The sequence below is a fragment of the Triticum dicoccoides genome, chromosome 2B, assembly GCF_002162155.2.
Source record: "Triticum dicoccoides isolate Atlit2015 ecotype Zavitan chromosome 2B, WEW_v2.0, whole genome shotgun sequence".
In the NCBI taxonomy this organism is placed as follows: Eukaryota; Viridiplantae; Streptophyta; class Magnoliopsida; order Poales; family Poaceae; genus Triticum; species Triticum dicoccoides.
Genome location: NC_041383.1, coordinates 498,734,825 through 498,801,334, shown reverse-complemented (window position 1 = coordinate 498,801,334; position 66,510 = coordinate 498,734,825). Strand labels below are relative to the sequence as shown.

At 45.1% G+C, this 66,510-nt stretch overlaps 2 protein-coding genes across 2 annotated transcripts; both read right to left on the bottom strand.

The window, feature by feature from the left end:
- Positions 1 to 18,155: 18,155 nt before the first annotated feature.
- On the bottom strand, positions 18,156 to 24,456 carry LOC119364463 (sugar transport protein MST1-like). Its single transcript, XM_037629940.1, has 4 exons — positions 24,162 to 24,456; positions 23,761 to 24,080; positions 18,850 to 19,482; positions 18,156 to 18,766 (listed from the first exon to the last, which is right to left on the bottom strand). The coding sequence occupies exons 1-4, from the start codon at positions 24,295 to 24,297 to the stop codon at positions 18,323 to 18,325; spliced, it is 1,533 nt and encodes a 510-aa protein (XP_037485837.1). The 5' UTR covers positions 24,298 to 24,456; the 3' UTR covers positions 18,156 to 18,322.
- A 4,595-nt stretch (positions 24,457 to 29,051) lies between these two features.
- Positions 29,052 to 38,302, bottom strand: LOC119364462 (synaptonemal complex protein ZEP1-like). Its single transcript, XM_037629939.1, has 20 exons — positions 38,052 to 38,302; positions 37,761 to 37,956; positions 37,594 to 37,643; positions 36,315 to 36,522; positions 36,116 to 36,241; positions 35,662 to 35,760; positions 34,885 to 35,561; positions 34,466 to 34,714; positions 34,243 to 34,371; positions 34,101 to 34,169; positions 33,892 to 34,002; positions 32,838 to 32,945; positions 32,651 to 32,761; positions 32,488 to 32,574; positions 32,101 to 32,172; positions 31,925 to 32,017; positions 31,707 to 31,790; positions 31,565 to 31,627; positions 30,344 to 30,445; positions 29,052 to 29,437 (listed from the first exon to the last, which is right to left on the bottom strand). The coding sequence occupies exons 2-19, from the start codon at positions 37,915 to 37,917 to the stop codon at positions 30,347 to 30,349; spliced, it is 2,592 nt and encodes an 863-aa protein (XP_037485836.1). The 5' UTR covers positions 37,918 to 37,956; positions 38,052 to 38,302; the 3' UTR covers positions 29,052 to 29,437; positions 30,344 to 30,346.
- Positions 38,303 to 66,510: the final 28,208 nt, after the last annotated feature.

Below are 66,510 nucleotides of genomic sequence, written 5' to 3'. Positions count from 1 at the left end.
GCTCCCCCCCCCCTGCAGCCATCCCCGTCACTCCCTCCTCATTCCTGCCGTCTTCGGTGCCGCTGCCTCGCCCGAGCTCCCCGCTCGACCAGGAGCTCGTCAACTCCGGCGCGTGCCCCAGCCTCCTCTGCGCCCCATCAACCCGCGCCTGTCCGCCTCGGAGCCGGCCTCCACCGCCTCCTCCCGAATCTGCTCCGCCTCGCCTCCCCAACCCGAGCTGGCCCAGTTCCGGCCATCTTCGACGCCTTGGGTCGCTGGCCATGGACGCCTCTGCTCCATCGCCGGATGGCTGCTTCTCTGCGCGCCTCTGTTCATCGTCGTTGTCACCACGAGCCTGGTGACCGCTTCCTGCCGCTGACCACCACCATCGCCTCCTTGCTGGCATCCCGAGGCACTTGTGTTGTTTTGTGTTGGACCGTCAAGGCCGGCAAGACCGACTACTTGGACGCCAAGACCACACCAGGACCGCCAAGCATCGTCTCCGGAGTTTTTCCCCAAGTACCACTACGGTCGTTATCCGCCGAGTACCCCTTCGGATCACCAAGTTCGACTACCATCATCGTGAACCGCTTCCGAAACGTGTACCACTACCATCGACCCTCGAAGACCCCGTGGACCCCGAACATCCACGAGACATGAACAACTACTTCCACTACGAGATGTACCACTACCATCGCCAAGATCGTGAGTACCTCTACCGTCGCCGCGAATGACTACTTCCACTACGACCCGTGTACCACGACGTCCCGTGAACGCCTACTTCCTCTACACCGCTCCGAACTCGAACCGCTCCAAAAACGCACGCTTCGAAGGTATAACCCGAGACGACCGCGATGAGATGCCCTTGCATGTATGAGATGTACCATATGTTTGCACCGTGTCCGAGTTGTTTTTGCACATTCCTCATTTGCCATGCCGCCGTCCCGTGGGAACCCGGAATCCGGGAGCACCCCACCATCCTTGCATGACACGCTCACGCCCACTTCTTTTGCACCGGTATCTCCGTGAGCTACCGGAAATGATATGTTGCCGTGGCACCATTTTTGTTTCGCCGCCGTGGCACCCTTTTTGTTCCGCCATGGTGACCAAATGTTCCATATCTTGCTCATGTCAACATCTTCATAAAAATTGCCTAAAACTTGCATATGTCATCCGCATCATGATAACAACATTAAAATGTTTAAAATTGTTGTTTGCATTAAAATTGCTAAATGACATGAGGATTTTCCGGAATTGTTGTTTGTTGTTCTAGCCTCATTTAAACTTGCCTAAATAGTTAGTTTATTTATGCTTCACCTTTGCCATGCCATGCCTCTATAAACCGGACATGTATCATACTTGTTTGTGCATCTTGCCATGTTTATGATTGTGTGTTTACCATGTTGCTTGCTTCTTTCCGGTTTGCTTCTCTCGTTAGCTTCGGTTTCGTTCCGGAGTTGTGAGGATTCGTTCGACTACGTTCGTTTGTCTTCCTCATGGACTCGTTCTTCTTCCTTGCGGGATTTCAGGCAAGATGACCATTACCCTCGATATCACTTCTATCTTTGCTTGCTAGTTGCTTCGTTCTATCACTATCCTGTGCTACCTATCACTTGTTTACCATGCCTCCCATATTGCCATGTCAGCCTCTAATCTTTTCACCCTTCCTAGCAAACCGTTGCTTGGCTATGTCACCGCTTTTGCTCAGCCCCTCTTATAGCGTTGTTAGTCACAGGTGAAGTTGAAGATTGCTCCATGATGGACATGATTATGATTGAAAGAACATGCGGTGCCCCCATGTTTGGTTTTGGTAATTGATGACAATCTCTATGGACTAATGGTTGTCTTGAGTTATATTTTAAGGATTTGTCCATAGGCTTTTCTTGAAGTCCATGTGTTGGTTTCAAGGAGTTTATGAGTTGACCAAGGTGCTATTAAGGAATTATTCAAAGATTGCTCATGTGAGTGTTGAGCTTATTGCAAGCATGTCTTGAAGAAGAAGATTGTGTGATCATTCATGTTTACCTTCAAGACATCATCCAAATGAAGAGAGTTGGAAAGATTCAAGGTTGATCAAGACTAAGTCAAGAATGAATCAAGTTGATCAACTCACAAAGCGTAGAAGATGTACCGAGAGGGATCAAGTGATCCCATGGTATGGTAAGCATTGTCCATTGCACTTTGTGTACTAACCCATGGTCTATGTGAGAGTTCTTTGTGGGGTTAGATACGTGTCCATGGGCTTGCGTCAAGAGGAAGATATCATACAACCCATGGAAAGGATGGCATCAAGTGGTGATCGTCATCAAGATTGCCATGTGCAAGTTCAAGTGGAGCATCATTAAGAGATCAAGTGCTTGAATCTTGCCATCCATTGTGGTGTCAATGGACTTGTGAAGATGTGCCGAAGAGTGGCTCACCCATAGTGGACAATGGGGGAGCAATCATCTAGTCTTCATCGAGCCAACGCAATCAAGAAAGGTGGTCCAACTTGAGGGAGTCAAGATCGTCATCATCTAGCTCAAGTGGACCATGTGCAAGGCAAAGGTTTTCCCTTGATAGGTTTTCTATTTTACCGGTCTCATGGTGGTAGTTGGGAGACCGGGTTATAGGATCGTTTGTCGTACTATCAAGGGGGGATCTCAAGTTGGTAGCTTGATCGTATCGTTAGTAGAGAGCTCAAACCATTGCATCTTTGCATCATGTTTCTTGGTTCTTGTTTGGTTCTCTTTGTGAGTCTTCGAGCTTATGGTCATCTTGATGACAAGCTTGAGTTTATCGAAAACGGAGTTTGCATGCGTCTTCTATGATGTTTTCGGTGTTGGAGGTTTTACCGGTCTTCTCCGAGGAAGGGTTCTCACCATTTTATTTTGGGCCTTTTCTCATTTGCTTATTATTGGTATTTCTTTCAATATTGTGTTAGCCCTTGTCGCTATCTTTCCAACAAACTTGGTTTCATCGAATTCGGAGTCCGTTTGTAAAAGTTGTGGCAGTTTTGGTGTTCTGAAAAGGCTGCAGCGGTACTACCGCGAATTGGAGCGGATGTAATTTTTTACTACCGCTCCAGAGCGGTACTACCGCGGCTCCTAGAGCGGTAGTACCGCTCCGGACCAAAAAACTCGTCCCAAGTCCTGCGGAGGTAGGTACGGAAGTATATTTTTTGTATCGCAAGCAGTAGTACCGCGATCCCTAGCGGTAGTACCGTGAGAACGACCGGTAGTACCGCTCTGTGCGGGTTGTGAGCATAACGGTTGGATTTTCCCCCACCTATAAAAGGGGGTCTTCTTCCCCATTGAACCTTATCCTTTAAGCTCGTGTTCTTCCCCCATTGTTAACCTTCTTCGAGCTTGCTAACTCTCAATCCCTCCATGGATTCTTGCTAGTTTTTGGGGGAAAAGAGAGAGGAGATCAAGATCCATATTTCCACCAATCACTTTCTCCTCTATGTGAGGGGAACCCTTTGGATCTAGATCTTGGAGTTCTTTGTGTTCTCTTCTTTGTTCTTCCTCTCATTTTCCTCCCTAGCATTAGTTGCTTCGGTGGGATTTGGGAGAGAAGGACTTGGGCACTCCGTGTGCCCTTGCCATTGCATTTGGTGCATCGGTTTGAGTTCTCCACGGTGATACGTGGAAGTGAAGTTTGAGAAGCTCATTACTCTTGGGTGCTTGGTGCCCTTGAGCTTGTTCCTCTTGGGTGCTTGGGCGCCCTAGACGGTTGGTGGTGTTTGGAGCTCAATCATTATGGTGTAAAGCTCCGGGCAAGCGTCGGGGTCTCCAATTAGGTTGTGGAGATCGCCCCGAGCATTTTGACGGGTTCCGGTGACCGCCCCCAAGGGTTGCCAAAGTGTACGGGTTCGGTGACCGCCCCCAAGGGTTGCCATTTGTACGGGTTCGGTGACCGCCCTCAAGGGTCCCTTAGTGGAATGTAACTCCCCGAGAATCATGCTACAGTAATCCCCTTCTAATGATGCCTTGTCATCATTGTTACTGTTGCTAATCTTCACTTGATCCAAATCACCGATTCAAATTCAAATTCAATCTAAAGTCAAAAACTCTTATTTGTCAGACAGGAGATCTAAAATGTTCATCTTGTGGCAAATAGTCATTTGTTAATATTGGTGGTGAACCAACATTTTTGCAAGGTGTTTAAATGGCCTAAAGCAATTAAAGCCGTGGCTAAAACAATAGTTTAAATGCCTTTTTACTTTATAAAAATTTCAAACTATTTCAAAAGCCTCACAACCTTTTTGTGGTAGTGCTAACTATTGCAATGTAATTATGTGGCCAAGTCCCACATTTTACAAAATCCTTTTGGCAGCCCAAATATTACCATGCTTTTTCTATAAAAATAAAAGAGCAAAGGTAAAAGAAAAAAAGAAAAAAAATCCTGACCCCCCTGGGCCTTAGTCATCTAGGCGGCCCAACCCAGCAGCCCACCTCCCTCGGTCGCCTCCCTCCTCTCTGTTCACCCGACCCAGCGACCGCGCTCGCCGGTCGCCACTGAACCCTGTCGCCGTCCCCGTCGGGGAAGGGATAAGGGCGACGTCCCCTCGACCCCTCGGGCTCCCTGCACCCACTCACTCCCCCTGGACGCCCCCTCTCCCTCTCTCCCTCTAGCCTCGACCCCTTCTCCAGATCCACCTCGCCCCGACGCACTATCGCTGCCGCGTTGCTGCGCCACCGCGGCCACCGGGCCCTCCTCACCGCCCCGATGTGTCCACGAGCCCCGCAGCCATCTGCTGCTTCATCTGCGCCAACAACCTCAAGGCGGGAGCCACCCCAACGCCGGATCCCCTTCGTCTTCCTCCTGGACCGCCGTCGCCGCCGCTTTCGACTCCGGCCACCGCCACTGCGCTCCTGTTACTCGTCGGGCCTTCGTGCGCCCACCCGGTGAGCTCCTCCCCCTCTCCCTTCTCCCACGTAGGCCGCCTCCCTCTCTAGATCGCTCGCCGCAACTGCCGTAGCTCACCGTCGCCCTGTTGCATCACCGTCGTGGCCACCGCTGCCGTGGCCCCCGTCCGAGCCCTCCATCGTGCTCCTGGTGTTCCCAGGAGCCCGGCCAGCCCTTCCTCTCGCCCTCCCGTGCCCCCTAGCCCATTCTCGACGTGACTCTGAACGCCGTCGCCGCTCGTGCTCGCCGCCGATGGTTGTTCCGGCCATCCCGGGCGAGCCACCACCACCACCCGACACGGCGTCGTGCGCGCGTTCAAACGGTGCCAACCGCACGCGAAATGGCCGCCCCTAGCGCGTTTCCGACGAGGCCCGAGCGGCTCCGCCGCGTTCTAGCGTCCCGGCGGCGAGACGCCGGCCGCCACCGACATGGCTGGGCGGGCCCCACCCCTGGCTCACTGCCAGTGGGCCTTAGGGGCCCCGTTGACTGGGTTGACCCAGTCAACACGCTGACATGGCGGTACAGTGCCACTGACGAGCTGGCCCCACCGCTTAAATAATAACTAAAATTGTTTTTATAATTAAAAGTAACTAGTTTAGCTAATTAGCCACTAACATGTGGAGCCCATCACCTAATTAACCTCAGTTTAGTTTAAAATAAGCTCTATTAAGTAACAGAGGCTGACAGGTGGGTCCCCCGTGTCAGTTTTGACCAGTTAACCAGACTGTTGGCTGCTGACGTCACTCCTATGTCATGCTGACGTCATATTCCTTTTCTGTTAGTATAAATAATTCTAGGATATTGTTTAAACTTTGAAAATTCATAGAAATTAAACCGTAGCTCAGATGAAAATGTTTTCTATATGAAAGTTGCTCAGAAAAATCCAACGAATCCGAATACGCGGCCCGTTCATCTGTCACATGCCCCTAGCAGGCTGAACATGGAACATTCCCCCTCCGGTCATCTGTCTGACACAGGTCCGGAACCGGGAAAACATTCCCGGTTGATTCCCCCCTTCACCTTTATCGTGTAGCCATACGTTAGGTCACTCCCGACACAGCATATTGCCACGTTCTGATTTGTGATGCTATGTTTGCTTTATATTTACTGTTTCTTCCCCCTCTTCTCTCCGGTAGACCCCAAGACCGATGCTACCCCTGTGATCGACTACGTCGACGACGACCCCTCCTTGCCAAAGCAACCAGGCAAGCCCCCCCTTTGATCATCCCGATATCGCCCATTCCATTCTCTCATGCTTGCATTAGATTTTGCTACTGTTATTGTTTGCTCCTATTTTGATGCATAGCCTGCTTTTGTATCTGCTGTTGTACCTTACCTGCTTATCCTAAACTGCTTAGTATAGGTTGGTTAGTGATCCATCAGTGACCCCCACCTTGTCCTTGTCGCCCCTGCTTCATCATTGAAGACCTGATCAACAGGATCGAAGACCAGGCCCCGGCGCCGCACATCACTTTCCCCTTAGTTGCTCGACACTACTAGGTTACTATCGAGTGCCGAGGGTGAGACCTCTACAGCACTTCTGATGTTAACCCGGTAGTGTAGCTATTCGGTCGTGGTCATCGAGGGTGATTCCGCCTTAACCTCTTCCGATACGACTCTGTCGTGCAACCCCTCAAGTGTGAACCTCGGGGGTGATTCCTCTTACGTTCACCTTGATGATTACATTGAGTGGAATTCACCGGGGGTGATTCCTCGGGTTTTCCCCTTGATGTTTAGACACACAGTTACTATGATTACCATGACTTTACACTGAACCATGTTACGAAAGACGGGTCGACCCTGAGGGGTACCCGCGCGAGCATAATTGCGAGTGATGTGGAGGCGGGTTGACCTGGAGGGTACCCGAGAGTTGAATACGAGGCGTGGCCGGGCATTCTTAGCCCTTGCCGCAAGTCCTCGAGATGGGGCAACGGGGTCACATCTTTCGTGAGTCTCTGCTTGTTACCGCGCGTTCCTAATCCACTACGATTTGGATATTTGATCCGAGGGGCCTCTGGCCTGATAGCACTAACCATCACGTGGGCATAGTATGGGCGTTCTGCGTCGTATACATCAGCCGAAGCTTAATAGACGTCAGCGACTGAGCGGCGCGCGCCGGGTTGGACTGGTAAGCTCCTTCCTTTTTTAAGGAGGTAGCTAGGTCTGCTCATCGGCCGCGTACGCAACGTGCAGGAGTTCCCGGGGAGATGGCCCATGACCCCTGGGGGCATAGGTTTAGTCCGGCGTGCTAGCCTCTCTATTAAGCCTAGGTCGGGTTGCGGCGTATTGTTTGGCCGAGGCTGGGCATGACCCAGGAAAGTGTGTCCGGCCGGAGTTAATCAAGCGTGGTGGGTAAGTTGGTGCACCCCTGCAGGGAAGAACTAATCTATGCATAGCCTGTCCTACGGTAACGGACACTTGGAGTTGTATCCCGATCGATACAACTAGAACTGGATACTTGTGATGAGAATTGGATGGTGATGAGAATTGGATTGTGATGAGGTGATAACCGGATAGTATGGCTCTAGGATTGCTTTCTCACAGGGAGTCGAGAAAGGATCTCTGGCCGAGGTTGATAACACTACTACTACTTTACCTTATGCTACTCTACTCCCTCCTGTTTGCTGCAAGATGGTGGTTTCCAGAAGATGCTAGTCTTCAATAGGACTAGGCCTTCTCTCTATTCTGGCATTTCTGCAGCCCAGTCCACATATACAGCCTTCCTTTGATAATGTTGCATATGTAGTGTAGATCCTTGCTTGCGAGTACTTTGGATGAGTACTCACGGTTGCTTTGCTCCCCCTTTTCCCCCTTTCTTCTTCTTTCCGTTTGATGCAACCAGAAGTCGGAGCCCAGGATCCAGACGCCACCTTTGACGACGACTGCTACTACCATGAGGGTGCCTACTACTATGTGAAGACCGTCGACGACCAGGAGTAGTTAGGAGGCTCCCAGGCAGGAGGCCTTGTCTTTTCGATCGTTGCTGCTTTTGTGCTAGCCTTCTTAAGGAAAACTTGTCTAACTCGTGTTTGTACTCAGATATTGTTGCTTTCGCTGACTCTTGTGTATTCGAGCTTATGTATTCGAGCCCTCGAGGCCCCTGGCTTGTAATATAAAGCTTGTATTATTTTAATTTGTGTCTAGAGTTGTGTTGTGATATCTTCCCGTGAGTCCTTGATCTAGATCATACACATTTGCGTGCATGATTAGTGTACGATTAAATCGAGGGCGTCACAAGTTGGTATCAGAGCCGACTGCCTGTAGGTAGCCCCCTTTCCAACTCCTTGGCCGAAGTTGAGTCTAGTCACTGAAAAACTTTTACTAACATTGGATGTGTGTCTTACGGGCCCACGTCGCCATTGGGTGGTATTAGGATCTTTTACTCCTTGTCTATGCTCTCGGATTCTGATCTCTCTTCTATTCGGGTTAAAGATTTTACTAACTCTGACTCTAGGATCTCGTAACCACTTCCTCCCGGAGAGACCCTTCACTACAGATGATCGCTTGCTTCGCTAGAAGATTCTGCAGATACTCCTCAATGTTTTCCCGAGACCCTTGTGCCCTTCGCCATTGCATTTCCCTACCACCGATAAATCCCCATGGATAGCTACATAGACTTGCCGTACATACAATCATTCCGCGATGCTCGTGTTATTACAAGATGCCCCGAAATTCTCTATTGTTTCGAGAATCCTTTGAGCTTACTGCCTTGCAGTTCTTTGCCCCATGAATACACCCCCCCTTCGAATAATTCCTTGCACTCACCGAGGATCCGTTCATCCTCAGTTGTTCGTGTGATTCACAAAATTCTTAGAAATACTATGTGATCTTCCGAAAATCCTCTGCAGCCTATTGCTCTTGATTCTCCTTGGTTGCTTGCACTACGATTAGTTCCATATGTCTAGAAATATTCTTTAAAATTCTTTGTGGTTGTCCTTCTGTTCCTATGGATTCAACGTGTGAGCGAATACTCGCAATCACCAATTAATCCTTGGAAATTTTCTTTCCGTCTCCGACATCGCTCCGGTTATGAGCTGGTTCTTACCCAATCAAGATTTGATCGGGTGCACCTCTAAGTCTATTCAACTTAATCATCTTTTGATCAGAGCCTCTGCTTCTGATCTTCGACTTAAAATCGTTATTCCTTTGTATTCAAGCTTTGAAGTTATCCAGTTACATCTATAACCCGATGCCTTGGCATTCTTTCTTCTTCTGAGTGAGTATTGATACTCACATCAGATCTTTTATGGACCGCCATATCCTTGGTTGGATTATTATCCGACAATGTCCTTCATATTCATTAAACTTGTGAGTTTTGCCCTGACACATAATGCCTTTGGTAAAGTCTATCATCTGCTTTTGTCAACCATGCTCTGCTTTCGAGCTGGTATATTTTAATCCTGAAGTTAGTGGTATATGTTCCTAAGATACCCCTACGGGTTGAACCTATGCCTTCCCTAATCCGTGTGAACTCAAAAGAGATGCGAGTCTTACTCTTCTGGTACTTCACCAGATAAATCCTCTGCACTACAATTTCTTTGAAAAACAAGGAGTGAATGAAAGGTTATGCATTGAAGAAGTGGGAGTCGACCTTGAACCCTTGTGTTCATGCCCATGGACCCGATGTAGAACTCATCATGGAAGCTGCTCATAAAAATAATTATTTCTTTGGTACAAGCTCATCTTATATCTATGAATTGATTCTTTGCAATCGTGGTTCCGAACATATTTCCTCCTTGATTCCATTTACCGGATAAGTTAAAATACTTATCCTCTGCAAATCATTCCCCCCCGTCTAACCTCTACTCTGATTTACCTTCCGGTATTACACTTAGTACCTGATATCGTGAAGTTTTATACCCCATCACATCGTTCCTAGCCTGATCGGCTATATTTTTATCGTGTCAACTTTTAACTGTGCTACCTGGTCCTTATGCCCGGAGCAACTTTCGACGATGAGCTAAGCTTACGCCGATCTTCCTCATCTTATCATTTCACTTCGAACAAAAAGCTTGACTTCGAGCTTGTGTCGAATTCGTGGATATCCTAGCCTTTCACTTCATCCTTCATTTTCTACTCGATGGCATCTTCATAGAGCCTCTCGACAAATGCGTCGTGATTAGCATCAACATTTTGACTTCCGTTGAGATGACAATTGAATTCATGGTGAGAAATACCATCCTTGACCTTCAACGATTTGAGTTATCATTGACAACCCCCCTTGTCTTCTTTCCAACACATTTTGATCATGTCTTGGCTATGCCTTCGACTCCTTGCTATTCCTGCAATTGTTCATTGCGTATTTCTTGTGATCTTCAACTCCAACCCCTACTTGGAACACCATGTTAATGCTACCTCGAAGCATGACTGAGGTACTCCGAATATCAACAAGAACATTGGAAGCACATTGTCGAATGTTTCTTGATCTATTATCCAAACACCGTTGTATGGGTAATATCATGTTTCTTCCTTCCCCCCTTTATCTAAATGCTTTTGGACTTGCTGTCATATCATGTATATCCTGCTCCGCTTCCCCTTGGGAAGGATAGACTCCCAATTCTGGTGTGTAAACACATTTTCTTTTCCATTGGTCTGATTAATCCGGTAATTTCATTTTCCTTTCATTGGTTTGTTTAACCTTCTTGTGATCTATATATTATAAGCAGAAATAATTCCCTGCTTATAAAACGCCTCGATGTACAACCTTGTCAGTCAGACCCTGTTACTATTGTTGATGACATACCAGTAACCACCGATGGACGCGAACCTTGCCGATTGGTCCGCCTCATTCAACCAGCAGGAAAATGGTTCTCTTCGTCCCTCGCCCTTGGTACCGATGTTGTTGCCGACATAACTGACAGACTATTCCCTGACATATCTTGCTATCATGACCGTGCAAGATGTCAACACCTTCCCTATTTTTTTTACCCACATGGTGGGCCCATAACCCACAGTTCCACAGGATCAAAACCTGACTCTCCTGTACACCCCTGTTGCCAAAGTTATTCCTTGCGCTTGACTTTGTATGTAATTCACGAGCCACATTCCTATTGATCTATTCTGGTATCAGACGCCATACTTATCCTCGATGCTCTGAACCCCTTTCACCCCTTGTTCTAGGCAATGAATGATTGCCTACCATGTTGAAGCTTCTTAGTGCACCTTCTTACCTTGCTCTCGATGACTTTCTTGGATTTCAACTCGAGAGATGCCTCTATGTCACGTTCACCGAGATAGCCCCCAGGTACCTATCTTGTGTTGAGCTCCGTCCTTCCCGAGTCTTTCTCCCTTACTCCAGCTCTTAAATCTCGGGACGAGATTTTTTTGTAGTGGAGGAGATTTGTAACACCCCGAGAATCATGCTACAGTAATCCCTTCTAATGATGCCTTGTCATCATTGTTACTGTTGCTAATCTTCACTTGATCCAAATCACCGATTCAAATTCAAATCCAATCTAAAGTCAAAAACTCTTATTTGTCAGACAGGAGATCTAAAATGTTCATCTTGTGGCAAATAGTCATTTGTTAATATTGGTGGTGAACCAATATTTTTGCAAGGTGTTTAAATGGCCTAAAGCAATTAAAGCCGTGGCTAAAACAATAGTTTAAATGCCTTTTTACTTTATAAAAATTTCAAACTATTTCAAAAGCCTCACAACCTTTTTGTGGCAATGCTAACTATTGCAATGTAATTATGTGGCCAAGTCCCACATTTTACAAAATCCTTTTGGCAGCCCAAATATTACCATGCTTTTTCTATAAAAAGAAAAGAGCAAAGGTAAAAGAAAAAAAAGAAGAAAAAACCTGACCCCCTGGGCCTTAGTCATCTGGGTGGCCCAACCCAGCAGCCCACCTCCCTCGGTCGCCTCCCTCCTCTCTGTTCACCCGACCCAGCGACCGCGCTCGCCGGTTGCTACCGAACCCTGTCGCCATCCCTATCGGGGAAGGGATAAGGGCGACGTCCCCTCGACCCCTCGGGCTCCCCGCACCCACTCACTCCCCCTGGACGCCCCCTCTCCCTCTCTCCCTCTTGCCTCGCCCCCTTCTCCAGATCCACCTCGCCCCCGACGCACTGTCGCTGCCGCGTTGCTGCGCCACCGCGGCCACCGGGCCCTCCTCACCGCCCCGATGTGTCCACGAGCCCCGCAGCCGTCTGCTGCTTCGTCTGCGCCAACAACCTCGAGGCGGGAGCCACCCCAGCGCCGGATCCCCTTCGTCTTCCTCCTGGACCGCCGTCGCCGCCGCTTTCGACTCCGGCCACCGCCACTGCGCTCCTGTTACTTGCCGGGCCTTCGTGCGCCCACCCGGTGAGCTCCTCCCCCTCTCCCTTCTTCCACGTAGGTCGCCTCCCTCTCTAGCTCGCTCGCCGCAACCGCCGTAGCTCATCGTCGCCCTGCTGCATCACCGTTGTGGCCACCGCTGCCGTGGCCCCCGTCCGAGCCCTCCATCATGCTCCTGGTGTTCCCAGGAGCCCGGCCAGCCCTTCCTCTCGCCCTCCCGTGCCCCCTAGCCCATTCCCGACGTGACTCCGAATGCCGTCGCCGCTCGTGCTCGCCGCCGATGGTTGTTCCGGCCATCCCCGGGCGAGCCACCACCACCACCCGACAAGGCGTCGTGCGCGCGTTCGAACGGTGCCAACCGCACGCAAAATGGCTGCCCCTAGCGCGTTTCCTACGAGGCCCGAGCGGCTCCGCCGCGTTCTAGCGTCCCGGCGGCGAGACGTCGGCCGCCGCTGACGTGGCTGGGCGGGCCCCACCCATGGCTCACTGCCAGTGGGCCTTAGGGGCCCCGTTGACTGGGTTAACCCAGTCAACACGCTGACATGGCGGTACAGTGCCACTGACGAGCCGGCCCCACCGCTTAAATAATAACTAAAATGGTTTTTATAATTAAAAGTAATTAGTTTAGCTAATTAGCCACTAACATGTGGGGCCCATCAGCTAATTAACCTCAGTTTAGTTTAAAATAAGCTCTGTTAAGTAACAGAGGCTGACAGGTGGGTCCCCCGTGTCAGTTTTGACCAGTCAACCGGATTGTTGGCTGCTGACGTCACTCCTATGTGATGTTGACGTCATATTCCTTTTATGTTAGTATAAATAATTCCAGGATATTGTTTAAACTTTGAAAATTCATAGAAATTAAACCTTAGCTCAGATGAAAATGTTTTCTATATGAAAGTTGCTCAGAAAAATCCAACGAATCCGAATACGCGGTCCGTTCATCTGTCACATGCCCCTGGCAGGCTGAACATGGAACATTCCCCCTCCGGTCATTTGTCTGACACAGGTCCGGAACCGGGAAAACATTCCCGGTTGATTCCCCCCTTCACCTTTATCGTGTAGCCATACGTTAGGTCACTCCCGGCACAGCATATTGCCACGTTCTGCTTTGTGATGCTATGTTTGCTTTATATTTACTGTTTCTTCCCCCTCTTCTCTCCGATAGACCCCAAGACCGATGATGCCCCTGTGATCGACTACGTCGACGACGACCCCTCCTTGCCAGAGCAACCAGGCAAGCCCCCCCTTTGATCATCTCGATATCGCCCATTCCATTCTCTCATGCTTGCATTAGATTTTGCTACTGTTATTGTTTGCTCCTATTTTGATGCATAGCCTGCTTTTGTATCTGCTGTTGTACCTTACCTGCTTATCCTAAATGCTTAGTATAGGTTGGTTAGTGATCCATCAGTGACCCCCACCTTGTCCTTGTCGCCCCTGCTTCATCATTGAAGACCTGATCAACAGGATCGAAGACCAGGCCCCGGCGCCGCACATCACTTTCCCCTTAGTTGCTCGACACTACTAGGTTACTATCGAGTGCCGAGGGTGAGACCTCTACAGCACTTCTGATGTTAACCCGGTAGTGTAGCTATTCGGTCGTGGTCATCGAGGGTGATTCTGCCTTAACCTTTTCCGATACGACTCTGTCGTGCAACCCCTCAAGTGTGAACCTCGGGGGTGATTCCTCTTACGTTCACCTTGATGATTACATCGAGTGGAATTCATCGGGGGTGATTCCTCGGGTTTTCCCCTTGATGTTTAGACACACAGTTACTATGATTACCATGACTTTACACTGAACCATGTTACGAAAGACGGGTCGACCCTGAGGGGTACCCGCGCGAGCATAATTGCGAGTGATGTGGAGGCGGGTTGACCTGGAGGGTACCCAAGAGTTGAATACGAGGCGTGGTCGGGCATTCTTAGCCCTTGCCGCAAGTCCTCGAGACGGGGCAACGGGGTCACATCTTTCGTGAGTCTCTGCTTGTTACCGCGCGTTCCTAATCCACTACGATTTGGATATTTGATCCGAGGGGCCTCTGGCCTGATAGCACTAACCATCACGTGGGCATAGTATGGGCGTTCTGCGTCGTATACATCAGCCGAAGCTTAATAGACGTCAGCGACTGAGCGGCGCGCGCCGGGTTGGACTGGTAAGCTCCTTCCTTTTTTAAGGAGGTAGCTAGGTCTGCTCACCGGCCGCGTACGCAACGTGCAGGAGTTCCCGGGGAGATGGCCCATGACCCTGGGGGCATAGGTTTAGTCCTGCGTGCTGGCCTCTCTATTAAGCCTAGGTCGGGTTGCGGCGTATTGTTTGGCCGAGGCCGGGCATGACCCAGGAAAGTGTGTTCGGCCGGAGTTAATCAAGCGTGGTGGGTAAGTTGGTGCACCCCTGCAGGGAAGAACTAATCTATGCATAGCCTGTCCTACGGTAACGGACACTTGGAGTTGTATCCCGATCGATACAACTAGAACTGGATACTTGTGATGAGAATTGCATGGTGATGAGAATTGGATTGTGATGAGGTGATAACCGGATAGTATGGCTCTGGGATTGCTTTCTCACAGGGAGTCGAGAAAGGATCTCTGGCCGAGGTTGATAACACTACTACTACTTTACCTTATGCTACTCTACTCCCTCCTGTTTGCTGCAAGATGGTGGTTTCCAGAAGATGCTAGTCTTCAATAGGACTAGGCCTTCTCTCTATTCTGGCATTTCTGCAGCCCAGTCCACATATACAGCCTTCCTTTGATAATGTTGCATATGTAGTGTAGATCCTTGCTTGCGAGTACTTTGGATGAGTACTCACGGTTGCTTTGCTCCCCCTTTTCCCCCTTTGTTCATCTTTCCGTTTGATGCAACCAGATGTCGGAGCCCAGGATCCAGATGCCACCTTTGACGACGACTGCTACTACCATGAGGGTGCCTACTACTACGTGAAGACCGCCGACGACCAGGAGTAGTTAGGAGGCTCCCAGGCAGGAGGCCTTGCCTTTTTGATCGTTGCTGCTTTTGTGCTAGCCTTCTTAAGGCAAACTTGTCTAACTCGTGTCTGTACTCAGATATTGTTGCTTTCGCTGACTCTTGTGTATTCGAGCTTATGTATTCGAGCCCTCGAGGCCCCTGGCTTGTAATATAAAGCTTGTATTATTTTAATTTGTGTCTAGAGTTGTGTTGTGATATCTTCCCGTGAGTCCTTGATCTTGATCGTACACATTTGCGTGCATGATTAGTGTACGATTGAATCAAGGGCGTCACATGGAATCACGGCATCTTGCATTGTGCGAGGGCGTGAGGAGATTACGGTGGCCCTAGTGGCTTCTTGGGGAGCATTGTGCCTCCACACCACTCCAAACGGAGATTAGCATCCGCAAGGGTGTGAACTTCGGGACACATCGTCGTCTCCGCGTGCCTCGGTTATCTCTTACCCGAGCCCTTTACTTATGCACTTTACTTTGTGATAGCCATATTGTTCTTTGTCATATATCTTGCTATCACATAGTTGCTTATCTTGCTTAGCATAAGTTGTTGGTGCACATAGGCGAGCCTAGTTGTTTTAGGTTTTGTGCTTGACAAATTAACCCTTAGGTTTATTCCGCATTTGTTCAAGCCTAAACCGTAATTATTTTAAAGCGCCTATTCACCCCCCCCCCTCCCTCTAGGCGACATCCTCGATCTTTCAATATCTTCCTCTTGACGCAAGCCCATGGATACGTACCTAACCCCACATACAACTCTCACATAGACCATGGGTTAGTACATAAAGTGCAATGGACAATGCTTACCATACCATGGGATCACTTGATCCCTCTCGGTACATCTTCTACGCTTTGTGAGTTGATCAACTTGATTTACTCTTGACTTAGTCTTGATCAACCTTGAATCTTTGCAACTCTCTTCATTTGGATGATGTCTTGAAGGTAAATATGAATGATCACACAACCTTCTTCTTCAAGACATGCTTGCAATAAGCTCAACACTCGCATGACCAATCTTTGGATAATTCCTTAATAGCACCTTGGTCAACTCAAAAACTCCTTGAAACCAACACATGGATTTCAAGAAAAGCCTATGGACAAATCCTTCAAATATAACTCAAGACAACCATTAGTCCATAGAGATTGTCATCAATTACCAAAACCAAACATGGGGGCACCGCATGTTCTTTCAAACGTGATAACTATGGTCTGAGTAACATGATATCTATACCATGATAAGGCTGGTAACTACAGTATGAGAAGCTTAAAAGCATGGGAAAGTATGGTAATTTAACATAGAAATTACCGGCGAAATGTTTCAAAAACTTTTTTCCCTTGGATGAAAGACACCATGGTGTTTAAACGTAAAATATTAGTTATCAAGTCTGCGATGATACATCATCATGTTATTTACACAGAAATTATCGGGTGTATGTTTTTCAACAAAAAAGTTTCAGGTCAAAAGTTACAGTGGCGTTTGTATGGGAGTTATCAATTTTGTATGTTTCTATTACCATGTTATTTACATAGAAATTAGCGGGGCATCACCCCCCCCTCGCCACAGTCGCCATATTACCAGGATCGGGTACATAAGTTATCAAGTCTGCGATGTGTGAGTTATCATGTTACTTGCATAAGAGTTATCGTGGTATGGTTCAACAACTCCTCCCACCCCTACCCCCACCGACAAAGTTACCAGGACTGGGTACATAATTTATCATGTCTACGATGTGTGATTTATCATGTTATTTGCATGGAAGTTACCGTGGTATGTTTCAACGACTCCCCCCACCCCTACCCCCACCGACAAAGTTACCAGGACTAGGTACATAATTTATCATGTTTACGATGTATGAGTTATCATGTTATTTGCATAAAAGTTATCAGGACAGTGATGCGTAAACTATCATCATATTTACACAGAAGTTATCGAGAGTATATTTCATCAAAACCCCTCCCTCCGGCGGAGGGAAAAGCTATCATGTTTGCGGTGCGTAAATTATTGTGGGTATATTTCAGCACCCCTTCTCGCCAAAGTTACCAGGACCGGGGTGCATAAGTTATCGGGTCTCTGATGTCTGAGTTACCATGTTGTTCACATCAGAGTAACTGGGGATATTTCATCAACACCACTTCCCTCAAAGTTACCAGGATCGAGGTACATAAGTTTATCAGGTATGTGATGTGTGAGTTATCATGATATTCACACAAAAATGGCCGCGATATTTCATCAACGCCTCCCTCCCGATCGCCAAAGTAATCAGTACCGAGTACATAAGTTATCAGGTATGTGATGTGTGAGTTACCATGCTATACACACACAAAAATTACCAACGGTATATTTCATCAACCTCCCCCACCCAAATTACCATGGTATCATCAACTCAAGACGAGTTGGTAAAATAATCTACTTAAGTGCGGAAAAGATCGGATATTGCATTCACTTTTGTGTAAACATAGAAAAGGAGACAGGTTAAAAAGCCTATTTGCTTTCATTTTTACAAAAGAGGAATGTAGGTGAGGTGGTTGGCTAGTGGGTTACCTTGTAAAAGTTACAAGGATCAAATCCTGTTGGCACACTATTTTTTGACGAGAAAAATTCATGTTCCTCGTCACAATTCTTTGATTTTGGAGTTTGACTCTAGCTCCCAGCAAAAAAATTCTGGAATTAGCACAACTTTTATTTTGATGCTATGAGGTATAAAAGGTGTAGCTTGTTGCTCGAAGGGAGCGTGCGGAGTCTGTGCGTCCTGGGTTTGATTCCCGTCGGGTGCTTTATTTTTTTCCTCGAAAAATAAAGTAGCTAGCGATCTATCGGGAGGTCGAGCGAGTCGTGCGTGCCTATCGCTAATGACCAGTCGGCAGGTATTTAGCTTTGTCGTTATTTGTTTCTCTCCGTCGGATTCGATTTCCTAGTTCTCCTGGTCCTCCCATAATCTCCATTCCCCACATGGCTCAAGAGGAAAATAAATGGCTCAAGAAAATGCTCCGCTAAACAGTGCAGTGCCAGACCCAAAAAATCTGTGAGGTCAATTGACACAAACTCTTCAAATTTCATCAAAATTTGCTCAAATATATATAAAACTAAAGGCAGATTATTAAAAGTTGTGGAGTCAAGTGATGCGTATAGGAGTCAACGAGGAGTTCGTTTGGTTTACATAGAGAAGAGACTCGACGGGGGGCTCAGTTAACTAGGTGAGTGCGTCGGCGCTTTTTGCTTGCGGCTGCACGAACCGTTTCCAGTACCAGTGCTTGACCCAGACGGTGCCCATGGACTCGAGCGGCACGCCCTTGGTCTCCGGCAGGAACAGCGCGATGAAGACGGTCATGACGGCGACCCAGCCGGCGTAGTAGGCGAACGTGGCGTACTTGAAGCTGCAGAGCATCGGGAGGAACGACTGCGTCTGCACGAACGTCAGGCCGAGGCCGATAGACACGTTCATGGCCTGCCCCGCCGACCGGATGTCCACCGGGAATATCTCGCCCGGCACCACCCACCCCAGCGGCCCCCACGACCACCCGAACCCGGCGGCGTGCATGCACGTGAACACCAGGATCGCGACCCCGTACGGCCTCGCCATCGGCGCGTCGCCGCTCTTCCCCACCTGCGCGCCCATGATCCATGCCATCGCAACCTTCAATGCTCAAACGTGTGACGGTGTGAGAAAACCCGACCATTCAAGTATACATGCTGATGGAACTGGACGTGGATGTGTACCTGGGCAATGATCATCTGGATGCCGCCGACCATGAACATCACCTTGCGGCCGTACCGGTCGATGACGAGGGTGGAGAGCATGAGGGCCCCCAGGTTCACGCCGCCGAGAATGACGGCGCCCATCAGCGCGGCGTTGCTGCCGAACCCGGCGGTGCGGAACACCAGCGGCGCGAAGAAGGAGAGCACGATGACGCCGGTGAGCTGGAAGAACATGGGCACGGCCACGGCCAGCACCAGGTGAGGGCGGTACTCGCGCCTCGTCGCCATCCGGTGGAACGCGCCTTCCTCGCTCTCGCGCGCGACCTCCACGGCGCGCAGGATGTCCTGGAACTCCGCGTCCACGTCCGCGCCGGCCCCGCGCACCCGGACGAGCGCGGCGCGGGCCTCGTCGGCCTTGCCGCGCATGACGAGGCTGCTGGGGGTGTCCGTGAGGAAGAGGGCGCCCAGGAAGATGATCACAGCCGGCGCGCCGGCGAGGCCCAGGGAGAGGCGCCAGCCCCAGGAGATGCGCGCGGTGGCGTAGTTTGTGAGGTTGGCGATGAGGACGCCGAGGGCGAGGAAGATCTGGAAGCCGGCGGTAAGGGAGCCGCGCCACTGCGTCGGGGCCATCTCGGACAGGAATACAGGAGTCGCCTGTCATTAGATGAAATCATCGTCATTCGGCAATCGTATTTACACCAACGTTAATGCATACGAGCAAACATGGATTCGTTTTGCGATGCCATCCTTGATGATGTAGTAGACATCATTTACTTGTTCCAATTTGATTGCATATATGTGAGAACAACTCTTTTTGAAGATGTTCCAATTTGAGCACAACTCTAACAGAGTCCGTCATACGCACATGGAGCACTTTATATGCATTTGAAAGTTGCACACACAAGCGTAAACTTTATGATGATGGGAATATTTTTTGAGTACGTGCACAAAATTTGAAATTGGGAACATCTTTTTATTTGCTGCGTCCAAATTTTGTTTGGAAATTTTAGAAATTACCAAAAAAAATAGAATTTCACAAAATGTTCGCTTCTTTTTCACATAATGTTAAAAAAATCAAAAAATATTCATTAATTCAAAAACATGTTCTAAAATTCAAAAAAATGTTCAGGAATTCATTATTTCAGAAAATATTCAGGAGTTTGAAAAATGCTCACGGTTTCAAAATTGTGTTCACTATTTCAAACAATGTTCTCTTTTCAAAAAAAAATCATTCAGAAATTATTCCAAATTTTCAAAAAATGTTCCCATTTTCAAATTTTGTTCATGTAGTAAAAAAATGTTGACGTTTTCTAAAAAAAATAGAGGTTTCGAATTTGTTCTTGTTTTCGAAATTTTGTTCTTAAAATTCAAAAAATGTTCATGCTTTTCCAGAAATTTTGAAATTTATTCGAGTTGTTAAAAAAATAAGATTTTTTAGCATTAATCCCCTTTTAGAAATTTTGTTCAGAATTTTCAAGGCATGTCTGGAAATTTTCAGAAAGCGTTCGGATCTGTCATTTCTAGCAGTTCATAAACTTTGGCACTGCTCATTGTTCACAAAAAATCAGTACCTCGACTGGCTGGCAACACACCTTCGAACAGAAGATGTCTCGAGTTTGATTCATGTGAGGACGTTCGTTTTTGTGAATTTTTAAATCACACCTTTGCCAAATGCGTCAAGCAGGAGCTTTCGTTTTTCTCTCAGGGGTGCTGGGTTGGGTCAATTTTCCTCTTTGATTTTGTCTGAGTGGACAGTTTTTTTCCTGTTTTCCAAAGTATTATTTTTTCAATTCCCTTTTTATCCCTTCCTTTATGTTTCTATTTACTTTTTCCTTTCTCTATTTTATTTGTATCTTCTGTTTTTATTTATTTATCAATTTTTATATTTATTTTCTTACTTTTTTCGATGTATGATCTTTCTAGGAATTTGAAAAATGGTTTTATAACAAATACATGATATCTTTTATAAATATACTTTTATAAGTAAATATTTTTCGAACACATGTTTAATATTTTTAAAATATACCTTGTATATTTTAAAATTTACAACAAACAGTATTTCTAATAATATTGAACATTTGTCAGAAACACATTTAATATTTTCAAAATACAGGCCATATATTTTTAAATGCATTATAAATAGTTTTAATGAAAGCATTTTATAAATCTCTGAACATTTCTAAAAAAAACTAGATTATTGTTAGTGCACGTTAAACATTTTTCAAATACATGAACATATCTTATAAATATGTGAACATCTTTAAATATGTGTTGATAATTTTAAAAAATACAATACATATTTTTTAAATAAACATTAAATTTTAAATATTAAAAATCCAAATATAACTTTAATAATATTTCAAAAAATAGTGAGAAAAATAATTTGAAAAAAAAAAGAAAAAAGAAGGAAAGAAACTTGCATGGTGTGTAGCAATGGCATGTATGTGAGCGCATGAGCGACACGAGGCCTAGAATTATCCACACTACCTAGCGTAAACCTCTTCAAAGTAAAATATAGTATGTTTGGCTGGTTAGGAGGGCCGTGGTACCCTCACCCCATCAGAGGGCTGAGGGTGAATTTTTTTAGTGGGAGGCGACGTTTCCGTTGATACTGATGTGCCCATGATGACTTTGCCAACCTTAAAGCTCTGCCACTCCGACCCGATCTTCAATAGGCGATGTGTGAGTGTTTGTGTTCTAGTTTGAGTGTGCATGTGTGCTAAGTTGTAATCAATGTTTCTTAAAAAAATCTTCACCAAAGGAAAAATATCCACATAAAGTCGTATTTGTTTCATGGGTCTTACACGGCAACTTTAGGGATTGGTATAAATAAAAACTGATTTCAATTTAAAACACTCATGGCAACGACGAGCAATTTTCACAGTAGAATATCATATATCAGACAAAACACAGCTGTGACCTGTTATCCATGCTACCGAGTCAGCCAGATAGTAGTGTGGACTGGCTGTCTATTGCTACTGGGTAGTCCAGCCATGGTTCCACTTGCACTCAAAATCTTAAGCAGTGAGGTTGGTGGCTCCGGACTCCTGAGGATATCATCGCAATGTCACATGACATGTTAGCATTGACATGAGAACTGAACGCTAGCTGTCTAAGAACAAATATATCTGTCAAGTCCACAACCAGATACAGTTAGTCCAGTGAACAATGGCTGGCTTTATACGCTTCGTATGTCAGCGGAAGACTGAATCAATCAGTTGATAGCTGTAGCAGATTAGCAAATGATAAGGAGCTATGGTTCGTTTCATTCTACACGAACGACTCTCCCGAGTATTACTGGACAATGGTTTTAAACTCTGTTTTTGTCATTTCATTAACAAACCCTTCACTGGTAGAGCTCGATTAATTTCACATAAAAAATGTCATTTTTTTTCTAAAGCACCGAAGTATTTTTGTTCAGATATTTTTTTCTGCTGTCGAAACAGCAGGAAAACTTTGGGTAAAAATCCATTTTGGGGTGGCATGGTGGGAAAACATATTTTTGTGCACGCGCTTGCGAAGCTGTATTAGCAGAATATTATGGATGAAACTTGAAACTGCAATCACAATGACACTCCTATATTCGCAAAAAAAAAAACAATGATACTCGTATGACATAGGGCGTTGATTGTTGGTATAGAGAACTGAGCTCTAGTATTACTCACATTCGTAGATCCCAAAATAAAGTTAGTGATTGGTTGGCTTCCTTCGCTAGAGAGGAAGGTAGAACTATGACCTGGGTAGGATTTGGTCCTCCCAGAGCTGTGGAGCTTGCTGTATCAGAGTGTAACATTGCTGGGGTTTGAGTATTACAAGTTTCGGTTCACAAAAAAAAAAGAAAAAAAAAAGAGCTCAACCATCACCAAAAATAAAAACTGAGCTAATTTTCAGCTGCAGCAGGGCACTCTCGACGGTGCTTACATAACCTTATCTACCCCTAGAAAAAAACCTTATCTATTTTTGGCTTTTTGCCACAAAGGATAGGGATGGATAAGATGGTTCTATCTAATTTTGGAAGGGCCCTTCCTCACAAACAGTCTTTTCCTTTTTGAACTTCTCTTGCTCACAAATTCCACCGCTAAAACTCTAACGTACACCTACCGGCGAGTCGCACCGTTCGCGAGGCCCCGAGCCCATTCGTCCCGTGTGAGCGTGCGTTAACTAAGCCACATCAGGATACGATGCATGTTTGCATTGCCGGAAATAACATTTTCGTATTTGCTATTTCCAAGTATATACAGTGTATTTCCTCAAAAAAAGTATATACAGTGTATGCGGACATGGAGTTCCTAAGCTAAGCTCGAATGAACAGTAAATCGGAAAAAAATCTGAATTTTCAATGACAAGCATTGACAAAAGTTTTCAACGCTTGTAAAATTTCATCGTGAAATGACATTTGTAGAAGCCGTGGCCAAAAAGACAAAATCAATGCTCCAAAAATATCATTTCCAAAAGCATTTTGGAGTGATGATTTTTTTTTTTGCCACGGCTTCTACAAGTGTCGTTTCACGTTGAAATGCAAGCGTCAAAGACTTTTGTCACTTAAAAAATTCAGAATTTTTCTAATTTGTTTTTAATATATCTTTTGAGTTTACTGTTCATTCGGCCTCATTTGAGCTCGGGACAAGAAGAGTACTTTCGGTATTACTATTACCTCTGTTCCGCATTGAGGAAAATAACATTTCCATGAACAGAGGGTGTTGTACCTAAGAGTTACTCCATAATAATTCTTGACTGGTGATTATCATGAAGTACAAAAGTACGAGCAGCCGACTATTGACTGAGAAGTAACTAATGAGAATGTGCGTCTAGGATGGTGGTAAGGACCTCCTGGAGCGGGGCTATCATTCAAGGTTCGAATATTGGTTTTCATAAAAATAAAAATAAAAGAATGCAGTGTTCAATCCATGTAGTGTACTGTGCTGTGCTGACCTGGTTGGTGAAGCCGACGCCGAAGCCGAGCAGCATGCGCCCGATGATCAGCATGGCGATGTTCATAGCCGCGCCAGTGATGGCGCCGCCGGCGAAGAAGAGCGCCCCGCCCACGAGCATGACGCGCTGCCGCCCTATGGCCTTGGTGACGCGGCTAGCCACGAGCGACGCCAGCAGGCCGGCGATGTACAGCGACGACGTGAAGGCCGTGAGCGCCTGGCTGTCGTAGAGGCAGTAGTCGTTGTGCTTCGCCACCGCCATCTTCTCCAGGACGTGCGGGAAGAACCGCCGCAGGAACGGCTCCATTTGCGACACGCCGCCTGAAGTCAACGATCAAACCCCATCCGGCTGCCGTAGCTCAAGAAACATCGATCGAGGTCGAGGCCGGGGCCGAGGCTCACCTGATATGCCGATGTCATAGCCGAAGATGAGGCCACCGGAGGCGGCCACGAAGCAGGTCATGAGCACCGATAGCGTCAGGCGTCCGCCGTAGTCCGGGACGGGGCCATCGTTCACCACGAAGGCGCCACCGGCCATCTCTCTCTCAGCGCGCGCTTTCCTTTTAGGTCCTACCGATCCAACGACGACACAGCTCTCGTGAGATCGCCTGGATGTGTCAAGGGCGCAGAGCAGAGCAATATATGTAGACTTTGCGGATGCTGGTAGACAAACTCGAACGGCATCGTGCAGACAGGTAGCCAGCCAACAATGCCCGAAAGAAGAGGTTGGTCAGACAAAGTAAGCATGGCTGATTAGTAGGTGAACATGCTGAAGATGGCCCACTAATCAGCACGTTTCATTAGGCAAGACACATGTGTACATATGTGGAATGACGCAGTGCCAATTAATACCATCCATTATTCAAGCTGTCAAGAGGGGAAAAAAAGGTCCATCATCCAAGATAGAAGATCGCGATTTCATTAGCAAGTCAATGCAGAGAATATTAATCATTTGTGTTCAGCAAGTTGGAGCGAGAGCAAGAATAATGGCGCCTCTAACTCCTAATTAAATTCTAACTGAAGATACGAGCACATCATGTTTATATTCTATTTATCGCCACAGATACATCAAAGTTGTCTCTCAGCCAGACACCAGAACAGCTCATGTTCATGTTACGAACCAGATATGATCCTCTATTCGTTTTCCTATATTAAAATTTGGCGTAACTTCACACCATTTGACTTTTCCTTTTCGAGCACGGATGGGGGCGCAAAGTTTCTACGCTTTGGGTTGAGCTCTCCGAGATTAGAGCAACTCCAATAGCTCCCATAAACCTCAAATTACTGTCGGTTATGAAAACTTAAGCAAAAAATACTCTCCAACAGATTCTTTAAAGCCAACTTTTTTACGAGACCCCGTAAAAGCACCGACTCCTTCCCGCAAGTATACTATTCCCTCTGTTCCTAAATATAAGTCTTTTTAGAGATTTTAATATGGACTAGATACGAAGCAAAATAAGTGAATTTTTTTATTTTGCAAGAAAACTTCCGATCTATTCATCAACTGCCAAGGCAATATAAAGCATGCTAGAAGTAAAATTTACATTCAGGTTCGTAGACCACTTAGCGACGGCTACAAGCATAGGAGCGAATCAAAGGAGCGCCGCTGTCATCGCCCCTCCCTCGTCGGAATCGAGCAAACATTTTTATATTAGACAGTCGGGAAGTCGTCGTGTTAAGACCCCATAGGATCAGCGCACCAGAACAGCAACCGTCGCCGATAAAAAGAAGCATAGATCAGAAGGATCCAACTTGCAGACGCACCGACATAGACGAATGAAGATCGAATCCAATCGGATCCACCGAAGACAAAGACGACCAGATCCTACAAGATCCGTCGGAGACAAACCTCCACACGCCTTCCGGCGATGCTTGAAACATCACCGGGACGGGGGCTAGGGCGGGAGGACCTTATTCCATCTACAAGAAGTCGATGCCGCCTTGTCTTCTTGAGCATGGCACAAACCCTAACAAAACTAAAAAAACACCTAAAAACAAAGCCCTCCAGCTGGCAAGGGCCAGGATCCACTGCGCCTCCATGGTCCAAGGACCATAGAATACGAGGCGGACCGGCGGCGGCGCCGACGAGAGGCAAAGAAACCCTAGATAAGAGTTCATAGGAAGGCAGGACTGAAGGGGTGTCTTCGCTGCTCCGATCTTGACAAAAAATGAGTGAATCTACACTCTAAAATATATTTATATACATCCTTATATAGTTCTTGTTGAAATCTTTAAAAAGACTTATATTTAGGAACGAAGGGAGTAAAAGATTGTCCTTTCCGTAGATTTTTGACGGTTATAAAACCGCTTGGAACTTCACCGCTCTGTCCGCGCCATAGCCGCTGCCACCTTCACGCCGTTGGGCCACCTCCGCCACGATGGGCCACCACGTCGGGCTGTCATTGCATCGCTGCCCCGTGCCGCCGCTGCACCATCTGGCCTCAGGCCGTCGTCGCCACACCGGACCACCACTTCGCCGTTGTTGCACCACCGCCCTGCACCGCACCATCTAGTTGTCGGGCCGTCGTCGCCACACCAGACCACCACCTCATGGCCGTTGCACCGCCACCCCCACCACAACACTGCCGTCATCGTCATGTGTCAATGACATGCGGGCCTTGGGCCATTAGCTAGGTTTATTTAACTGAAAAAACATATTTCACGGAAAGAGGTTTACAGGAACTGAGAAAAGTTATTGTCTACAACTTCCTGTAAATTATACGATCATCATGTGTTATCACTATTGCGGGAAGGTTTTTACGTAAGCTATTTTTTCCATACGATCCAGATTGAATTGGATACCAACAGACGGACAAAAGAGCAAAAAAGAAAAGCGTCCTTGGCGCAAACATAAAGGGGGAAAACAAACACAACACAAAAACTAAGAGCATCTCCAGCTGCGCCCCCAACAGGCCCCCCAGGCCACTTTTTTGGCGCCGGCGCCAAAAAACGGACAAGTCGCGCCCCCAGGACGACGAAAAGCGCCGGTTCGGCCCTTTTTTTCGCTCGGCGGCCGCAGGCTGAACCCGGCGCGCTGGGGGTCGCTTGGTGGCTCCGGCGCAAAGGAAAAGCGTGGCTGGCCCACGCCGTCAGGTGAAAAGTCAAGATTTTCTTCCCTGACTCACCTCCCACCCCCCGCGCTCTCGGCCGCCACTTGTGAAGACCATCCGAGATGCCTCCCACCCCCCGACTCGCCTTCACAAATATCCGCTCTCGACTTTTTGATGGCATCTATCCGAGATGGTCGACATTTGTGAAGACCATCAAAAACCCTGTGCCTGGAGGCAAGAACGCCTGGTTTGTGAAGATTCAGGAGGCTTACAGGAAGGATGTCGAGCGAGCATTTGGTGTGCTCCAATCTCGATTTGCTGTTGTCCGGTATCCCGCTCAGACCTGGTCGAAATATCAAATGTGGGAGATCATGATCTGTTGTGTCATCTTGCACAACATGATCATTGAGAGCGAGCAGGAAGAGCCAGTGTTTGACACTGAACCATACCACAGGCAGGGTCCTCTTGCCCAAGTTGATCACCAGCTACCGGCAACCTGGACTGCCTACCTCAATATGCGTCAGAAGATCCGAGACCCACAGGTGCATCATCAACTACAGCAAGATCTGATAGAGCACCTATGAAGGCTCAAGGGCGACACCGGGCGCGACGTGTGATGAAATATGAGTTTTTATTTGTTGAACTATATAATTTGTATTGAACTATTTGTTGTTATACTATTATTTTGTTGAAATATTTGAATTTTATGTGATGAAATATGTGATAAAAAAATATTTACGTTGATAATTGAACGCCGAGCCACGGCGAACCACGCTGAATATGGGCCTATTTTCGTCCACATGGGCCTTTTTCGCCGAAATGAGGCTTAAAAAATGGACCAAAATCGGCGACTGGGGACGAGTTGGGGGCGACGACTGGGCGCTTAACTGCCCCAGCGCCGAACGAATCGCCGGCTCGCCCCCAGAGAGCGATTTTTATGCGTCCTGGGGGGCCAGCGAGTGGAGATGCTCTAAGCACCCCTCAGGTTCCAAAAGGACCTAACCGCCGCATGCACGGTTAGCAAGAGGATGCAGCTGAAAACGCCCACAACCCAACAGGGACAGCCATGGGGAGGAACCCCACGCATTACTGTTCAACGCCTTCATACATGGCGGCAAAAAGGCACACGTAGCCGTAGGTGCTCAAATTTACGCCATGCATTACTGTTCAAGCATTGTTCTCCTCTTCAGCATCCTCCGCCATTGCATCATCCACATTCCTAGCAGCATCCTGTTATCCTCCACCATCTTCCAGCCGGAGGGCATCCATACCTCGTGCCATGACAGACTCGGCAGGCGTCTCCAGAGCCATTCTTTGTAGCAGATTCGCCCCTTGTTTCAGCATCTCTCGGTGAGCATCATTTTGAAGACTTGCCCCATAACACAAAAAAGAGCAGGCGTAACAAACAAAGTCAGCAGGTGATTACTAGTTTGTTCTCCAAACATGCTCTGTTCCTGAGCTTCCAGATGGCCAACACAAAGCAGCAACACCCACAATTTGCACATTTCTACTGTGTGGGATAAAGCTAGGGACCCACCAGAAATACTGAGTAAAGCATGTGAGCCTAGAAACAACACCCAGACATTTGCACACAACACACCAAAAATATTTAGCTGCAGAGCAGCTAAAGAACAGGTGGTCGATGCTTCCGTTTTCATGACAGAATTCAGTTCCTTATCATATTGTCTTTTATGCCAAATTAACCACAGCCAGATTTTGATTTTCAAAGGGATCTTAGCTTTCCATACATGTTTCAAAGGTCTGTCAAGATGCATTTTATACAGGTGGCTGTAAACAGATCTGAGAGGGAGCTTATTTTTATTATTCCATGTCCAAACTATTACGGGAAGGTTTTTACACGAGCTATTGGAGTCGCTCCTATATCATCGACAGTTTCGCTTGACAAAAAATGGCAGTTCACCTGTCGTTTACTGAAAAAATAGACAAGCATACAGATGCAGTCGGGGCTCGAATACCTCCACACTCTAAGCTAGCCGTCCTGAACAAACCGCTTCCTCGCCATTGGAGGCTGGACCTCCACCAAAACAGCCCCAAGGCTCGAGCGGGGGGCAGTGCGACAAGGACGGTCACAAACACAATAGTGAGGAACGACAGGAAGGCTGAGATTCCATGCAGCAAGACAATCATGGGCTCACAGCTCATGACCAAATGGAAACACACAGGATTTAACATACTTCCCTATCGAGGCATCTACTGCATTTATACACACAAACAGGGTTCATGCGCATAATGATCGGTCAATTCCAAAGCGTCGCCTAATACGGCAGCAGCAGCACGGTATCTTTCAGCCTTTTACAAAGAGAAATCCAAAAACGTATCAGGACGTTGGCGGTAATTTTCTCTGTTGAAATTCTCTATTCCATAGTTGAAGAGGTCGGTTTTATTTACACAAGCACACCTGCGTGCAAGATAATCACTCGCAGTGTTCATCGTAGAAATGTTCCAGACACACCAACACAGCGTTGTTAACAGTCATACGAACACTGGAATGATTGGATATCATGACCAGGGCAGGCAAAACCATCGATTAGACCTGGCGGCAGCAGGGAATTATGCAATCAAGATTACGTTTCCATGCTTCTTAAGATCAGCATCAATAGACGTGAGCTGCAAAATTAGGTGTAATTCCAATTCAGGAGCAGTTAATTTATCTGGGACAGAATATAACATCAAACTTGAGATGCATATGAAACACCCAGCTCTTAGAAATGAAAATGGATCAAATAGTCAGCAAATTGATCATTCTTGTGCTGAAAAAGGTAACTATGGAAGGCAATTACCCCATCTAAAAATGTATCAAAATTTGAAGACACATGTGTTCTAAAGAAAACCCATAGGATACCCTCTATAGAGTACGCAGATTGGTTAACTACTGAACTACTCCCTCCGTCCCATAATATAAGAGCGTTTTTGACACTAGTGTAGTGTCAAAACGCTCTAATATTATGGGACAGAGGGAGTAAAATACTACTCCCATGTGACAAGTAATTCGGGACGGAGGGAGTATCACCTATCATTAGAAACAGAGTACCTCTACATAGATGGTCAAGTCCAGGTTGTCAAGGAAATGTTTGCAAACCAAGAAACTCTAATGCCATTCTGATCAGTCGTTGGCAGTTAGCAGTATGGAAAAGCTTGTAACCCCAAACTGCAAACTAACCATGCTGCCTTGGTGAAAATAAGTCGAGAGCGGTCGCTGTTAAGACAATATTTCTGGACTCGGCAAACTTGTCGAATCATATAACCATTTCCAGAGCATGATTACAGTTTATAGTTCAATATCTCTATTAGATTTAAACACTACTTGGCACATCCATCTGTCGTACAAGGATGGTGATTGTATTCTTATTAAACACAAGTTACAAAATTCTAAGCTTGATTGGACTTACACTATTGATCCAAGTGACAACTTGAATTTTTTAAAGATGCAAATGTTGGGTGTGAGATTGCTATAACACTGTTCTCCAAAAATGACGAACTGCAACAGTATTGCAGGATATTATTATGGTTTACCTTCTAACCAAATGCATAAGGGTCATCAGCATATGGATTCAAGGAGCCCTCAGAAAATAATTCACCGATATTGGCAGGATGGGGACGGGATCCTGCAACAACCTGCAGAATGCCAATTCATAGATGTCAAAAGTAATGCAGAACATATATCACGCAGAGAATCAGCATGCTCAGAATGCTTGTCCATAGACAGTTTCTGAACGATTTTTTTATTGCAATATCAATCACTGTAGAAAAGCAGAGCATGGCTAATGCTTCAAATTGTTTTCTTTCGTGCTTACTCAGAACATTGCTAGATATAGTGGGTACACCAATAGAAAAAAACGGTGATGTCATGAGAGAATAACAAGCAAACAAAGAGTGAACTGTGGAGCGTTGGAGACTAACTGGTAAAACAATCGAACAACATTTTCCTCTCATTTTGAATGATAGCACTGACTACAGTCTAAGGAAAAGTTGTAGCAAAACCTGGCTGCATTGCACCCCAGGCTTACAGTCTAAACTCTACATGGAGTGGTGTTCAATGTGCCATAGTAAATAAGATGCATGACTTTTTATGAGAAACACAATTAGTTACCATTCTTGAATAATCAAACAGAGCATGTCATTTAGCTAGGATCAGGGTTTCAAGAAAACTAACTAAGATTATGTTTGTAAGAGTGTCCATCTGAGCAAACATTAAACTGGAAAGTCTTTTAGTGCAAAAATATTGGTTAAACCTTTGAAAATCAATACTGGGAAGTTAAAGTACACAGTTATCCTATATAACTAAGTAGTTGATCTCCACTAACATATTTATCTCAACATGCAACTATGCCACCTCATCATGCAATCATGCATGGAAAAAGGCCCACCTCAATATGCATGCAAAAAAGCTCAAATGTTTTAATTACATTATTCTTATTGTACTCAGTAAGTATTATATAATTACATTTAATTTACTTTTTATATTGTTAATGCAAATATCCATGTTCATATAGTCAAATCTTACTGAAATACTCCCTCCGTTCCTAAATATAAGTCTTTGTAGAGATTTCACTACGAACCACATACGGATGTATATAGATGTATTTTAAGTATAGATTCATTCATTTTGCTCCGTATGTAGTCCATCTAGTGGAATCACTAGAAAGACTTATATTTAGGAACGGAGGGAGTATATTACAAGCAATTCCTGCAACAATGTGTGGGGTATCATCTAGTTTGTACTAATCATCATACCTTCCTTGTTTTTGTGACATCCTTGTCAGCAGTATTTTGCAATGACTTCTGAGTATTCGGTTCCTGGATGGTAAAAGACAGTATTAAAACGAATGAACAGGCAGGCAATCAAACCCAAAGAAAAAACAGGAAAAACTTGTACCCCAAACATGACAGTGCTCTTAGTTTTCCTGCGCTTTGTGATTTTTCCATTTGCTGTCTCCACTTCATATTCATGGTGTGTTACCTAATTAAAGGAATGCCAAAAATGTCAATAAAATACACAGCATGTAAAGATGCATTTTCAGACTAACTGAAAATGAAACCTGGTTCATACCCAAAAATGGATGAAAGAAAGAATCTATATGTAACAAGAATCACCTTTCTGTGATTAGTAACATCCTGACTTGCTTTCTCTACCTTCCTCATTACGTTAGAAATTGGCGAGTGTATAACTCCAGATATGTTTACATCCTGAAACACAACATAGAACATCAAGTTTGAAGTTTCTAAAATGCAGGGCAATCAAGTTTATCGTTAAAGAGAAGACATCTTACCTTCCGTTTGGTCTCAGGACCTGGACCTGGCAACTGAAGCTGACTTTCTTTTCTGACATATGGATCTCTCCTCTTTATCAATGGAAGAGAGAATTTGTAACTTAATTATTTCATAATGAAAGTTAATTATGACATGAACTAGAAAGGAAAACCAGCAAATGGCTAACATTATAAAAGGGCAGGATATGGACTGAGAAACCAAGTGATCCTGCCCCAAAATAACCAAATTATAATAAGCAATTTTTCAAGTGAGAACATACGCGGCTATTTTTTTCTTGAATTCTTAACATGCTTTGCCGCCAAGCAACAAATATTAAATAGATACCATATACACATTGCTTAGCAAAATAGTGGAATGCAGTTACCAGGCTTGACAAGAGCATATACCTTTTTAGAATTAACTTCCTGATCAACTTGCTGACTTTCGCCCATCACTTTCCACTGTAACTGTAATAATGCTCTTTGCTTCTCCTCCTGCACCAACCAAACACTGTTCAGTATAGTTTCGATTCACAGCCTTCAGAAGAAAAAAAGTGTCAAGAATTACCACCTTTGACTTCTGAAGCTCCAGTTCATCCTGAAGTTTCTGACAATCTTCTTCATGCCGAATGTTCACTGTTTTCATTTGAGCTTCATGCTCTTGTCTGAGCGACGACAGCCTCTACATTTTTGTACAGATTTAGTTAGTTAAAAAAAACCTGACGCATTCAAAACACCTGGTTCAACTTATGACTGACCTCCCTCAATTCACTCTCACCCTGAGAACGAATGCGCTGCAATTCTTCTTTGTGATAAGCCCGAAGAGTTGATTCCTTAAGCTCGTTATCCTGTTGAATTCTTGCCACCTGGATATCAGGAAACAACCTCCGTTGTCATTTCAGGAGAAAAACAGCTCTGCTGTACATCTTCACTATAGTATGCAGTATTCCCTAGTCCTGACAGGCTGACACCATGCAAACAGTCTTTTGGACAGGTGTATACTGGTGCTATAATGAAGGATTCTACTTGTAACAATATGATTATGAAAGTTCCAAGATTAACAGCAGCATTTTGAGCATAGCTCTATCTGTACCTATACTAAATAGCATCTCTGAACTGCTGTGGAACAAATGCAACGTCAAAGTTCTATTGCTAGACAACTATATAAAGTGGTTTCTGATACATTTTCCACTTCAAACATCAGGTATTTTGATTGCTTAAGATCTCATGATGTTTTAAACCAGTCTAAAGATCATTAGTAAGAAATATAAGAGCGTTTAGATCACTACTTTAGTGATCTAAATGCTCTTGTATTTCTTTACAGAGGGAGTAATGTACATTGGTGAAATATACAGCGTGATTTTCGAACTTTTCACCAGTATGTTACAGATAATTAAATAAAAGATCAAGTGGATGGAAATGTTACTCTAAAGCAGCTTGAAGATACTTTGAACTCATTTAGATGTCAGCGAGTACTTCCATATAACTTCCTATATACAGCTTACATGTCAAGTCTAATTAGAACAAGAATACAAGATACCAAGAAAACTCAGCAGTTTTTTAGGTATTAAAGCCTCTTCAACAGTGAGCAACGTGCAAGAACAAACTTCCTTAGAAGTCTGACATGCGGTTATTTATCCATGCTATCTGAAGGCTGAAGCTGAACTGTTCAGCTTACTTTGTTTACTATTCTAGTACTAACATATTCCATCAAAATCGGTACATGCATTGTCATTATAACTAGATTGTGAATATTTATTTGTTTCAAAATAAATGTAGCCTTTATTGAGAAAACAAACTAGCTCTACCTACCACTGCGGCATGTTCCTCCTTAAGACGCATCAAACACCTCTCAGATTCTCGCTTGTTCTCTAATATCTTTTCGTTGCATTTGTGCTCCATTTCCCTTATGAGTTTTTCTGCCTGAAATTCAGAACAGTAGGATAAACAGAGAGTAGCAATCATATTAAGATACCAAATATCTAGCATAAAGAACTTCTGAAAGGGAAAAGATGATTTACCTTCTCTTTTTCAGCACTAATGATTTCTACCTTTTCTAATTCATATTTCTTACGGATGACATTGATTGCCTGGAAAATCATTTGTAGACTGTCATTTATGATTCAGAAGAGAAGTGCTACACAATAAATAGAAATGTGATACCTGATCATTTCTGAGTGACAACTCTTTCAAATGTTTTGATAGCTCTATCTGTTTACCCTGAAGCATGAGATCGTACTGTTTTTTGGCCTCGGTAAGTTGACATTCTGTGGCAGCAAGTGATGCTTGGATCTGGGCAAGAGGTCGAAAAGGTTATATGTTGTCTACAGTTCTACACTCTACAGATCATTACATCATGAGATTGCAAGATACAATAAACACAAACCTGTAACTTTTGTTCCTCCAAACTCTTCTCCCTTTCTACAGAAGAAATATACAACTGTTCCTTCTCATCAAGAACACTGCGGAGCTCGCTGATCTGTTTTTCTTGTGTGTCAACCTGCTGGTCACGCTTAGCAATCTCGCTGTGCAGTGATTCTGTATCGTTAGATTTCTCATCCAAAACTGACTGCACTCTGCCTAGAAGCTCCTGATTATCTGATTCTAGCTTCAAAGTCTTCTGCAACAGCTCTTCCTGCAAAATTCCAATTTCATGAGTAAGGAAGAATACAAGTTAAATAGTACTCCCTCTGTAAAGAAATATAAGAGCGTTTAGATCACTAAAGTAGTGATCTAAACGCTCTTATATTTCTTTACAGAGGGAGTAGAAGTTATCTGTTTATTCCTAACCAGCTAGTTGCAAACCTTCTGATCTTCAGCAAGGCTAGAATCCTCCAGTAACTTTTGAACTCTCCCTTGTAGTTCCGAAGATAACTTTTCTAAGCACTTCACATTGGAGGCAGATATTTCTGCTTCAGACTCCAGTCTTCTGATTTTATCTTCAGCCACTTGGCATTCTTCTACATGCTGAACCATAACAGCTTCTTGAGTTTTTTGTAAGTCTGTGATTCTGGACTTCAGTTCCCCAATTTCACTGTTGAGACCACTGTTTTCTGATGTCAAATCTACAAACTGGTTTTGAAGATGTTCCAATTTGTCCTTAGCAGATCTTGTTATCAGCAGTTTCTCCTCTTGGACCATTCCATAGTACTTATCAAATGAAGAAAGCAATCTAGCGACATGACTTGACATTGATGCATGCCCTTTATCTAGCTCAGCTACTTTAGCCACAAAGCTGCTAAGCAATTCATTAGCATCCTTATTGTCCTTGTACAGTCTTTCGACTTCCAGACTGTATCTCTGGTTCCTAAGCTCCAAGTCATTTTTTTCTTTTTCAGCAGATGCAAGGTTTTCTTTCAGGCAAATGCAAACATCTTGTTTTAGCTTTAACTCTTGCTCCATGCACTGCAAGCGGGAGTCAGCACACAATAAGCGGGATTTATTTTCTTCAACTGAACCCTCCAACTGTTTGATGAGAGAATCTGCATTAGAAAGCGAAGACAGCTTAATGCTTGTTATCACTACCGCTCGCTAATATGACTTATCTCCTTGGTAAATTGGTACAGAAAAGCTAACACTTACCTTTTTCCTTTATGGTAGTATCATTTGCGTAAAGCTGTTCCTTGTAACTCTGATCCATTTCTTCTTTCTCTTGTTTGATCCGCAAAATCTCCTGTTTACCTGAGTAAATGGGACACTTGACAATGTTATCACATTATTATGTAAATATTCCTGCTGAACATTTCACTATTGAGGGGTCAGCAAAAAACAGACCTGATGTGTTTCAATTGGGAGCTTTGCTCCTTAGATCGAAAAAAAATGTAAATATATTTAGCAGACTGCTATTTATTCTATCTATAAGCATATCATATAAATAAGCACAGAATTGAAAATGACATCAGAGTTTAGATGCATAAACAACAGTATAGCAGACAAGGGTACCCTAGCCGATATGTAGTGTACAGTGGTGAGTTACCTAGTTGTCAACATTCTAAAAGATTAGCACTAACTGAGAAGTGAGAAGAGACAAACCAACCTGACATGATGCTTTGTTCTGCACATTCCAGCTTTGCCGAGGAATCATGCAGCAAGCAGTTCAATTCATCTAAAGCTTTAGAATTCTTCCCAAGCATCCCCTCGAAAAACTTCTTATCTTCCTCAGCTGCCATTGCATTGTTTTGCCAGTTAGATCTAAACAACAGGTGTGCATGAAAAAATGCCACAAAAAGCATTACCTCTTTCTGCCTGACTTGCTAACTGCTGCAGAGTCTCAGTTAACTGATCGCACAGCATCTTTGTTGAGGACACTTTTGAATCTAGCCCCTGCCAGAGCTTCGAATCCTCAGTCTGCTTTACCTTAAGCTTCATGTTTTCATTGACAGCTTGTTGAAGTTTTGCTTCTAACATATTTATCTGTTCTGTTGCTCTTCTCAGCTTGGTATGCTAAAGTTATATAACGCATGTGCATCAGTAATAGGATATTCTGTGAGAAACTAATATAATATGTTGCTGTGTAAAAATACTACAATATGATATAATTTTGTTTTGTACTTGAGCCAACATGCCATGACAACAGAGCACTGGAACATCTAAACCATGAAGGGTGACTGGTAAAGTGGTAATCAAAATCTCATACATATGACATTCTGAATTTAATAGAACTAGATGCAACAACCATGTAAGTCATTGTGACACGGTAGTGATTCTAAAGGACAAGCCTGTGTTTAAATAAGTTCAGGACTAGCCATCAGAAATAAGCCCATTGAAATAAGATAAATGAGAGATGAGAAATTGGAATTTCACCTAATCTGCCATACGTTTAGCAGAACCTAAAGACGGAAATATATCCTATACTTTCCAAGTGAGCAATATACAGAGCTCCTTCACAAAAATAGTTCAACACTTTAAAGGATGGATACTACCAGAGAAACAAACACCGAGTGTGCTTCATATAACATGCCATAGGTTTAGCACAGTTACATATATGTAACATATGGGGAAATAAAGAGAGTCTAAACACCACAGAAGGACGCATAAAATCATGAGATTCAGACTACATATAACACATGCAGCCCCAGAACGATAAAGTTTCACATTAGTACTGATGTGTTGCCGCCTTTTTTGGTCTAACATTTCACTGTCATGTCAACGTTGCATACATGATTAAACGATGGGTTAACAAGGATACTGCAGTTCATCTGTTTTGCACACAGAGTAATAAAAAAACATCACAGGATACAAGACAAAACGAGAAACAGAAAACTACCCTTGTGTTATGCGAGCAGAGAAATACAACTGGAACATAGCATAGAACTATGCAATTTTGGCATTGATGAACCAGAAGGCAGCTGGTCTTCTATCGGCACCACCCAAACAGATAACAATTTTATGCAGAAACCTAATTACCGGCTAAATTTCAGAAATAATTCACAGTTCATACAATTGAATGGTAGGAATTCGCTCAGTCAAGTGCCCGACAGATGACCAAAAACTGCACAATGTTCAGAAATATACCGCCATTTCTAGATCAGACTTCACTGAAGCCTGCTCCTTGACTAATTTCTCTGCAAATAGACAGAAAATAAGAGGAATAGGGAAATCAGTGCAACGCACGAAATAAACAGCCTCCTCAATCAAAGCAGAGAGAGAGAGAGAGAGAGAGAGAGAGCGCAAATCGATACCTGCTGTGATCTTAAGGTTGGCGAAGCTCCCGTATGTGCTACCTCCAGCATCCGACGAGGGCTTGGGGTTCGTGGCCTTCCCAGCCGTAGAGGTGGCACCAGCGAGAGATCGGAACCCATCGAGGCCCCTAAGCCCCGAGAGCCCCAGCTTCTGCATCCTGTCGCCGAACCCTAGGTTTCGCCGGGGGCGGGAGAACTGCGGCCAGAGCAGGAGAGGATCTAGATGGTTCACCCCAAATTTCTGGAGGTCGGTGGAATTTAACTAGTCGCGGGATGTCGAAATGCTCGTACCTCAGGAACCAACGGATAAAACCGCGGGTGGGGTTGAGACAGCGGGGGCGCGGTGAGGTGTAGGACGGGAACGGCGACGGCGGAGGCGACGCGCGTGAGAGGCGGAGGGGGTGGGGTGAGGCGGCGGCGGCGACGCTATGCTACGTCACGGCGACGGCGGCAGCACCGGGGCCGCGGAGGAGTGAGGGGGGAGGAAGGAAGGCACTGGACGAAATGGCGGAGAGGACGGTGGAGGGGATGGGTTTTGGCTCCGCACTACAGAGTTCGCGCCCTTCGCCGGCCGCGCGGCTCGGTTTTGGGCCTGTTGGTTCGTTTACTTCTTGTGGGCTTCTTTCGGAATGCGTTTCCGTGTCCCCTACTCCTTCGTGGGGTTACTATAAAAATAACTCCTTCGTGGAGGAAAGCACGGAAAAACTGTTGCAACGCCTATGTCGGTTACGTTCAGAATCCAGGGCGTAGTATATTTTTTTTTAGGCAACGATGTATCTAAGCCTGGGAATAGTTTGGACTCAAACCTAAGTTTTAGTTCGGTTTTCCTGGTGGGTTGTTTTGGGTTGGTTTAAATGGTCTCAGGCCCTAATATATATCTGGTCTGGTTTGGGCTCTATCATTTATTGGACTGGATTGGTTTGGTCTGGACGCAGACTAATAGATCTCAAATCAGCCACCTGTTTAGGGGTGTACGAGACCAGCGTCCCAAAACAAGCGTACGAGACCAGCACATCGTAAGCCATCTTCCACGCTCTAGCCGTTGGGGTGTTGCTGGGCTGCCTTTGCCGCCGCTGGAGATCCGACGGCCGTGTTTCCCTCCCTCTGCCTTAATCCGATCGTGTCGATCATGACGCCGGCATCATGACGTTGTTTCTCTCCATGAAGCGCACGACCGGCGACTAGCAGCGTGTCTCTCTCCATTAAGCGCACGGCCGGCCACGCAGATGATCAGTAGCTTCATGTTGCATACCAACACCAGCTTGTCCATGGTTGCAAACTATGGATTAAATCCAAAAGGATGAAACGGTCTGGATTGGTTTGGATGGAAACTACACCTAGTTTGGTTCAGTTTAGATTCTAGACCTCAATAATTGGATTGGATTGGATTGGTGTCTGGAAGGGAAGTCGAGTGGTTTGGCCTGGTTTCAATCTGGATTTGAAACTATTTCCAGGGTTAGATGTATCTCTAAACAAATCCATAAAGCATCCACTGGTTATTTGCACTACAACGGTGTACAGTACTGCAGATGATGGGTTAGGATTCTCTATAGCAGCACATGATGTAGTACGGCGCTGCCATGCAAATCCGATCTCACTTGTCATTTGCACTATCCGATCTCACTTGTCATTTGCACTACAGCAGGATGCGGTACTGCATAGGATCTCAACCCAGTGGGGTTAGGATCCTCTGCGATAGCATGTCAGCGACCCAATTGCTATCACGGCCATGTCGACCCACGGCAAGGCAGCCAACCCACCAAGAGCGAGCAGCACATGGCCCTGGGCCGTCGAGAACCATCAAGAGCTACCAACTATATTCTATTCTAACACATATAAGGTTGCTAGCCAACTTGGCTCCTCGGTGATCCCTCGATTTGCTGCCTTCCTGGCCATTAGATCGTCCTCGTTTTGCGTCTGAGCCGTCAGATCTTCACCTCCTGGTAAATCTTGTTTTCACCCTGCGGTTGTTTTTCCTGCCCAATGACGAGTGGGCTCGTCTCACACTCGTATTGGCTGGGTCAGCCGCGCTCGTGTGCGAGAGGGATTCGCCAGACAGCCCCACGCGTGCTGCACCGCGTCTCATCTCAAGTGGCGCAGGTCCCCAACCCCCACGGCCCCACCACACAAACCCTAGCCTCCCACGCCCCGCAGCGCCCCACTCCCTCCTCCTCATCAGTCCTTCCTCGTCAGCCGCTGCCGCCGCTGTTCCGCCTCGCTCCTCTCCGTCCAACGACCACGCCACCGCGAGGAAGCCGCCGCGGGACGGCCGCCACCGTGAGCCAGGAGACGCCCGTTGGCGAGTCTCTGGGCAGGAAGCCGATGCGGAGGACGCAACAAGCCGCCGGGGTCTTCTCGCTAGAAGGTGGAGGAGTAGAGGATCCCGCCGGATCCGAGGCGTGCGGCGTGGCGGTGAGCGTCTCCGGCAGCGACGGCGGCCTGCGGGCAAAGGGTGACGGCTGGGGTGCTCGATTCAATCCAGCGCCAGGAAGGGAGGTAGAGGAACGACGTGGAAGGGGATGGGCAGGAGCTTCATGCCCTGAATCCAGTCGCCCCGGGCCGTGCCTACATGAGAAGCGTCGCGGCTCGATGCTTCCCCGCCCGACGAGGACGGCAAGCTAGGTGTTGACAATGGCAGCCCCAGGCCATCCGATCTGTCACCGCCGCCGTTCTTTTGGTCGAGGCCGTCGTCGTCCACGTGCTCCTCGTCACCCCCACGGTTGGACGCTGGCGAGGGCAGCCTCCCCTCCAAGCGCGGGTACTTCCCCGCTCCTTTCCGTGCTCTCTCTCTCTCTCTCTCTCTCTCTCTCTCTCTCTCTCTCTCTCTCTCTTCCCCTGGTATATCTCTCTGTTGTACAGGGAAGCAAATTTGTTCAATTCTCAGTCTAGATTTAATGAAGAAAACTGCGGTTCATACAACGCCAATGGACATGGATCCATCTTGCTGATTTGGAAGAAAATTGCAGTTCATACAATGCTAATTATGGATATGGATCCATCTAATACAGTTCTTCACAAAGCCCAAGAATCGCAAGGTCATGTACATGTAACAGACGCTTTCTTTGCAGAGGTGGAGGAGTGGGCAGGGGAGCGTAGGTAGCCATAACAGAGATAGGTGGAGGGTGGAGTTAGTGTTCAGTGTATATATGTAACCTGGAACACTAACGTGGACGGGCTCTTTACCCCATTTCCTTCTTTATAATATAGTACGCACACTCGTGCGTATTCGAGAAAAACAATGCAGGCCTAGAATTAGTCATGTATCCAAATTGTTCAGTTCCAATTCAGTTACTAGTAAGCATGTACGTGTAACACACGTCTCGATTATGAAACAGAAATATTTCTATCATAATTCAAATTTAAATCATAAAGACGTGTTGATTGTTTTATGAACCAATGTGCCCCTTGTCCAAATAGGGCGATCGCAGTCGGCGATCGAAACGTGCACGCCGTTGGATTTACCTGACTACCCTTGCTTCGGTACTCCACAGCACCACTTGTTGTGCCACTCCACATGTTGTTGTCACCAGTCCTAATTCCTACACTCACATAATCACTTGTTATTCAGGGCATAAAGTTGTCATTGTATCCACGATTGAATTAAATTTGAGGTATAATATTTCCAATCAAGAAAATACATCTTCAATCTTATTGTCAATGAGCACCGGAAATGTTGACACTGTTGTACCCTGCAGTACATAGCTTCATGTAGCAAGACGTAAAATGTTGGCATTGTTCTCGATGAATTAGCTAATAAAATTTAACATTCAAGTAGGTATAAGCGTGTAAGCCACGCGGAACCATTCTTTGAGGCAATCAACATTGCTTCAAAGCAAAAGAAATTGACAAATGAAAGAACACATCAACGTAGAACCATGACAGGTTATCTCTGCATAATAATACTGACAAACTTCGTAAACACTTAAGAAAAAAGTACAGTCATGAACCATGGTGCATATATATAGCAATGTCTGAATTAAGATGATGAGCATTACAATAGGGGGAGATCATTGACCTTAAATCTCTTACATATGAACATGTCTTCTCTAAATGTAAGCCATGGCTGAGAAGCAAGCCGGATCCGGATATTCAGTAGCTAAAGCCAGAAACTTATCCACCTCTTCATATTTAAACAACATATTTCTTCTAAATGTAGGCCATAGCTGAGAAGCAAGCCGGATCTGGATATTCAGTAACTAAAGCCAAAAACTTATCCACCTCTTCATATTTAAACAACATATTTTTATAAGATGATATGAAAGAAATTGATGAGAACAATAGTACATTTCCTCTTACTGCAAATCAACACCCAACCAATATACAGCAGCACATGCACATATAAGAGATCCAATTCTTGATGATAGGTTCATGCATAAAGCAAGAAAATTTGCAGAATATACCAGAATCTTATTAAGTGATCCTAATTCCATGTGAAGTTGCCTAGGAAAAACATCAGCGAAGGATCAAGGTATACAACAAACAACAGTAATATATATAGTGCTTGACGGCAAAAAATAATAAATAAATCCTAGTGGGTACAAGTATTTTGAATAATGAAGAATATTAAGAACTAACCATACACATGGTATGAAAGAAATTGATGAGAACAATAGTACATTTCCTCTTACTGCAAATCAACACCAACAAATCTACAGCAGCAAAGGCACATATAAGAGATCCAAATCTTGATGATAGGTTCATGCATAAAGCAAGAAAAATTGAGAATATACCAGAATCTTATTAACTGATCCTAATTCCATGTGAAGTTTCCTAGGAAAAATATCAGCGAAGGATCAAGGTGGACAACAAACAACAGTAATATATACTGCTTGAAGGTAAATAATAAAAAATGAAATCCTAGTGGGTACACATGTTTGGAATAATGAAGAAAATTAAGAACTAACCATATAAGAAATGTACAGTGACACCATAGTAATCATATTCATAACACAGGGAAGAACTACCCTCCTAAAAACATGAAAGCACTGTGGTGTATCATGCGACGAAAGCCGTTCAGGTTTAACTCAAAATACAGTACACATGGTAGAAACTGCTTAAGTCTGTAGCTTCAGTAAAAAATAGTTATTTTGGATCCCATGGCAACATCACACAGTTATCCTGAGAACGGCGGATACAGAATTGAAACCGATAGATAAAGGAAACAAAATCAATATTTATCAAAAAAAAAAACACCTGGACAACTGGACTGGTTGAGAGTAGAGGCTTGAGAAGCTAGAACATAGGAGTATTTTGCAGAGGAGTGGAAGAAAGTAATACTCAAAAATCAAAATATTGAGGCCAAATCAAGCTGCATCTTAGCAATGCAGCGGCAGTTGTTTTGTGGACATTGCCATGTTTGTGCATAATTATTGTCTATCAATCTAGGTGATATAGTCATTTTCGTCAATTGCTCTAAGGATGGAGCTGACAGTAATACTATTAATTAGAAGCACAAATGAAAATACCATTATCCCCAGGATTACTCTTACTCTTTGTTCCCCTGTAAGTGGAATTGGGGGAGTAAAATAACAGCAAAACTTTACCAGGATAACGAAGGCGAGGGTCTTCCTGGACCTTGTCTTGGACACGTCGGGGACATCGCACCCTCAGAGCGCGTGGGGGCAGTGCAGCACACTGAATCTTGCTTATCTCCGTGTACGTCTTGGTTATCTACGACAGCGGCAGCTCGTTGAACCGCGTGGATGCACCGCATCTCTGGCGCTTACCCGTGCGTCAGTGGCGGAGGACTCCGAGTGGGGAGGGGACTTGGTTACGGAAGGGGCTCTCCAGGATCGATCCAGGGAACTGTTTCCTCTTCAACTTGAAAGGAAGTGAAATGTCCTCCGAGGGCGCCAAAGGGATCATAGGGATGAACACTCTCTTTCCAGCATGTTGTCCACTAATGAAACCATGAAGTATGTTAGAAGATAAGGCCGAAATATGCTACAATCAACAACACTTGGAATGAACTGGCCATATGTTATTTTACTAAATCATGTAATTGAAGAAAACAAACTGCTTCAGAACACAAGTTATAAAAAACTGAAAAATTGATGATCGTAAATTTAGCTGCATGTTCCTACTCCATTTTGTAGAAGTATACATATTTATGAAATCACACTGGTCGACTATGCTGGTTTGTAGATTATATACCTGCTTTTGTTTGGTGGCAACACAAAAACTTAACAAGTCTATTTCTGATGTCAATTTCAGTTCCATGCCCTCAACAACATTTTATAGGAAAATCATAACAACTTAAAGCCTAGGTGTATATGCACCACACTGACAGCGACCAACAAGATTATCAGCTAGAACAACGAAAGATATTTTTAAACACTAACAACATGAACAAATCATCCAGATCAAAAGGGAAGAACTGAGAGGGGGCGAGAAGAGGCTCACCACCAAGTTCCGTCACTGGCAGTGGCAGCGAGGATAGCGGGAACAACTTGTCGGTGAAGTGTGCTTCTCCTCCGCGCACACGAGCCTCCGCGCACACAAGCTGCAGGCCAGCCTCCACCTCTGAAATTGTCAAACTCCCAAGAATCAAATAACTAACGTAGAAGAAAAATAATACTTCAGAAGCAGAATACTCTTAATGATAGCCACAGCCATGTATTCATAGGACACACAGTATTGTGTAAATATCAACAACTTGTGCACGAAACTTAACAAAATGCACCCATGATAATACATAAAACAATATCTTATCTAGAAACAATATTGTAGTTAAAATTGAATGGCAAACATCAAAAAATATGGTCATGTCAATCAGATCCACACATGGACAATTACCAGTGTAGTTACTTGTGAGGGAAGAGGAATTTGAGTCACTTTTGCAGCTCGTATTTTGGTATTCTACTCCTTGACTCTGTAGGTTGTTTGCGCCTGGAATAGTAAGAAGAAAAAGAGATAATTTAGCACTTCAGCCACATACAATGGGAGGCTTGAATTTCAGAATTTAACACCATTATAACATTACGTAGTATGTACAACAGCATTAGCAACAACAACTACATAAATCAGTACAAAGGCCGTTGGATGTCTTCAGAAAACTTAGAATATAAGACAGAAGAAAGCAGTCTGACCATATGAGTATTATACAGCTGAATACATTTAACCTGGCCATGAGTCCATGACTGACTGGGTGATCATTTTATCCAACAGCTAAGCAAAACCAAAAGAGCGCTCCTGTCCATCATGCCAGCTCTTCTCGAAAAAGAGAAGTGCTACCAACTTACTTTCTCCTAACATTTCATTTGATAATGGAGCTGGATTTGGCCGAAGCAAACAGCCATGCCTTACTTTACCAGTTACAACTAATGAAAATCATGGTCATTCAGGAAAAAGAAACACAGTGGTCATAGTCGCCTGAGTTTCAGCATCGATAAGAAACATCATGGGAAAAATACTATAGGAATTGAAACGGAGAGAGACGACATGGTCGCTACTTACCGATGGATGGAGCAGAACATTGCCGCGGAGATAGGGCGGAGGACGGAGCTGGTAGCAGGAAGGACGATGACGGCACGGAGGGGACCGGTGGCGATCTCGAACCGGCATGGAACTGGCGGCGGAGGGCTCCACGCCGCCGCGCCGCAGGCTCAGGCGCGGCCTCGTACGCCGGTGGTTGGCCCGCACACGTCCACGTCCCTGGCGGCGGCTCCTGCGTGCCTCTCGCCGCCGAGGATGAGGGGCGGCGAAGGGCGCGGCGGGGCGGCTCCGGCGGCGGGGGCGGGGTCGGCGGGGGCGGGCTCCCGCGGCTGGGGAGGCTCCCGGCGACCCGCGGCCGCTTCCCGTGGCTCCGGCGGCGCGAGGAGGCGGTGAAGGGCGCGGCTGCGGGAGGATAAGGAGGTCGTGCGGGAGAAGGAGGAGGTCGTGCGGGCGGGCGATTTTCTTTATTTTTTTTACTGCAGGGCAGATTACTATCGATCGACTGTGGCTTATTGCGTGGTTGGTAGCGTTAAACACATAATAATTAAGGGCCATTAGATTTTGATGATGGATGGATATGATTGTTTGGATCTGTCCTTCTCTTCCTTTTATAGTGGTAGTAGATAGTAGATGAGCTAACAAGATCACCTTAATGTGCAGGGTTCAATTGCTTTCGGAGTCATACTTCTCCTGGTCCTTATTGGCTGGCCTGTCTTCAGCATGATGGCGAAGTCGTATGGCTTTGCGCTGCTATTCTGGTTATCCTCTATTGTGCATTAATATGATCTTCTGATGTCTGTTTTTCAGTGTGCATTAAGAAATGGTAGAAACTTTTGGGTATTGTATCCGACTGGTACTGCATTTCCTCACAACAGCTTCTGGCCTGCTGTTGTTGTTTACCTGCAAAAAAAACCCACCATCGATTGGATTTTCCAGCACCCTTATGTGATATCGGTAAGATCATACCTGGGGCTTTGCTATTGCTGAGCTTCCTAAATTTTCTTCGAGTCCAACCCAGTTTGGTCGCCACTTTATTTACATGGTCTTATTCTTGCGAGAGATTGTTTTTATCAAGATTGATGAACTATATGACTGGATCCCAGCCCCCATTGTTTTTACTGCTGTTTCCTACTTCTGTAACTAACCTTTACTGAGTGTTGTTAGGTCTTTAGCATAACACTCTAAATATTTAAGCTAATAAGGTCCTTGGATGACTGACCCTGTAATTAACCTTATTCAGTTTATGAACATATATGTACGCTACAGAGCATGAAATTGGGAAAATACAAATATGATTGGTGGTTGGTTCACCATTTAAAAATTTGATCCACCAATTCTGTCTCAGTGATTTCTACTTGAGCTAAAACCACGCCAATAATTTTGGAACGATGGAGTACTTTTTTGTTGTTGTGTATTTGATGGTTTGATAAAAATATCATGAAGGTTAAATCGGGCGTGGTTTTCATATATTTTTGTTACAAGATATTACACCGGCTTTCTGGTTGGAAATACTTATAATCGTTTTCTTCTAACTGCATGTGAGCCCACACTTTTGTAGACTACTTAGGATAGAGATGATATGAATGTGTGCAACAAGATTCTTTACTCGGGAATGGCTTGGTAGGTCTCTCGACTATTCGGTTTCATCCGTAGGATTAAAATTTCTTCAACTTGCTCTCCTTCCACCTTCAATTTATTTAAAATCGTTGTATTGACAAGTAGAAACAGTAGCTTGTTTGAATTATGTAAAGTTCATCCATGTAACAGTTGCCTCTTAAAGCCTGCTGACAAAGTGCAAATTTGATATAATTTTGCGGATGACGCAAAATGATCGTACACTGAAACCGAAGCCTTTGGAATTGAAACACGAACCTTACTTAAGAGCAGGCAGAGGCGCAGAGCCAACGGTATGCTCTTGGATCAATATTCCAAAGGTTAAACAACATTCATATGTTCTAGCATCTTTAGATTTACATTTTCTTTTTAACAGTCTAATTACTCCATGTAAAAACTGCATCCATTTTGGTATGTGATACTGCAAGTGTAAATTAAGAAAGTAGCCTTCACGGTCTAGCTTCAGCATCTGTAAATCACCGATATGTATATACTACATAAAAATGGAGCATCCTTACTCGATTGCGTTCTTCTGTTTTGCAGGTGATGTTGTTGCCTGGTCTTCTAGACTGCTGCTTGTTTATCGTTTGTTGTTTTGCTTATCAAGGTTTGTGCTTTCTCTTTAAGCTATATTTTCTTTTGATTATTGTTTTTGTCTGTATTTTTTTTCTTCTCTATGGCAATGTATTTGGATCATGTTTCTCTGTGAAGCTTAGCACATTGGTTGTCTGGCTTGATCTTTTTACTAGGAGGAGGGTAACTACTGGAAGCAGTTGGCAAGACAAGCAGTTAATCGATCTCAAAGCGTTGATCCCGAAGGAAGGTAACTACTCAAAGGTATGCACATATTCATGTTGGAGCAGTTAAGTTTGTAAGGATCTGCTGTTGGAGGGCATGGTATGTGCTCTCAAGAAGTTCTTTATGATCCGGTGACATCTTTTGGCCTATTGAGGAGCTGGACATGATTTATATGGCGAAGTTAAGCGTATGGATGACAACTTCCTCTCATACCTCTTTTGGCCTATTGAGGAACTGGACATGATTTATATAGCGAAGTTAAGTGAATGGATGACAACTTCCTCTCATACATGTTATCTGTATATTTTATATACATGGCTTTTGTGTTCTGTCATGTGCGTTCCTGCTACAGACTTTTGTAGGAAATTCACCATGGGAATTTAAATAATGGTTCCCTGCCCATCAGTTTACTTTCTTGCATTTTATAGGCCACACTTTTCCTATTTTGTTAAAGAAGTGAACTCATTCCTAAACTTCCACCGTATATACATTAACACCGGGATACTGTACCAACCCAGCAATACTAAAAAACTATGAATTGTGTGTCAGTGTAGTACTATATCCCACTGATGATGCTTCTCTGTAACACGTTTATCTATTTGGTTGCATGCCTTGAAGGAGTAGTATATTGAGCACCCTGAGATAATCATCGAGAAGTTTGGTGGAATTTTAAATGATTTATTAAGCAACCTTTTATGATTGACCATTGTACGAGAGCATGTTTTAGTACTACTTGAGCGAGTTAGAATGTATATATTTTCAACTAAAACCAATTTTTTTCAAAAGGCAAAATAATTTCTGCATGATCACATATCATTATTATCTCCATGAAGAATGCTTTAGACCGTACAATAATGAAAATAAGCATTTTTGGCCTTTGAAACATATACTGTTGTTGGGACATCTGATTGGACCTTTCTATGTAGAAAATGAGAAGTGCTAAGTGTACAGAAACCTGCACTTCATATTTCTTACATGCGTGATTTATCATCTACGATACTCTTTTATATTGCTTACTTGCGTGATTTATCTGATTGCCAGTAGAAATATTTATGTTAGCATGTCAGTTTGCTAACTTAATACCTTCCATCTTATACATTGATAATGCTTTGAAGACACCGACAAGAATAACTAAATTAAATTGTGCCTTTGGAAACTACTCGTTGATGCTATGGAGTATGGAGTCGTTCAAACAAATGTATAAAATGTATGGATATGGTGCCGGGTGAAACTATAGTACATGATGTGGAAGGTCTCCATGGAGATTCATAGATCATTGCTTGAATTCTCAAAATGAATCTTACTTAAATTCCCTGGTTAGATTCTTCAGTCGCAGGAAAAGTACTACTTGGCTTTTCTCTTTAACTACAGTGCTATTGTGATAGTCATTTTTCATCTACTGTGTCTCAGGTGGATGTTCTAAAAGCTGCATTTTCTCTGATAAAAAATAATGTGTTTCGTCAAACTTTGTTGGGGGACCACATATTAATTGTGCCTGTTCTGTATGGTCCTTGATATAGAACTTCAACATCTGACTCTCATGTTTCTGCATCTTCTATCTCTTCTGAAAGTATCCAGGACCTGCCCAAGATGCAGAAACTTCAGTAAATCCGCTTGAGCTTTCTCTACATTCAGGATCAACCAGATTCCACTCTGGCTAATGGTGTGGTACTATATCAAGAGGAAAATGTTTTGGAACTACATTGGCTCTTACATCTGTTTAGCACTTCATTTCCATGTGCAATTCCTTGTTTTGACTTGTCTCATAACCATATTGAGTCCTGTCTTGACCAAACATGTATAATATAATACCTCCTGTTACAGTATTGTTGAAACTTAAGCGCTGACTGTAGTGCGATCACCCTGTATATAAGCTTGCTGGTTGCGCCAGTAGAAAATTGTATCAGCTCTGTCAGACCGTAGGGTGATGCTGAGCGCTGAGCTGCAGATCTTTCCTCTAGGATGTGTATGTCTTTCCATTCCCATGTTCTACTTATTTATCTGATCAGTCAAATATAATATCAGATCATCTACAATCAATATTCTTGATTACAATTTCACGTGAAATAAGACTGGTTAATTGTAGCAATTCATACATGATTTTTCAGTATACTTCATATTCAGTTTAAGAGAAATAAATTAGAAAGGCATATGATTGTCCAGGCAAGCTGTATGATGTAAGCACCAGCGGAGGAGAAAACTTTATTTGAAATTTGAGGTGGCCTGCACTTATAGGCTAATCAAGTGGCCGTTTTGTCCACTTTTATGGAAGCTGGCTCTCCAAATTTTGTGCTTTCTATGAACACCCAAAGTTCCTTGTTGTAAGCAATCTTACAATACTGAACTTTGTTATGCTTCACACATAGTGTACTAGCATAGGAAGATATAAACATGATATTTTCTGCGGACCTCTGTACACTGTCTATGGAGGTGACCTTTTTTTTGTTTATGAAATATTCATATGCATAAATAGTTGAAAATGATGCCTGAATGGTGTGATTAACTCTAAGGACTGTCGTAGAAATTTAGACCTGATAAAAAAACATAGGGTTTCAGTTGGTACTCTTATAAGTGCATATATTTTCAAACACAAGTCTCACTTCATTTTTTTATATATAAAAGGGTTATAATTCTTACAATACGTGCATGCTAAAACGTAAAGTTACTACCAAATATAAATATTTTTAAAGCACACATGGTTCTAAATGGGACTCTGCATGATTTGGCGAAATGGGTCATCTTCCCAATGGGTCATCTTTTCGTGAACAACAAGCCCCCATTGTTTGTCTTTTTATACAAAGGGTTAGAATACTACTGTCAAATTCAATGTACATCTGTTTGTAAACAACAAGCTTCATCTCATTGTAGACATCAATCCACCATATTTCCAGTGTTAAAGAGGATTAAACCATGGATTTCTTTTCATTGCGCACATGGATTTAGCGTGCCTCTGCGCCATTTGGTGCAACGGGTCCACTAGTATCTACAGGGGACAACAACGAGCTAGCCATCCGGGCTTGGATCAGGCAAAGGCAACGGCGGCTTCCCCCTTCCCTTCTCCTACCTCCTGTTCTTCCTCCTACCTTCATCCTCCTTCACCAATTCCTTGTATGTGAGCTTGATTACGGAGTGAACCACGGGTCGGATCCTAACATCGTGGCATCAGAGCCTCCTTCCACCCTTCCAATTCACCACAAATCCTCCCGAGTTCGTTCAATTTTCGCCCATTTTTTTTTCCAGTTCATCAATTCCTTCCACCACCATGCATCCGGAGTTGAAGGCCTACCTGGATGATTACCACGCGCGGACCATGGCGCGCTACGACACCGTGGACAAGCAGCACGAGCTGATGTGAAAGATCCTCACGAGCGACCCGACCCTGCAGCCGGCGTGCCCCATGGGAACGGCAACCGATGGCAGCCTCACCGACGACGCCAGTGTCCTGGCGGTCGTCCCCGACATCTTCTCCGCCACCACCCAGGCCCAGGAGCCCCTTGCAGGCTCCCATGATGCACCCTCGGTCTGCATCGAGAGGGTGCCCGTTACCTGTTCGACGGAGTGCCTGGCCCAGGTCGCCTCCATCGCCAGCGTCGACGAGGTCCACGATGCCACCACAGCTGCCAACCCCGAGCCCGTGGACGACCTCATCCACCACGAGGTCGCCTCCGAGATCGTCACCCCAGTGGCAACCACCACCGCGGTTGACCCCAAGACCAGCATGAAGGTGTTAGGTTGATCTCTCCACCAATGGGCCAAACGGCTCATTGGGCCCTTGACCCACGCCCTGATCGGGGGCGTCCAGCCCAAGCAAGGCTGGTGGGCCCCTGTCACGCAGTGCTATAAAGAGGAGGTGGTGACCAGGGGCACGGGGTACGAGGTTCGTCACCGCCACTGTTCCCCACTCCTAACCCTATCTGATCCAAAGGGAGGCACTGAGGCGATGGGAAGCCCACCGACGCCATCTGCCACCTCGTAGTCGCCCTCTATACCAACCGTCGCTGCCCGTGCGCAGACCTTCACCAACGAACCAGCGATGGCCGGAAGGCTAAGGTACACTCCTGAATACAGATGATATCCCACTGATCCACACCTAAGTGATCTTGTATGTTTAACAATGGTATCAGACACGATCTAGTGTGTGGATTCACATGGAAAAAGAAAATAAAAGAGACCGAACCGAATCGATCGGTTGAATCAAAGAAATTTCCTCATCTCGCAAGAAAAGGGCGTCGCCGCACCGGCCGCGCCGTTCCTCTCGATCTCGATGCGCATCGGCGAGCCGAGGCATCTGGGAAGAAGAACACCACCCCTCCGAGGGCAAAGGACACCACCACCGAGCCGCTTGATGGCGGCGCGTTCACCCTAGGGTGCTCGTGCACGCCGGCAAAAGGGTCAGCAGGGGCGCCGTCTTCAGATGCACGCCGGCGCAAGGGAGCAGTGGGAGTCGTCGCAGCTCTCTCTCTCTCACTGGTCAGTAGGTGGCGGTGGAAGGAGAAAGAAAGAAATGAAAGGGGAAAAGAAATGGGGAGGGGCTCACGACGCGGTGATAGATCGACGTCGTCGCCGGCAGCTGGCGCAGCCCTAACCCGCCGCCACTTCGGCGCTGTCGCGCGCAGTGGAGCAGAGGAAGGCTAATCCGCGCCTCTCTCTCTCTCTCTTACAGGAAAGCGGAGGGAGGAACGGAGGGGCGAAGGGATAGGCGGCCCGCGCGGCGCTATGGCGCTTGACGCCGTCGCCGGCGGACAGGCGCAGCGCGGTTCCACGGCGACCGAGATAGATCAGAGAGCGAGCGACGCGCGAGGGGTGGGGGAATGGATTAGGTTTTCCCCCGCAGGCGCTGGGCACCGTTTTGCCCAGGCTACATGCGCGCTGGACCGTTGTATCTCATCCGATGGCCAGGAAAGAGCAGGGTGGCGGCTGCGGGCCTTTTGGGCCAAAAGTGGAGGCGCGCGCTGGGACTGAGGCCGTCGGCCCAGGTCGAGGCGAGGCCGTTTCGCGCAAGCGCGTGAAGGAGCAGGCCTTGGGCCTCACGCGCCAGGCCGAGGCCGGCAGTAGCTGTCGTGCTTTATTTATTTTTTGTCCAGTCTTGGCTAATTTTTCACGAAGTTTTTTTTGGGTCCAGTTTTGGGCAATTCTAAAAAAAAAGTTCATGAAATTTCTTTATTCATGTTTTTCCATTGCAAATAAAATAAAAGTGCTCTTTTAAAAGTGAATAGAACTAAAGTAAAAGTTTAAATTGTTGCTCCTCTACTCAAATTTGAACCAATGGGATAATTTGTTTAGAGAGTAGAAAAGTATACAGTGATGCTACTGAATATAGTTTTCGCTGCAAAAAAAAGTTTTATCTTCTAATTAAATTGGAACCAACGGGAAAATTTAATTGGGAGAACAGTTTTTGAGAGAAGTTTTCTTCACTTGTGGGTGAAAACGATTCAGATAGCTTCTGCTATGACAGTATTATGGTATTGTTATTTTTTGACCAACGTTGATGATGGCAATATTATAATTCAATGAGTTATATAGTTAAAAGTTCAAATCTCTTTTTGTATCAAAGTGACCAATTTTCAGAGAATTTGATAAAGAGTGAGAAATGTATATTATTAGTTTTCCGCTGCAATAAAGTTGATAATGATGATTATTTTCTTAGCAAAGTTGCTTAATAGAAATTTTATCATCACATTATTTATAAGTTATATGCGTTATTTTCATTTCTGCCCAACGGTGATATGAAATTAATGTAGAAGGATGATGTTTTGTTCTATTCTGCCCAACGGTGATTTAGAATATAAAAGAAAGTTTTAACAGTTTAATGTGCGTATTTTTTAACCAGATCAACATGGGGTTATTTTTATGCTCATTATTGTTGATTATTGGCTAATTTTTCTCAGACTAAAAGTTTTCCAAGCCTTCATTCATGAAAGCAAATGTCTGGGTACTTGTGACCCGAAAGATGACCAAGAAAGGTCATAATGTGAGGGAGTATGTGTTGGAAATATGCCCTAGAGGCAATAATAAAAGTATTATTATATTTCATTGTTCATGATAATTGTCTTTTATTCATGCTATAACTGTATTATCCGGAAATCGTAATACACGTGTGAATACTTAGACCACACTATGTCCCTGGTAAGCCTCTAGTTGACCAGCTCGTTGTGATCAACAGATAGTCATGATTTCCTGACTATGGACATTGGATGTCGTTGATAACGGGATCACATCATTAGGAGAATGATGTGATGGACAAGACCCAATCCTAAGCATAGCATAAAAGATCATGTAGTTCGTTTTGCTAGAGCTATGCAAGTGTCAAGTATCTCTTCCTTCGACCATGAGATCGTGTAACTCCCGGATACCGTAAGAGTGCCTTGGGTGCATCAAACGTCACAACGTAACTGGGTGACTATAAAGGTGCATTACAGGTATCTCCGAAAGTATCTGTTGGGTTGACACGGATCGAGACTGGGATTTGTCACTCCGTATGACGGAGAGGTATCTCTGGGCCCACTCGGTAATGCATCATCATAATGAGCTCAATGTGACCAAGGTGTTGGACACGGGATCATGCATTACGGTACGAGTAAAGTGACTTGCCGGTAACGAGACTGAACAAGGTATTGGGATACCGACGATCGAGTCTCGGGCAAGTAACGTACCGATTGACAAAGGGAATTGCATACAGGGTTTGATCGAATCCTCGACATCGTGGTTCATCCGATGACAACATCGAGGAGCATGTGGGAGCCATCATGGGTATCCAGATCCCGCTGATGGTTATTGACTGAGAGCATCTCGGTCATGTCTGCTTGTCTCCCGAACCCGTAGGGTCTACACACTTAAGGTTCGGTTACGCTAGGGTTGTAGGGATATGTATATGCAGTAACCCGAATGTTGTTCGGAGTCCCGGATGAGATCCCGGACATCACGAGGAGTTTCGGAATGGTCCGGAGGTAAAGATTTATATATGGGAAGTCCTGTTTCGGGCATCGGGACAAGTTTCGGGGTTATCGGTATTGTACCGGGACCACCGGAAGGGTCCCGGGGGTCCACCGGGTGGGTCCACCTGCCCCGGGGGGCCACATGGGCTGTAAGGGGGTGCGCCTTGGCCTAATGGGCCAAGGGCACCAGCCCCACATAGGCCCATGCGCCTAGGGTTCAAGGGGGCAAGAGTCCTAGGAGGGTAAGGCACCTCCTAGGTGCCTTGGGGGGAGGGAAAACCCCCCTTGGCCGCCGCACCCCCTAGGAGATTGGATCTCCTAGGGCCGGCCACCCCCCCTTGGCACCCCTATATATAGTGGGGGAGAGGAGGGACTTCATACCTGAACGTCTTGGCCTTTGGTTGCCTCCTTCTCCCTCCCCAACACCTCATCCACCTCCATAGTGCTTAGCGAAGCTCTGCCGGAGTACTGCAGCTCCATCAACACCACGCCGTCGTGCTGCTGCTGGTGCCATCTCCCTCAACCTCTCCTCCCTCCCTTGCTGGATCAAGAAGAGGAGACGTGGCTGTTCCGTACGTGTGTTGAACGCGGAGGTGCCGTCCGTTCGGCGCTGGTCATCGGTGATTTGGATCACGTCGAGTACGACTACATCATCACCTTGCAAGCTTCCGCACGCGATCTACAAGTGGTATGTAGATGCAAACTCTCTCCCTAGACTCGTTGCTTAGATGAACTCATAGATGGATCTTGGTGAAACCGTAGGAAAAATTTTAATTTTCTACAACGTTCCCCAACAGTGGCATCATGAGCTAGGTCTATGCGTAGTTCTCTTTGCACGAGTAGAACACAACTTTGTTGTGGGCGTGGATTTTTGTCATCTTACTTGCCTCTACTAGTCTTTTCTTGCTCAACGGTATTGTGGGATGAAGCGGCCCGGACCAACCTTACACGTACACTTACGTGAGACCGGTTCCACCGACTGACATGCACAAGTTGCATAAGGTGGCTGGCGGGTGTCTGTCTCTCCCACCTTAGTTGGAGCGGAATCGATGAACAGGGCCCTTATGAAGGGTAAATAGAAGTTGAAAAAATCACGTTGTGGTGATTCGTAGGTAAGAAAACGTTCTTGCTAGAACCCAATTGCAGCCACGTAAAAGATGCAACAACAATTAGAGGATGTCTAACTTGTTTTTGCAGCGATTGATCATGTGATGTGATATGGCCAGAAGTTGTGATGAATGATGAATTGTGATGTATGAGATCATGTTCCTTGTAATAGGATTCACGACTTGCATGTCGATGAGTATGACAACCGGCAGGAGCCATAGGAGTTGTCATTATTTTTTGTATGACCTGCGTGTCATTGAATAACGTCATGTAAACTGCTTTACTTTATTTCTAAATGTTAGTCATAGAAGTAGAAGTAGTCGTTGGCGTGACAACTTCATGAAGACATGATGATGGAGATCATGATGATGGAGATCATGGTGTCAAGCCGGTGACAAGATGATCATGGAGCCCCGAAGATGAAGATCAATGGAGCTATATGATATTGGCCATATCATGTCACAACTATATAATTGCACGTGATGTTTATTACGTTTATGCATCTTGTTTACTTAGGACGACGGTAGTAAATAAGATGATCCCTTATAAAATTTCAAGAAGTGTTCTCCCCTAACTGTGCACCGTTGCTACAGTTCGTCGTTTCTAAGCACCACGTGATGATCGGGTGTGATGGATTCTTACGTTCACATACAACGGGTGTAAGACAGTTTTACACAGCGAAAACACTTAGGGTTAACTTGACGAGCCTAGCATGTGCAGACATGGCCTCGGAACACGGAGACCGAAAGGTCGAACACGAGTCGTATGGAAGATACGATCAACATGAAAATGTTCACCAACGATGACTAGTCCGTCTCACGTGATGATCGGACACGGGCTAGTCGACTCGGATCGTGTAACACTTAGATGACTAAAGGGATGTCTAATCTAAGTGGGAGTTCATAATTTGATTAGAACTTTATTATCATGAACTTAGTCTAAAACCTTTGCAAATATGTCTTGTAGATCAATGGCCAACGCTAATGTCAACATGAACTTCAACGCGTTCCTAGAGAAAACCAAGCTGAAAGATGATGGCAGCAACTATACGGACTGGGTCCGGAACCTGAGGATCATCCTCATAGCTGCCAGGAAACAATATGTCCTAGAAGGACCGCTAGGTGACGCTCCCGTCCCAGAGAACCAAGACATTATGAATGCTTGGCAGTCTCGCGCTGATGATTACTCCCTCGTTCAATGCGGCATGCTTTACAGCTTAGAACCGGGGCTCCAAAAGCGTTTTGAGCATCACGGAGCATATGAGATGTTCGAAGAGCTGAAACTAGTTTTCCAAGCTCATGCCCGGGTCGAGAGATATGATGTCTCCGACAAGTTCTACAGTTGTAAGATGGAGGAAAACAGTTCTGTCAGTGAGCACATCCTGAAGATGTCTGGGTTGCACAACCGTATGACCCAGCTGAACATTAACCTCCCAGATGAGGCGGTCATTGACAGAATCCTCCAGTCGCTCCCACCAAGCTACAAGAGCTTTGTGATGAACTACAACATGCAGGGAATGGAAAAGACCATTCCTGAAGTGTTCTCGATGCTGAAGTCAGCAGAGACTGAAATCAAGAAAGAACATCAAGTGTTGATGGTCAATAAGACCACTAAGTTCAAGAAGGGCAAGGGTAAGAAGAACTTCAAGAAGGACGGCAAAGAAGTTGCCGCACCTGGTAAGCCAGTTACCGGGAAGAAGTCAAAGAATGGACCCAAGCCTGAGACTGAGTGCTTTTATTGCAAGGGGAAGGGTCACTGGAAGCGGAACTGCCCCAAATACTTAGCGGATAAGAAGGCCGGCAACACCAAAGGTATATTTGATATACATGTGATTGATGTGTACCTTACCAGTAATCGTAGTAACTCCTGGGTATTTGATACCGGTGCCGTTGCTCATATTTGTAACTCACAGCAGGAGCTGCGGAATAAACGGAGACTGGCAAAGGACGAGGTGACGATGCGCGTCGGGAATGGTTCCAGAGTCGATGTGATCGCCGTCGGCACGCGGCCTCTACATTTACCTACGGGATTAGTTTTGAACCTCAATAATTGTTATTTAGTGCCAAGTTTGAGCATGAACATTGTATCTGGATCTCGTTTAATACGAGATGGCTACTCATTTAAGTCTGAGAATAATGGTTGTTCGATTTATATGAGAGATATGTTTTATGGTCATGCTCCGATGGTCAATGGTTTATTCTTAATGAATCTCGAGCGTAATATTACACATGTTCATAGTGTAGATGCCAAAAGATTTAAAGTTGATAACGATAGTCCCACATACTTGTGGCACTGCCGCCTTGATCACATTGGTGTCAAGCGCATGAAGAAGCTCCATGCCGATGGACTTTTAGAGTCTCTTGATTATGAATCGTTTGACACGTGCGAACCATGCCTTTTGGGCAAAATGACCAAGACTCCGTTCTCCGGAACAATGGAGCGAGCAACCAACTTGTTGGAAATCATACATACCGATGTGTGCGGTCCAATGAGCGTTGAGGCTCGCAGAGGATATCTTTATGTTCTCACTCTCACAGATGACTTGAGTAGATATGTGTATGTCTACTTAATGAAACACAAGTCTGAGACCTTTGAAAAGTTCAAGGAATTTCAGAATGAGGTGGAGAATCAACGTGACCGAAAGATAAAATTCTTACGATCAGATCGTGGAGGAGAATACTTAAGTCACGAATTTGGTACACACTTAAAGAAATGTGGAATCGTTTCACAGCTCACGCCGCCTGGAACACCTCAGCGAAACGGTGTGTCCGAACGTCGTAATCGCACTCTATTGGATATGGTACGGTCTATGATGTCTCTTACCGATTTACCGCTATCATTTTGGGGATACGCTCTAGAGACAGCTACATTCACTTTAAATAGGGCACTGTCTAAATCCGTTGAGACGACACCGTATGAATTATGGTTTGGAAAGAAACCTAAGCTGTCGTTTCTAAAAGTTTGGGGATGCGAAGCTTATGTCAAGAAACTTCAACCTGAAAAGCTCGAACCCAAGTCGGAAAAATGCGTATTCATAGGATACCCTAAGGAAACTGTAGGGTATACCTTCTACTTAAGATCCGAAGGCAAGATCTTTGTTGCCAAGAACGGATGCTTTCTGGAAAAAGAGTTTCTCTCGAAAGAAGTAAGTGGGAGGAAAGTAGAACTCGATGAAGTACTACCTCTTGAGCGGGATAGTGACGCAGCACAGGAAACCGTTCCTGTGATGCCCACACCAACTGAAGAGGAAAACCATGATAATGATCAAGGTGCTTCGGATCAAGTTACTGCTGAACTTCGTAGGTCCACAAGGACACGTTCCGCACCAGAGTGGTACGGCAACCCTGTCCTGGAAATCATGTTGTTAGACAACAATGAACCTTCGAACTATGAAGAAGCAATGGCAGGCCCGGATTCCAACAAATGGCTTGAAGCCATGAAATCCGAGATAGAATCCATGTATGAAAACAAAGTATGGACTTTGACAGACTTGCCCGATGATCGGCGAGCGATAGAAAACAAATGGATCTTTAAGAAGAAGACGGACGCGGATGGTAATGTTACCATCTATAAAGCTCGACTTGTCGCTAAGGGTTATCGACAGGTTCAAGGGATTGACTACGACGAGACATTCTCTCCCGTAGCGAAGCTAAAGTCCGTCCGAATCATGTTAGCAATTGCCGCATACTATGATTATGAGATATGGCAGATGGACGTCAAAACAGCATTCCTTAACGGACATCTTAAGGAAGAACTGTATATGATGCAGCCGGAAGGTTTTGTCGATCCTCTGAACGCTAACAAAGTATGCAAGCTCCAGCGATCCATTTATGGACTGGTGCAAGCATCTCGGAGTTGGAACATTCGCTTTGATGAGATGATCAAAGCGTTTGGGTTTACGCAGACTTATGGAGAAGCCTGCGTTTACAAGAAAGTGAGTGGGAGCTCTGTAGCATTTCTCATATTATATGTAGATGACATACTCCTGATGGGAAATAATATAGAATTTCTGGACAACATTAAGGCCTACTTGAATAAGTGTTTTTCAATGAAGGACCTTGGAGAAGCTGCTTATATATTAGGCATCAAGATCTATAGAGATAGATCGAGACGCCTCATAGGTCTTTCACAAAGCACATACCTTGATAAGATTTTGAAGAGATTCAGAATGGATCAGTCCAAGAAGGGGTTCTTGCCTATATTACAAGGTATGAGACTGAGCTCAGCTCAGTCACCGACCACGGCAAAAGATAAAGAAGAGATGAGTGTCATCCCCTATGCTTCAGCCATAGGATCTATTATGTATGCCAAGCTGTGTACCAGACCCGATGTAAACCTTGCCGTAAGTTTGGTAGCTAGATACCAAAGTAATCCCGGCAAGGAACACTGGACAGCGGTCAAGAATATCCTGAAGTACCTGAAAAGGACAAAGGACATGTTTCTCGTTTATGGAGGAGACGAAGAGCTCGTCGTAAAGGGTTACGTCGACGCTAGCTTCGACTCAGATCTGGATGACTCTAAGTCACAAACCGGATACGTGTATATGTTAAATGGTGGAGCAGTAAGCTGGTGCAGCTGCAAGCAGAGCGTCGTGGCGGGATCTACGTGTGAAGCGGAGTACATGGCAGCCTCGGAGGCAGCACATGAAGCGATTTGGGTGAAGGAGTTCATCACCGACCTAGGAGTCATACCCAATGCGTCGGGGCCGATCAAACTCTTCTGTGACAACACTGGAGCTATTGCCCTCGCAAAGGAGCCCAGGTTTCACAAGAAGACCAGGCACATCAAGCGTCGTTTCAACTCCATCCGTGAAAATGTTCAAGATGGAGACATAGAGATTTGCAAAGTGCACACGGATCTGAATGTCGCAGATCCTCTGACTAAACCTCTCTCGCGTGCAAAACATGATCAACACCAGAACTCTATGGGTGTTCGATTCATCACAATGTAACTAGATTAGTGACTCTAGTGCAAGTGGGAGACTGTTGGAAATATGCCCTAGAGGCAATAATAAAAGTATTATTATATTTCATTGTTCATGATAATTGTCTTTTATTCATGCTATAACTGTATTATCCGGAAATCGTAATACACGTGTGAATACTTAGACCACACTATGTCCCTGGTAAGCCTCTAGTTGACCAGCTCGTTGTGATCAACAGATAGTCATGATTTCCTGACTATGGACATTGGATGTCGTTGATAACGGGATCACATCATTAGGAGAATGATGTGATGGACAAGACCCAATCCTAAGCATAGCATAAAAGATCGTGTAGTTCGTTTTGCTAGAGCTATGCAAGTGTCAAGTATCTCTTCCTTCGACCATGAGATCGTGTAACTCCCGGATACCGTAAGAGTGCCTTGGGTGCATCAAACGTCACAACGTAACTGGGTGACTATAAAGGTGCATTACAGGTATCTCCGAAAGTATCTGTTGGGTTGACACGGATCGAGACTGGGATTTGTCACTCCGTATGACGGAGAGGTATCTCTGGGCCCACTCGGTAATGCATCATCATAATGAGCTCAATGTGACCAAGGTGTTGGACACGGGATCATGCATTACGGTACGAGTAAAGTGACTTGCCGGTAACGAGACTGAACAAGGTATTGGGATACCGACGATCGAGTCTCGGGCAAGTAACGTACCGATTGACAAAGGGAATTGCATACAGGGTTTGATCGAATCCTCGACATCGTGGTTCATCCGATGACAACATCGAGGAGCATGTGGGAGCCATCATGGGTATCCAGATCCCGCTGATGGTTATTGACTGAGAGCATCTCGGTCATGTCTGCTTGTCTCCCGAACCCGTAGGGTCTACACACTTAAGGTTCGGTTACGCTAGGGTTGTAGGGATATGTATATGCAGTAACCCGAATGTTGTTCGGAGTCCCGGATGAGATCCCGGACGTCACGAGGAGTTCCGAAATGGTCCGGAGGTAAAGATTTATATATGGGAAGTCCTGTTTCGGGCATCGGGACAAGTTTCGGGGTTATCGGTATTGTACCGGGACCACCGGAAGGGTCCCGGGGGTCCACCGGGTGGGTCCACCTGCCCCGGGGGGCCACATGGGCTGTAAGGGGGTGCGCCTTGGCCTAATGGGCCAAGGGCACCAGCCCCACATAGGCCCATGCGCCTAGGGTTCAAGGGGGCAAGAGTCCTAGGAGGGTAAGGCACCTCCTAGGTGCCTTGGGGGGAGGGAAAACCCCCCTTGGCCGCCGCACCCCCTAGGAGATTGGATCTCCTAGGGCCGGCCACCCCCCCTTGGCACCCCTATATATAGTGGGGGAGAGGAGGGACTTCATACCTGAACGTCTTGGCCTTTGGTTGCCTCCTTCTCCCTCCCCAACACCTCATCCACCTCCATAGTGCTTAGCGAAGCTCTGCCGGAGTACTGCAGCTCCATCAACACCACGCCGTCGTGCTGCTGCTGGTGCCATCTCCCTCAACCTCTCCTCCCTCTCTTGCTGGATCAAGAAGAGGAGACGTGGCTGTTCCGTACGTGTGTTGAACGCGGAGGTGCCGTCCGTTCGGCGCTGGTCATCGGTGATTTGGATCACGTCGAGTACGACTACATCATCACCTTGCAAGCTTCCGCACGCGATCTACAAGTGGTATGTAGATGCAAACTCTCTCCCTAGACTCGTTGCTTAGATGAACTCATAGATGGATCTTGGTGAAACCGTAGGAAATTTTTTAATTTTCTGCAACGTTCCCCAACAGTATGTTCTCTCTAAAGAATTGCTTCAAAAGAAAATAATTCTTGGGTATTAATATCCAAGAAAAGAAAAGAGATAAATCATTGAGAGTCTTGGTTGACGAATGTCTTTCATGTACTCTCTATGAAGAAGATTTTCCAGTCAACATGATTTGAGATGAAACAAGCAACATGCATGTTTAATTTGACCAACGTCGGATCAAGCATGTGTGTCAAAGAGCATTCGGATTTATTTATAAATTTGATGATTGAATATGCAATCAAAAGAGCCAATTCTGGCATTTATGTCCCTTACAGGGAATTACCCGCATGGCGGGAAAAGATGATTATGGTAAAACCCGCATGGCAGGAAAAGTCTGGGAAAATCCCTGCGTAACCCGTATGGCGGCAGAAATTTTCTCAGACTTATCCTGTATGACAGGAGAAAGACATGATGACTCATGTGATTTTAATGTGTCCCACTCTGGGAGAAAAGTATGAAGTAGCTATTGTGCTTTCCTAGTATCGACGTACATCTTATGTGTAACGGTCATTAAGCACTCAATAACTCCGAAGAGAATAAAAGTTACAGACAAACCTAAAGATAAGAATTATATGCAAGTTTGACTTGCAAAAGTACTAATGATAAAGAACTCTGTTGAGTTTCTGAAATGGAATAAGGAAAAAGTACTCCCATACCAGTTAACAGATAACTTCATTACATATGAAGTAATCAGATAAATGAAGTAGATACTCAAAGTTTCCTCAATTCACAAGAGTTGTGAATGGCTTTTCGAAATTGTGACAGAAAAGTTCTTGCCACATTTCGAGGGGGAGAAAGAAATATGAGATATCCATTAATGAAGAATGTGATCGTCTGGGGGAGTGCGATGATCATAATAATACAAAAAACCAAGGAATACTAAGACAATGCTTAAAGTGCAATAAAGAAGAAAGTTTTAACAGAATAAACCCAAATAATAAAGTTTAAAGATATGCCATTCTTAGTGAAGATGGAGTAATCTGGGGGAGCATGGTATGAAGATACCTAAGACTGAAATAGATTGTATCTGGGGGACCATGTTGTATGACCTATACAACACCCGTTGTTAGCTCTATAAAGGAGGAATGATTAAACATGGATCTTGTGATAAAGGTCTCTGTAAAACCTATTGCCTCTTGGAAGTGAAAGACTATACAATTAATTTGCCTCCTGGCAATGACAGAGCAACAATAGCCCCATATGAAAGAAGTGCCAGTACCTGAGACACGGATGGTCTCAAGGAATGAGAAAATCAGATACTTCTGATTACTACAAAGTCTATGTTAGTGAAATTCAAATGGAGGTTGATCCCACCTCATTTAAAGCGCTCAATCGAGCTTTGAGAAGTGTCTGCTTATCTCAATCATAAGAGACTATGTGAGATGAAATGAAATTGGTGAATTCTGATGATGTTCGGGACTCATGAGTAATTTCCAATGGAGCCAAAACAGTAGGCTGTAAAGAGTCTACAAGGACAATGTGACTCCAAAGGAAATATGTAAAGGTGTAAAACATGACTAAAATCGAAAGGTTTTTGCGCATTTTACACTGAATAGATTACAATGAGTGTTGGTAGCACATCATGATCTAAGTTACATCAGATGAAAGATACTATGATCTGAGTTACATCAGATGAAAGTAAAGAACACAGGGGATACTGCCTGAAGAAGTCTTTTATGGACTAAAGCAATCAAATGTTGTTTTGGGTTAAAGAAAATGAGAGGACAATTGTGTTTGTATAAAGTTATAGAATGGGAATTTCATTTTCTATATCTTGTACATGCGGATAACATTCTGCTTGTTAGTAGTGATGTTAATTCGACTGCAGGAGGAAAAGAAGTTCTTGTCCTCAAAGTTCAAAAGAATGTCTCTCGTTATAAGGATCGAGATTCACCGAGAAAAGAATAAAAGGGGTATTAGGAGTGTCGCATGGGCATGCTAAGGAAAGTTTCTAAAGTATGCATGTGAGAAAACCTACACCTATTCTTATAGTAAAGGGTAATAATTTTGGGAACTTTAGTGTTCCAAAAGTCAATACGAAATAGACCAAATGAATATGGTACCATATGCTTCAGCTGTTGGAAGCTTAATGAATGCAAAAGTATAACATTACCATGACAAAGTTCACGTAACCGGGTTGTTTTGGTAATGTCCATTCTAGATATAGATCATTGGAATGGACTCAAAGATATCGGCCTCATGCTGAAAGAAATAAGTGCTCTCAAAAGATTGTGAGTACAAAGACAAGAGTTGTGAAATGTATTAGCGAAATCCACAATTGTCGCTAATTTTCACACTTGGAGTTTTGGTGTGGAAAAGCTCCAAAGAATGAAATAATTACCATCAATGCGATGCAAAATATGTTATACCTTGATATGAGGCTGAGGGACAGGTAAAATGGTTAAGTATACCTGTACCCGGAGTTGATAATGGTTGACAACAACAATAACCATTTTAAGTTTTTTTCCTCCTATGACAACGAGTCAAGTGTTGACGCCAAACACATTGACACAGAGTTATGCGTTGTAAAGGAGAAAGTCCGGAATTATGAAGTATAAAAGCAACATACAAGTGTTTGCAGATCTGCTTATTAAAGGCTTGCCGCCCAGTGTGTTCGGAGAACACACAATCGATATGGGTTTTATGGTATAGTCTAAGATTTCCAGACAATAAAAGGGCCCAAGGTTAAAGAATCTGTTTCAAAACAGAGGAGTGTGTTGAAGGTGTTGATTATATCGGGAATGAACCGTGATGATGAGACATGCTCTACATGCAAATCTGTGATGGAACGAGTACTTTGAAAAGAGTTATTTCAAAGTATAAAGTTAAAAGTATAATGATGAGATCAAGGGGAGAATGTTAGGTTGATCTCTCCACCAATGGGCCCAACGGCTCATTGGGCCCTTGACCCACGCCCTGATCGGGGGCGTCCAGCCCAAGCAAGGCTGGTGGCCCCCTGTCGCGCAGTGCTATAAAGAGGAGGTGGGGACCAGGGGCACGGGGTACGAGGTTCGTCACCGCCACTGTTCCCCACTCCTAACCCTATCCGATCCAGAGGGAGGCACTGAGGCGATGGGAAGCCCACCGACGCCATCTGCCACCTCGCGGTCACCCTCTATACCAACCGTCACTGCCCGTACACAGACCTTCACCAACGAACCAGCGATGGCCGGAAGGCTAAGGTACACTCCTGAATATAGATGATATCCCACTGATCCACACCTAAGTGATCCTGTATGTTTAACAACAGGAGCTGGACCACTCACCACTGCCCTCCATCAACAACTCCACCCAGGTAGTGAGCGAGGCAGGCCACATCGTGGTTCTTCTTGTTCCCAACAACTTGGCTGCACCAGCACCATCCAAGTGCTTGGCAGAATGCTCCGCCTATGTGGACCACAGGGTGAAGCCTCTGACCGCCATCATCAACAGCGCCGGCGAGACACATGACATTGCCATCACTGAACGTCTGCACCCGCCTTCCTTCGAACATCAACCATGGCCACCACCTGTACAAGTGCAGATCAGACCCAAGGGAAGCATGTCCAGACCATGCCCATGGCCGTCGTTTGATTGCTTTCATGAAGGTGCGCAATTGAGCGAAAGGATGCACCTGAAACTATTGTGTGCATCATTCTCAAGCAACTGCCAAGCAGTACAGGTATGGTCAGAGCTGCCGACAGTGGAATTTCAGTTTTGTGCTCATGGTCCTACTGATCCAACAATCACGAGGGAAACCTGGTGGTGCTTGCTGAAAATTACTTATAAGATCAGTCAATTGGATCACCTATTCAGACCAAGACAGTGGCGGTCGCTCAAATATGATTCAGTTGCATGCTATCTCGAGGAGCCATCTTCAGGTACACATCACCAACCTCATGAAGTTTCAGGGTTCAATATTGAGCTAGTACCATTACCATTCAGCGACGTGAGTTCTCCTCAAGTTCCTTATCGTCAGTCGAATTTCATGGACAAGTCCTTCTGTTGTTTGCCGGGTGCAAAGTTGCAGTTTGGGCACAATAAACTATAGATTATGAGCATGTCAGTACAATGGCACTTTCTGAGCCAAGAGAAATTAAATGGGAGTGGTCGTTTTGATAGCGAATTCAGACCT

Coding starts and splice junctions, on each gene's coding strand:
- LOC119364463 (XM_037629940.1), bottom strand. CDS start 24,297: ATGGCCGGTGGCGCCTTCGTGGTGAACGATGGCCCCGTCCCGGACTAC. Junction 24,081..24,161: donor CTATGACATCGGCATATCAG/GTGAGCCTCGGC, acceptor CGTTGACTTCAG/GCGGCGTGTCGCAAATGGAG. Junction 18,767..18,849: donor TCCAGATGATCATTGCCCAG/GTACACATCCAC, acceptor TGAGCATTGAAG/GTTGCGATGGCATGGATCAT.
- LOC119364462 (XM_037629939.1), bottom strand. CDS start 37,917: ATGCAGAAGCTGGGGCTCTCGGGGCTTAGGGGCCTCGATGGGTTCCGA. Junction 32,946..33,891: donor AGGAGGAACATGCCGCAGTG/GTAGGTAGAGCT, acceptor CCTGATATCCAG/GTGGCAAGAATTCAACAGGA. Junction 32,173..32,487: donor AGGAAGTTAATTCTAAAAAG/GTATATGCTCTT, acceptor CCATTGATAAAG/AGGAGAGATCCATATGTCAG.